This window comes from Carcharhinus amblyrhynchos, chromosome 25 (assembly GCF_965287045.1).
Source record: "Carcharhinus amblyrhynchos chromosome 25, sCarAmb.v2.hapA, whole genome shotgun sequence".
Taxonomy (NCBI): domain Eukaryota; kingdom Metazoa; phylum Chordata; class Chondrichthyes; order Carcharhiniformes; family Carcharhinidae; genus Carcharhinus; species Carcharhinus amblyrhynchos.
In genome coordinates, this window is record NC_137348.1 from 17,340,356 (window position 1) to 17,412,444 (window position 72,089).

The 72,089-nt window shown below is 41.8% G+C and overlaps 2 protein-coding genes across 6 annotated transcripts; one reads left to right on the forward strand and one right to left on the reverse strand.

The window, feature by feature from the left end:
- Positions 1-2,843: 2,843 nt before the first annotated feature.
- On the forward strand, positions 2,844-38,103 carry cfap144 (cilia and flagella associated protein 144). Of its 2 annotated transcripts, none has more exons than XM_080212452.1 (4): positions 2,844-3,295; positions 10,860-10,919; positions 11,033-11,136; positions 36,115-38,103. In XM_080212452.1, the coding sequence occupies exons 1-4, from the start codon at positions 3,166-3,168 to the stop codon at positions 36,142-36,144; spliced, it is 324 nt and encodes a 107-aa protein (XP_080068578.1). In that variant the 5' UTR covers positions 2,844-3,165; the 3' UTR covers positions 36,145-38,103. The 2 variants fall into 2 exon arrangements, with proteins under 2 accessions (XP_080068578.1, XP_080068577.1); XM_080212451.1 differs by lacking the exon at positions 36,115-38,103 and adding an exon at positions 16,714-16,975 and having other exon boundaries at positions 2,852-3,295.
- Positions 25,556-40,933, reverse strand: zbtb43 (zinc finger and BTB domain containing 43). 4 transcript variants are annotated; one of them, XM_080212450.1, is made up of 4 exons: positions 40,869-40,933; positions 38,214-38,271; positions 35,024-35,122; positions 25,556-34,035 (listed from the first exon to the last, which is right to left on the reverse strand). In XM_080212450.1, exon 4 carries the CDS (start codon positions 34,030-34,032, stop codon positions 32,596-32,598), a length of 1,437 nt encoding a protein of 478 aa, XP_080068576.1. In that variant the 5' UTR covers positions 34,033-34,035; positions 35,024-35,122; positions 38,214-38,271; positions 40,869-40,933; the 3' UTR covers positions 25,556-32,595. The 4 variants fall into 4 exon arrangements, with proteins under 4 accessions (XP_080068576.1, XP_080068574.1, XP_080068575.1 ...); XM_080212448.1 differs by having other exon boundaries at positions 35,024-35,130; XM_080212449.1 differs by lacking the exon at positions 35,024-35,122.
- Between the last annotated feature and the right edge of the window lie 31,156 nt (positions 40,934-72,089).

Below are 72,089 nucleotides of genomic sequence, written 5' to 3' on the forward strand. Positions count from 1 at the left end.
CTTGCTTTCACTGGAAGGAGGGGAATCTGTGAAAAAGTACATGCTACTTTTGCGTAAGAGGCAAAATTACTTCTGAGTTCTGGACTAAGTCAATCTGATCTCAATTTGTAGCTTTAGGTGTAGGGAAGTTCTTAAGTGTGAGCACAGGATGCTCTTAAGTCCTGAAGGTGTGTATTTACAGATTGCAATTATCCATACAGCTGCTTTCCATTCCACTTCAGCAAATAATTGATAATGGAATAATTCCAGGGAAGGACAAGTGCATTCATCTGAATTCTGACATAGTCTGTCTCCTGAGGTCAGATATAACAAACAACAGAAAAAGCCCATGAATGGGCACAGTTAGGTTTTAAAAAGGGATTGCAATTGTAGGCCAGAGGCCTGGAATTTGAAACTAAAAATGTTTTGAGGTCAGTCTTTGCAGTGAAGAATAGTCTGAAAGGATGATCATGACAGAAACAAATGTCAATCCACGTGACTGTTGTGTTCCCATGTATCTGCTGTTCTTGTCCTTCTAGATGGAAGTGGCTGTGGGTGTGGAAGGTGCTGTCTGAGGATCTTTGGTGAATTGCTGCAGTGCATCTTGTAGATTGTACACACAGCTGCTACTGAGCGTCGGTGGTGGAGGGATTGAATGTTTGTGTATGTGGTGCCAATCAAGCAGGCTGCTTTGGCCTGGATGGTGTCAATCTTCTTGAGTGTTGTTGGAACTGCACCCATCCAGGCAAGTGGGGAGTATTTCATCACACCCCTGACTTGTGCCTTATAGATGGTCAGGCTTTGGGAAGTCACTGGAGATGAGTTAATCGCTGCAGTATTCCTAGCCTCTGACCTGCTGTTGTAGCCACTGTGTTTATGTTAAACTTCAAAAGTTAAAGTTTACTTATTAGTCACAAGTAAGGCTTACATTAGCACTGCAATAAAGTTACTATGAAATTCCCCTAGTTGCCACACTCCGGCACCTGTTCAGGTCAATGCACCTAACCAGCATGTCTTTCAGAATATGAGAGGAAACCAGAGTACTCAGAGGAAACACACGCAGACACAGAGAGAATGTGCAAACTTGACACAGACATTGACTAAAGCTGGGAATTGGACCCAGGTCCCTGGCACTGTGAGACATGATGTGGAGATGCCAGCGTTGGACTGGGGTAAGCACAGTAAGAAGTCTCACAACACCAGATTAAAGTCCAACAGATTTATTTGGCAGCACAAGCTTTCCGAGTCTCGCTCCTTCATCGGGTGAGTGAGGAGTTGTGTTCACAGACAGGGCATATACAACACAAACTCAATTTACAAGATAATGGTTGGAATGTGAGTCTTTACAAGTAATCAGCTTAAAGCTACCATCGACACCGCAAACTGCTGGCTCAAGTGCAGAGAATCTCCAAGACACACTATCTGCAACTCCCATGACTTGCCTGGGCTTGCAAAATCTCACTAGCTGTCTTGGCTGGAAACAGTACACACCTCTTTAACTTTGCTTGGCCCTCTCTCCACTCACATTGTCTGCTCTCCACTCACCTTCAAGACTCGATTACATGTAAAGACTCACATTCCAACCATTATCTTGAAAATTGAGTTTGTGTTGTATATGCTGTGCTTGTGAATGTAAGTCCTCACTCACCTGGTGAAGGAGCAAGACTCCAAAAGCTTGTGCTGCCAAATAAACCTGTTGGACTTAACCTGGTGTTGTGAGACTTCTTACTGTGAGACAGCAGTGCTAACCACTGTGCTGCCATGTCCAGTTGAGTTTCTGGTCAATTGTAACCCCAAGGATATTGACATCACATAATTACTTTTTAAAATTGAACTTATCATGAATTGCATTAAAGTGTCTTAGACAATTGTGTGTTAGATTTATGGCTGAATTAATTAAAAACTTATTCTAACTTTGCTGTGTCTGAAATTAAAGCTTTAATCCAGAAACTTCACAGCAATTAAAATGTTGAACAAGATCTTATTTTCAGTTAATATAATCCCCCCGTGGCAGAGGTTGATTCTTCCTTACTTTTGGAGATTAACTCATTAATATCTGACTATCCTTTCTCATCATTGTTCATTCTTTCTTTATGGATTCCATTCTTATCTTAACACGCAGATGTCCATGTTTGCAAATCAGAAGATATTTGTTGCGCGTGTATAATGTAATCCACGGTGTGTTACAAATCCTGTTGATGTGACCTTTCAAGTCCTTCCACGGTCATAAAAATCTAACATGGCCAGAACTGAAATCTGATCCATGGCTCTCTCTCTCCCTCTCTGTTCAAGTGCTATATTTAGCCAGGTCAGTGCGAGGCTAATTCTCGTAGCTCAGGCAAGTTTTCGACTTTGCGTGGGCGGGGGGGGGGGGGGGGGGGTAGTCTTCATTATTGGTTCAGTGCCACAGAATTTAGAATTCTCAGACAAGTATTCTCTTTAACCAGAGGCGACTTTTAAACTTTTGTGAACTTTTATTTTCAAGATCTGCACTAAAGCTGTGGGCTCAACTGTTTCCTCGCCTTCTGGGCAGGAAGGGGAGTGCGGAAGGACGAGAAAGCGAGAGATGGGACATGACAAAAACACTGGCTCTGGAACTGACAGTTCAGCTGCAAAGCAGCTGTATAATACAAGCAGAATGTATGGTGAAAGGTAAACATAAATACGCTCCTGAATCCACAATTCGTGACTTATCCCCCACACAAGAAAGAACATTTCAAATGCCAGAGGCAATTTGTCATGTAATAATTTTCTTAAACAAAAACAGAAAAAAAAATGCTGGAAAATCTCAGCGAGTCTGACAGCATCTGTGGAGAAAGAGAGCCAACTTTTCGAATCTGGATGACCTTTCGTTAGAGCTGAAACAGTTTTCTTAACGTGCAGATTCCCAATAAGAGACATATTCATTCTATTTTCACTGTATATTTCTGGTAGTGTGGGAGAGATGTTAAAAATATATTTTTGTCAAATTAACCTTCCCGGTTTTGTTTTGCATCGGTTATAACAGTTAACAGCGATTAGTTCAGATTGAAATGTCAATTTGATGGTCAAGAGTCTGGCCGACCAGCTCCACGTGTGTTGTCTCTTTTTGCACCCGTTGCCTGGCAACGATGTAACAACAATCTTCAGTGGCAGCGTTCAATGGGAGAGCTTCTTGAGTGAGGCAGAGGCGGGAGAGAGCGCAGGATGGCGAAATCAGTGGAGAAAGAACCAAAGGACCTGGTTCACCAACTGGCAATTGATCGTGAGACTATCAGGAAGGAACTGCGCACTCAGAAACTGAACACCACCTTCAACATCAACCCCCGCACCAAATGTAAGTGATCGGTCAGCCGCTGTCACAGTTCCTCGGGGCCCGGTGTTAGCAGCCAGCTTCTTGGATAACAGGTAGCAAACGTGAGGGCGGCACGGTAGCACAGTGGTTAGCACAGCTCCAGGGTCCTAGGTTCAATTCCTGGCTCGGGTCATTGTCTGTGTGGAGTTTGTACATTCTCCTCGTGTCTGGGTGGGTTTGTTCTGCTTTCCTCCCACAGTCCAAAGATGTGTGGGTTAGGCTGATTGGCCATCTAAGAAATTGCCCCTTGGTGTCCAGGGATGTGTAGGTTGGAGGGATTAGTGGGTATAATATATGGGGGTAGGGCTTGGGTAGCTTTGTGTTTGGTGCAGGCTGAAGGGCCTCTTTCTGCACTTTATGATTCTGTATGATCAGTTTGTGTGGAATTCAAATAAATACAAACAGAAAACAAAAATTTGATTTATTGTTGTTGCATTTTGTCTTTTGAAAAGCATTTAGATAGTTGCATGGATGAGATGGGTGTAGAGGGATCCAGGCCAAATGCGGGCAATTGGGATGAGTTTAGGGGTTTTTAAAAAAAGGCGGCATGGACAAGTTGGGCCGAAGGGTTTGTTTCCATGCTGATGCCAGAGTTGAGGGGGTTGAGCTATGAGGAGAGGCTGAATAGATTAGGCTTGTACTCGTTAGAGTTTAGAAGAATGAGGGGAGATCTCATTGAGACGTATAAGATGATGAATGGGATGGATAGGATAGAGGTGGAGAGACTCTTCCCACTCAGAAAGGATAGTAGGACTAGGGGGCATAGCCTCAAGATAAAGGGGGGGTGGTTTAGAACGGAGTTGAGGAGGAACTTCTTCACTCAAAGGGTGGTGAATCTCTGGAATTCTCTGCCCGTTGAAGTGGTGGAGGCTGCCTCGCTAAATATTTTTAAGATGCGGGTTGATGGGTTTTTGATGAGAGAGGGGATTAAGGGTTATGGGGAGAGGGCGGGAATGTGGAACTGAGCCATGACAGATCAGCCATGATCTTATTGAATGGCGGGGCAGGCTCGAAGGGCTAGTTGGCCTACTCCTGCTCCTATTTCTTATGTTCTTAACCTCCATGATTCCACGTATTGGGATACAGTGAAAAGTATTGCAGACAAAACATACTGTTCATTGAGGGGAGAAGGAAAGGAGAGAGTGCAGAATATAGGGTTACAGAAAGGATGTAGCAAGATCAGCTTAATATATGGTACGTCCATTCAAAAGTCTTATGGCAACAGGGAAGAAGCTGTTCTTGAGTCGGTTGGTACATGTCCTCAGACTTTTGTATCTTTTTCCTGATGGAGGAAAGTGGAAGAGAGTATGTTTGGGGTGCGTGGGGGTCCTTGATTATGCTGGCTGATCTTCTGAGGCAGTGGGAAACGTAGACACCATCAATGAATGTCAGAAATGTTAAAATAAAAAATGTGATCACCAAATCATAGCATTGTAGTTGTTACTCGAGCAATCACCGGGCGCAGGAGTTCAAATCCCACTAGAGAATTTAACTGCCATTAATTAAGTAAGTATTTTTGTTTTTAAAAAAGTTACTATCAATAATAGGACCTTGTACCTATTGACTGTTCTGAAAACCAATTTGGTTCAATAAGGTCCTTCAATGACAGAAATATTTTGGCTTTGCCCGGTCTGGTCTATACGTGAATCCAGCCCCACAGAAATCAGAGAATCATACAATCCTACCGTGCGAAAGGAGACCATTCGGCCCATGGAGTTTGCACCGACCACAATCCCACCCAGGCCCTATCCTCATAACTCCATGCATTTACCCTAGCTAGTCTTTCTGACACTAAGGGGCAATTTAGCATGGCCAATCCATCTAACCCGCACATCTTTGAACTGTGGGAGGAAACCGGAGCACCCAAAGGAAATCCATGCAGTCACGGGGAGAATGTGCAAACTCCACACAGACAATGACCCAAGCCAGGAACTGAACACAGGTCCTTGGTGCTGTGAGATAGCACTGCTAACCACTGTGCCATCCCAAATGTGGTTGACACTTTTAAAAATTATTTTATGAGATGTGGTGTCACTGGCAAGACCAGCATTTGTTGCCCATCCCTAATTGCCCCTGAACTGAAAGGCACGCTAGGCCATTTCAGAGGCAGTTAAGAATCAACCACATTGCTGTGGGTCTGGAGTCAAGTGTAGGGCATGCCTGATTTCCTTCCATAAAGGACATGAGTGAACCAGACGGGTTTTTTAAAAATGACAATTGAGGTTATTTTCATGGCCACTGAGACTAGCTTTTAATTCTAGATTTATTCCCTGAATTTAAATTTCACCAGCTGCCTCAATCTGTCACCCACAGCCTGGACCTCTGGATTAGTAGTCCAGGGACATTAATTCTATGCCACGATTTTCCCACTGCCTAGACTCATATTTGCCCATTGAAATGACATAGCAAGTTGTGTTCAGAGAAGTTAGTCACCATTGCCTCCTCAATGATAGTTTGTGTCAGGCAATAAATAAATGTCCAGGCTTACCAGCAACTCCCACATCCTGTGAATGAAGTTAAAAAAAAACATACAGTGGGTTTGGTCAGGTGTTTCATGACCACCAGATGTTTCAAAGCACTTTACAGTCAATGAAATACTTTTTGAACTGTGGCCTGGATTAGGACACCCCTATACTGTGACAGTATAGGAAATGTGGCATGTATTTGCACGCAGCAAACTCCCACAAACAAATATTGACCAGGACACTGGGGATAAGTCCTCTACTCCTCAAAATTGTGCATAGGATCTTTTACATCCATCTTAAGAGGCAATTGAGGCCTTTGTTCAATATCTCATCCTAGAGATGGCAGCTCTGGTAGTGCAGCAGTCCCTCAGTATGTTCTGAGCAGGCCAGCTCTGACGAAGGATCACCCCGACTTGAAATGTAGCTCTATTCTCACTCCACAGATGCTGTCAGACCAGCTGAGTTTCTCCAGCATTTTCTGTTTTTGCCTCACTACTGCATTGGAAAGTCCAGCATTGATTTTTATTCTCAAGCCCCAGAGTGAGACTTGAACCTGGAACCTGGTGACCCAGAGATGAAAGTACGGCCCGTTGAACCACAGCTAACTCTGTGGAGAGAACAGACACGTCAAAGGTTTGGATTAGGCCTTACTCAGCATTAGGGAAATAAAATTAAAGGAACAGACAGTTCTCCACAACAAAGTAGAACACAAGGCAACAGGAACTATATAATCAGCTTTAAAAAAGAAACAGACAATGTCTTATGTAGCAGATCTTCTGATTCAGACGACAAAGAGGCAGAGGTATCAAATAAATAAAATATATTTTTTGCAGACGACAATAACAGTCTCAGTTTATCTAAGCAAAGCAAAATATTAGAAATTAACAAAAAACATTCTGCAGATCAGATCTGAAATTAAAATGATCAGTTAACAACGTAAGGCTTTGTGGGGATAAATGGCCTCCAACATAGACCTGGAGCTCCATTTGCAGTTACACTGCTATGTGAATTTCACAATCAGATCATTTCCTGTTATGTATATGGTGGAGTGGGGGCTGGATGAGTTTTGGAAAGAGGGGAATAAAGCATTCTGTGGGGATTTGCCAATGAAACTATAAGCCTGATAGGATTTGTGGTATGTGTGGTTTAGGGCAGGATTGCATTAAAATATCATTTGCAATTGAATAACTCACTAGCTCTCATCATTTATTTGACTCCTGCCGAATTGAGAAATGGGGCCATTCAGCATTTCAAACCTGCTATGACTTTCAATAAGATCATGACCAATCTTGTTTGGGGCGGCACAGTGGCAGAGTGGTTAGCATTGCTGCCTCACAGTGCCAGGAACCCGGTTCAATTTCGGCCTTGGGTCACTCTGCAGACTCCACGTTGTCATTCTCCCCATGTCTGCATGGGATTCTTCCAGGTGCTCCAGTTTCTTCCCCACTCCAAAGATGTACGGGTTAGGTTTATTGGCCACGCTAAACTGATCCTTCTTGTGGGTTACAGGGATGGGGTCTGCATGGGATTGTTTTCGGTGCAGGCTTAGTGGGTCGAATGACCTCCTTCTGCACTGTAGGGATTCTAACTCCGCCTTCTTGCATTATCTCCATCTTCCTTAATTTCCTTAGTACTCAAATATTTATGGATATCAGTCTTGAATATACTCAACGACTGAGCATTCGCAGAGAACGTAGAACCCTACAATGCAGAAACAGGCCCTTCGGCCCATCAAGTCTGCACCAACCACAATCCCACCCAGGCCCTATCCCCATATCCCTACACATTTACCCACTAATCTCTCTAATCTACACGTCCCAGGACACTAAGGGGCAATTTTTAGCATGGCCAATCAACCTAACCCACACATCTAAAACTATAAACCTTCTCTGAACTGCTTCCAATGCATTTACATCTTGCCTTAAATAAGGAAATCAATATTGTACATAGTACTCCTGATGTGGTCTCACCAATGCCCTCTATAATTAAAGCACAGCTTCCCTATTCCCCTTGAAATAAACAATAGCATTCGATTAGCCTTGCTAATTACTTGCTTACCTGCATATTAGCCTTTTGTGATTCACACATTGGGACACTTGGATCCCTCTGCATCTCAAAGCTCTGCAATCTCTCACCATTTAGATGAGTCAGATCTTTGGCCACTCACCTAATCTATCTAAATCTTTTTGTAGCCTCCTTATTTCCTCTTCATCTTTGCAGTATCAGCAAATTTATCAACCATACCATTCAAATCATTTATATAGATAGTAAAGAGTTGAGGCCCCAACACTGATTCTTGTATCACACCAATCGTTACATCTTCCCAGTCAGAGAGTGACCCATTTTTCCTGTTAGCTAGCCAATTTTGTATTCATGCCAATATGTTACTCCCTACACCATGAACTTTTATTCTGCAATAATGTTGGATAAGGCACTTTATCAAAAGCTTTGAGAAAATCTAAATACAGTACATTAACTGGTTCCCCTTTATCCACAGCACATGTGATTTCTTCAAAGAACACCAATAAATTGGTTAAACATGATTTCCATTTCACAAAACTATATCAGTGCTGCCTGATTACCTTGAATTCATCTGACCTGTTTCACATCTTTAATGATAGCTTCTAACATTTTCCGTCTGACAGATGTTAAGCTAACTGGCCAACTGTTTTTTCTTTTTCTCTCCTTTTCTGAATAAAGGAGTTACATTCACTATTTTCCAATCGAATTGGAACCTTATTGTCCAAATAAAGGGAATTTTAGAAAATTAAATCCAATGTAAAATAAACTAATCCACTAGCCATTTCCTTGAAGACCCTAGGATGAAATCCATCAGGACCCGGAGACTTGTCAACTCGGATTGTTAAATGCCACTTCTCTGGTGATTGCCTTTTTCTTGAGCTCTGGGCTGTTACTTGTACTGCCTATAGTGAAGACCGATGCAAAATACCAGCTCAATTCATTTGCCATCTCCTTATTTTCCATGAACTTATCAAACTCACTTTCTATAGGACTAACGCTCACTTTGTTAACTTTTTAATATATCTATGGAAACTTTTACTATCTGTCTTTGGATTTCTAGCTCGCTTTCTCTCATACTCTTTTCTCTCCTTATTAATGGTTTAGTCATTCTTTGCTTTAAGAATGATGATCCAGTATCAATTGTACTTAACAAATTCCATCTCTTCCAGAAGGCTGTCAGAAATCTTGTGTCCTGTCGTAATACCACTTTAAGAGTGATTTCCCTTTAAGAAGCTCAACTTTCAGATAAGCCAGGTACTTGGATAGCATCATGTGACCAGAAGCCACTGCCTTTCTGCATACTGTTATACCCTGGATCGGTGGTTTCCAACCAGTGGGCTGTGAAGACCTCCCCCGAATGTGCCGTGAAAAAAGATTAAATATTAATTTAGTTAAACTAAAACTAGCCTTCGTCTTTAGTTCTGTCTGTGGTTGGCATCTCCAAAACCTGACCAATCCTGGGCATCACTCCCGTGCATCACCGCCTGGAAAAGAGCACTCATGCGTGATTTAAATCTTCTATGTTGGTCAGGCCTATGTGCATAACCAACAGGACCCGAAGCTGAAAACAAAGCTCCCACATGCCTAGTCAAAAAGCAAAAACTTAAAAAGCGTGCAAAAAAGACAGCCAGCGCTTTAAAAAACACAGGCAAGAAGATGGGGAGAAGTTAAAAACGTGTTCCCAGTAAGGAAAGAAGACAGATAATAGGTTTACTTCAAGAGTTCTTTCTATAATATAGAGGTTTGCTATGACAGATAAAAGATTGGGCACTAGACAACAGGATGTGGCTGGAGATTGCTCTACTGCTTGTACGGATTTAGCTGTAAATAAACCCCACAAGGGATCCTCGAGTAAACAGAATCCATGCACCTCATTTGTGCTCTACATAGATAGCTCAAAAACATCACTGCAGGTCCCCAACATCAGGTTAAATGATGTAGACTCACAGCTAAGTGATGGAAATTCTTAACACTTGGCTATGAAACATGAGAGAAAATTCTTGACCAATTGAATTCTCTTGAACAATTCTGTCTAATCTTGCAACAGGTATTGGATAAGGGTGATAACTACTGTTGTTGGATTCTGATTGGCTGCATAGAAGACAACTTTTGTGCTGGCGTTCTCCCAGAGAAAGAGCATGTTTGTGGTGCACCACTTTCCTGATGTGTCTCCTGTGAGAACAAATAACCATGAAAAGATGAAGCCCTGTGCTGCAGCCAATCCCTCAATGTCTGTAGTTGATTCAGTCAATGCTGCCTCCTTTTGAATAATCTAATTGTGGTCTTTTTTTTACAGAAATCATTGGCACAATTTCAAAAGGGTTAATAAAAAATCTATAGGGCAGACATTATTATTCAGAACAGTGGTCGCAATGTTGAATGGCATGCCTCACAATTAAACCTTTCAAGGTAGCTGGGCTACACCTATACTTTATGAAATTTATACTAATAATTCAGGTCAAATTGCCAAAAAGGTGATGCAGCAAACTATTGAGGGAAATTCCACTGCATTAGCGACCTGGGTTCAATTCTGGCCTCACGATCACTGTCTGTGTGGGGTTTGCATGTTCTCCTCATGTCTGCATAGGTTTCCTCCAGGTGATCCAGTTTCTTCCCACAGTCCAAAGATGTGCGGGTTAGGTGGACTGGCTATGCTAAATTGCCCCTTAGTGTCAGGGGGATTAGCAGGGTAAATGTATGGGTTACAGGTATAGGGCCTGAAAGGGATTATGTTTGTTGAAGACTTGATATGCTGAATGGCCTCCTTCTGCACTGTCGGAATTCAATGAAAAATATCATTTTGGACATCATAGCTGTGAAATTAAAGGGAAAAGTAATAGAAAACATCCTTCCATTCATTGCTTCTACAAAGAAGACGACTTTCTTAAAAGGACAGAAAATCTGATTTTAGGCTTGAATTTAGGCTCTTTTACAAATGATGCTTGGAGTATCAAGTGTTTTGTTGGAGAGTGAGAATGTTAATTTTAAATAACATCAAATGCGTATTTTTGTAGATAATTACTGGCTAAATGTGTGCCCTGCATTTATTTTCTCAACAGTTCACTGTATAACAGGAAAACCCAATGTCCGTGACATAGATATGGAAGGCGAAAAGGATAGTATGTACCCACCATTTATTTTGCCAAATATTTAATATAGGATTTTCCAGTGTTATGCAAAAGTTGTATTATTAAATCTGAAAATGCTATCTATTATTTATTTCTGTTTTTAGGGAATTTAGCAAACATACTCTGGCGTAGTTTTTTGGAGCCAAGGATGAAATACACATATCCACAAACTGAAGCTCAGGAGATTGGCTGGATAACTACTCCACTGGTAAGGAACTGAAAGCCCCTTAAAAAAAACACACACACACAAAGCGGAAACACTTGAGTGTAACAATCTATCAGGAGAGAGCAGATTGAGTGGAAAAGTTTAACTAATAAGGGGATCTGATATTTATAATGAGGCATTTTCAGATGAGGCCAAAGGAGTGCAAGACCTCCAATGTGAGAAGAATCAAGCTTCATGCAACTGATTTGTGAACTGTAAGTCAGTTGTTGATACAATCTATTACTTTGTACCCAAGCTATGTTGTAGGTTTCTCGATTGTGGTCTACTATTTTTGCAGTTTTAAAGATGCTTGATGCAAGGCCAGATTGTAAATCAGATCATCAATTAAGCCAGACAGAAATTGATAGGCATCACATACATCACCTTAGACATCCACTTTCTCCACCACTGGCACACTGTGATGGCAGAATGCACTACCCACAAGATGCACTGCAGCAACTTAACAAGGCTTCTTTGACAGCACTTGCCAAACTTACAATTTCTATCGCCCAGAAGAATGGCAGCAGACACACGGGAACACCATCACCTGCAAGTCACACACCAACCTGTCTTGGAAAAGAAATCAACACTCCTTCACTGTTACTGGATCAAAAGCCAGAAGCTCCCTTTCCTAACAGTACTGAGGGACTGTCCTCACCTCATGGACTGTTGATGAAAACTCCACAGTGCCAGGGACCTGGGTTCAATTACTTCTACTTTCTCAGAAGACTAAGGAAATTTGGCATGTCAGCTACAACTCTCACTAACTTTTACAGATGCACCATAGAAAGCATTCTTTCTGGTTGTATCACAACTTGGTATGGCTCCTGTTCTGCCCAATACTGCAAGGATCTCCAAAAGCCCAATCTGTCACGTGAACCAACCTCCCATCCTTTGACTTGTCTACACTTCCCACGGCCTCGGCAAAGCAGCCAGCATAACTAAGAACCCCACGCACCCAGACATTCTCTCTTCCGCCTTCTTCCTTTGAGAAAAAGATACATAAGTCTGAAGTCACATACCAACCGACTCAAGAACAGCCTTTTCCCTGCTGCTATCAGACTTTTGAATGGACTTACCTTGCATTAAGCTGATCTTTCTCTACACCCTAGCTATGATTGTAACACTACATTTTGCACTCTCTAGTTTCCTTCTCTCTGAATGGTAGGTTTTGTCTGTATAGCACACGAGAAACAATATCACTGTATGTTAATATATGTGACAATAATAAATCAAATCAAATCAAAATCAAATCAATTCCAGTCTCGGGTCACTGACTTTATGGAGTTTGCACTGTGTCTGCGTGGTTTCCTCCAGGTGCTCCAGTTTCTTCCCACAGTCCAAATATGTGCGGGTTAGGTTGACTGGTCATGCTAAATTGCCCCATAGTGTCTGGGGGATTAGTAGGGTAAATTTTGGGGGTTATGGAAATTGGTGGTTCAAGACGGCAGCTCACCGCCATCTTCTCAAGGCTCACTGGGTACGGGCAATAAATGCTGGTCTTGGTAACATTTCCCACATCCCACAAAAACATTGAAAAGTAAAAGCCTTTTAAAGTTTATTTATTCATCAAAAGTTAGGCTTACATTAACACTGCAATGAAGTTACTGTGAAATTCCCCTAGTTGTCACACTCCGATGCCTGTTCAGGTCAATGCACTTAACCAGCATGTCTTTCAGACTGAGAAGGGAAACTGCAGCACCCGGAGGAAACCCACGCAGATATGGGGAGAACATGCAAACTCCACACTGACAGTGACCCAAGCCGGGAATTGAACCCAGGTCCCTGGCGTTGTTAGACAGCAGTGCTAACCACTGTGCCGCCCATATTATGGTCCCTGTCTATGATATTCCCACAGAAAAAACAGGAGGCTAGGTAAAATAGAAAAGAAATAATTTGATACATATGAAAAAACAGAAGCATGAGTACAAGAAGAAAGTATTGATGATCATCTAGTCTAATATGGTCATTTAAAATCACCTTCATAAATTGCTGAAATTAAATAGCGCTAAGCAGTCACAAAATAATAGCTTAATTACAAACATTTATTGAGATCCGTTACAAAAATATACTAACCCAAGGCATAGTTCTTGTGTCCTGGAGGAAGTTCCGAGTCATGACTGCTTGCAATTCTGAAATCCCCATATCTGCGTGGGTTTCCTCCGGGTGCTGCAGTTTCCCTTCTCAGTCTGAAAGACATGCTGGTTAAGTGCATTGACCTGAACAGGCATCGGAGTGTGACAACTAGGGGAATTTCACAGTAACTTCATTGCAGTGTTAATGTAATGACAGGAATGATATGATGGTTGTGCATCAGGATGTTCTGTTCTGAGTGAGATGTTAAAGGTATAATCTCAGGAAATAATTTATTCAAACAGTTGTTTTCTGCAAACATTAATCTGTCAACAAATCTCAGCCAAAGTCACTTCACATAGCAAAAGACAACCATATTTGAAATTGGCGAACATTATTTATGTCAACATTTATTGTATTGCTCTGCACCTTTGTATAATGACAGGCAAATTGCTCTTGAACACTTGCTGTATCATTGTGAGGGCTAAGGAAACCAGCTTAGCTTTCTCTGCTGTGGGAAGCTGATTGGTATAGTTCCAGAAGCACGGCTGAGATTGATGTGGCATGGTGGCACACTGGTTAGCACAGCTGCTTTACAGTGTCAGACACCCGGGTACAATTCAGGCCTGGGGTAACTATCTGTGTGGAGTTTGCACGTTCTCTCTGTGTTTACGTGAGTTTCCTCTGGGTGCTGTTATTTCCTCCTACACTTCAAAGATGTGCAGGTTAGGTGGATTGACCATGCTAAAATTGTCCCTGAGTGTCAGCGGGAACTAGCAGGGTAAATATATGGGGATAGAGCCTGGGTGGGATTGTTGTCAGTGTGGGCTCAATGGGGTGAATGGCCCCTTTCAACACTGTAGGCATTCTGTGACTAAATCAATGCCTCGTCAAGTATGTTGTAATACAAAAAATACAAATTGACCAAGTTAGCTTTAGCTCATGATCCATATTAATGATTATTCATTATTCTGAGTAATGTACTCAGAGGTTTTCTTTTGTTATGGACAGAAGTGGGGGCGGGGGAATCAAAATAGCACTAATTTCTCCTCTTATCACCTATCCATAAACATAAAGGTGTTTTTGATTTGCTTCCTCTATTTCAAGCGGGGGCATATTTCCCAATCCTTTAATTTTGGTGTGATTAAGTTTTCTATTAATAACTCCACAGCAAACTCAAGATAGGATGAACTCGAAGGGTTGGTTTATTTGCACACTCACAAATGCAGGAGGAGGGTTGCAATGTTACCTCCTTTGCATTCATATAGTAAAAGCAGGATAGAGAAAAGAAAGCTTTACAGTACAGAGATCACAGAAAAAAATATTTCACATGGGTTCCGCATTCCCAAGTCAAAGTCTAATGAGGTATTCCTTCACAGAGGCCAGGAGGCTGAAGACCGATGTTGCATAATTCACTATTCAGCTGGTGTTGACTTCATGCAATGAGATAGGCACACAGAGATGAATCAGTCTTGTAGGCAATGGTACAGAATTTTCAGCAGAAGTAGTGTAGATGGGACCAAACATCCAAACCAGGCCAAAGTTCCTTACTTGTGATGCTGCCAGCTAGATGGCAAACAGAGACTTTGCAGTCAAGGAGACAATATTACTGGCTCCACAAACCAGAAGTCCACGTCACATGATTCTCATCTGTTCACACTGTCTTTGACAAAGGGTGTGTATCCTTCATTTGAGTCGCCGCAATTTTTAAATGTCCCAACCATTAAAGATGGAAAAGAAAGTTGGGGGGCCCTCTGGTTAGCATACAAGTAGATCCTAGTTGGTCAGCCTAGGTTATGAAACGCAATGGCCTTTGTATAGCTCTCTTTGAATTTTGTCTGTGCAGGCCAAGGGGGGGTGGTGGGTGGGGGAGGTTCATTAGTGTCTCTTCAGGGTTAGTAAGATGCAACTTTATCTGATACTGCCTGGGAGCTCCTCGAGGTGACAGACACACATAGATGCAGACTTTGGTAATGAGCAATCTCAAATTTTACAAAACAATTATACAGGGTGAGGTCTAAGGTCCCCTCACACCTTTGTACAGCTAACAATCACTAACAATGACACTTTAAAAATCCTTTGAATTACCTTAATTCAGAAACTCAATGTAAACTTGTAAAACTTGCAATGATACCAAATTGAAACAGGACAGTTGAATTTGTTTGGGGACCCAACATTATCTGAACTATAGTGCTGATGAGTGTTGCTGTAGAAATAGTTGCACCTGTAGCTAACATACTCTGGTACACTTATAACATTGGCATCTACCCATCAAAATGGAAAATAACCCTGGTCTGTCCCATCCACAAAAAGGATCCAATCCAGTCAATTACTATCCATAAGGATACCCTCAATCATCAACAAAGTTATTGAAGGTGTTTTCAACAGTTCTACCGAGTGGCACATATTCATCAATAACCTGCCCATCAATGCAATTCTGCCAGGACCACCTAGCCCCAAGCCTTGGTCTGAACATGGACAAAAGAGCTGGGTGAGACAAGAGTGGCTGCCCTTGTTATTTTGAGATGGGGGAAACACCGGTGAAACTTGTTTTCTCCCCATTGTACAGTAGGTAGCTGGGAGATCTTAAAAAGGTGCGCAAGATGGTGTAAAAAAGGAAAACCCAGAACATGAAATTAAACCTGCAGAGTCAGAGAAGGGAAATGTGTTCAAACTAATCAATGGCACAGATAGCCAGGAACAGTACTAAAAGCAAAATCTTTGGTATAATTTAATATTTGGATATTGTGATTTGGGACAGAGGGCTGTCAGGCATTTCTGGATCATATTTCTTCCTTGTATTTCTTTTGTGAAGCGATTGGGATATTGGCAAGAATTCTCCAACTGTTCATGCCCCGCCGCTGCCAGTGAGTACGGACAATATGGCACTCAGCCATATCTCCATTCACTACAGCAGGAGTGGAGAATCCCAGCTGCAAGCGATTTGATTTGATTTGATTTATTACTGTCACATATATTAGCGTATAGTGGAAAGTATTGTTTCTTGCATGCTATACAAAGCATACCATTCATAGAGAAGGAGAGAGTGCAGAATATAGTGTTACAGTCATAGCTAGGGTATAAAGATCATCTTAATGCAAAGTAGGTCCATTTAAAAGTTTGATGGTGGCATGGAAGAAACTGTTTTTGAGTCAGTTGGTACATGACCTCAGGCTTTTGTATCGTTTTCTTGACGGAAGAAGGTGGAAGAGAGAATGTCTGGGCTGCGTGGTGTCCTCAATTATGCTGGCTACTTTGCCAAGGCAGCGGGAAGTGTAGACAGAGTCAATGGATGGGAGGCTGGTTTGCATGATCAGACAAGTTTGGATAATCTGGCCCAATGATATTTTTCAGTCAATTTAAAGACGCAAGACTAAAATGGGTCTCCACTTGTACAATCAGCTGTTTAGTTTTGGAACTTCTTTTACCTTTAACTGAGACACATTTGTAAGATGCAAAATTTTTGATACCCAGTGTAATCACTTCAAATATCAATTTCTCCTACAGATAGATACAGATATAAAGGATCGGAGACTGAATTTTCATCGTCGTAGTGACGAAATTACAAAATTCATGGCAAAGGCCTCGCAACATAAATAGCTAAGAAAAATGGTACTAGGTTTGCGTAATGTTGCTGTTTGTTATTTTTACCTTATCTATGCAAACATTGATGATTACAGAAGGGAAACCATGTACTTAGAAATAAGGGACAAGATAAATGTAACATTCCATAAATAATGAAGAATAAAGTATACATTGTGCCTAACAACAGGGAAAAAGTGAAAGTTTTATTGACATTGTGCAAGTTTCTGTGGCTATGCTGAGTGAATGTAACCCTTAGTGGAATGTGGTACTTCCGCTTGCATGAAACAAGCATTTAGTTTGATGATGATGTTCCTTAGGAAAATATAAATACAGAGAACGCTATTTCTTACATGTTTGGAATGGGCTTTGTGAGATGCTTCCTGCAGCTTTTCCATCCTGGGTGTCTCACTTAACGTTCAAATTTAAATAATTCTAAAAGCTGCAAGAAGTGGTATATTGACGAGGCTGCTGTTGGAGGGCAGATCATTGAAGCTGGGGGAAACTCACACCATTTGTTTAGTCTCAGCTTCCAGTCTGTAATTGCACCTACCTCTTTGGCATTGCATAACACACAAAAAGTAATAGATCATACCAAACTTTAGAAGTTTAAAAAGTTTATTTATCAGTGTCACAAGTAGGTTTACATTTGGCGGCACGGTAGCACAGTAGTAGCGTCAGCCATTTAGGAGTGGGATAAGGAGAAATTTCTACACTCCAAGGTTTGAACCTTTGGAATTCTCTTCTCTACGAGGGTGGCATGGTAGCACAGTGGTTAGCACTCTTGCTTCACAACTCCAGGGACCTAGGTTCAATTCCCAGCTCAGGTCACTGTCTGTGTGGAGTTTGCAAATTCTCCTTGTGTCTGCATGTTTCTCCTCCGGGTGCTCCGGTTTCCCCCCACAGTCCAAAGATATGTGGGTTAGGTTGATTGGCCATGCTAAAATTGTCCCTTAGTGTCCTGGGATGTGTAGGTTAGAAGGATTAGCGTGTAAATGTGTAGGGATAGGGCCTGGGTGGATTGTGGTTGGTGCAGACTCGATGGGCCTGTTTCTGTAAGGTTCTATGTACATTAACACTGCAATGAAGTTACTGTGAAAATCCCACACTCCGGCACCTGTTCGGGTACACTGAGGGAGAATTTAGCACGGCTAATGCATCTAACCAGCACGTCTTTTGGACTAGGAGGAAACCCATGCAGACATGGGGAGAACATGCAGACTCTGCACAGACAGTGAGGCAGCAGTGCTAACTACTATGCCACCACATGGCCCATTGTGCTCGCTCCATCTTATATGGTCATGGTTGATCTTGGTCTTTTACCTCCATTTTCCTGCATGGTCTTCATATCCTGTAATTCTTTGAGACACCCAAAATACCATCTTTGAGCTCTAAATGTATTAAATCTTGGAACATCCACAATCTTCTGGGTTAGAGGATTCCGAAGATTGACAACTCTGAGTAAATCAATTTCTTATCTCAGACCTAAATGACCCGCTATCCTGTGCCCTGTGTTTAAGACACATCGACTAGCGGATACAATCTCTCAACATCTAACCTATCAAGCTCCTTCAGAATTTTATAGGTTTCAGTGAGATTGCCTCTCATTCTTCTAAACTCCAAAGAATATAAATGCAATTAACTTAGCCTCACATCAAAGCACATATCCCTCCTCAACCTGAGTATCAATTTAGTGAACCTATGCTGTACCATCTCAAATGCATGCAAATTCTTTCTTAAATATGGAGACCAAAACTGCACATACTATTCCAAATGTTGTCTCAACAAAACACTGTACAAACATAGCAAGATTTCTTTATTGGCGAATGTGGACTGGGGGAGCACGTTGGAAGGTACGTCAGCTGAGGAGCAGTGGAGGATCTTTAAGGAGATCTCTCTTGGTGCTCAGCAGAAATTTATTCCGATGGTCAAAAAGGACAGTAGGAGGAGAGGTAATAGGCCGTGGATAACGAAGGAGGTGAAGGAAAGTGTTAAATTAAAAGCGGAGGCGTTTAGAGTAGCTAAGAGTAGTGGGCGAGAAGAGGATTGGGAGAGGTTTAAATGTCAACAAAGATTGACAAAGAAGATGATAAAGAAGGGTAAGAGAAACTATGAAGCTGGGCTTGCGCTTAATATAAAAAAGGATAGCAAGAGTTTTTATAAATATATAAAAAGGAAGAGGCTGGCTAGGGTGAACATTGGTCCCTTAGAGGATGAGAAGGGGGACTTAGTGGTAGGGGATGGGGATATGGCTGAGGTCCTGAATAACTTTTTTGTTTCTGTCTTCACGGAGGACGACATGAATAATTTGCTGGGTGTTAGAGATGGAAAGGTGGTAGGACTGGAGGGTCTTAATGACATTACTGTTACTAGAGAGGTGCTCGACAGACTGGAGGGACTGATTGTGGACAAGTCGCCAGGACCGGGTGGAATGCATCCGAGGGTTCTGAAAGAAATGGCGGAGGTGATAGTGGATGCCTTGGTGGTTATTTTCCAGACGTCGCTGGATTCCGGGGAAGTGCCGGAAGATTGGAAAGCGGCTAATGTTACGCCGTTGTTTAAGAAGGGTGCCAGGCAAAAGGCAGGGAATTATAGGCCGGTTAGTTTAACGTCTGTTGTAGGTAAAATGTTAGAATCCGTCATCAAGGAGGAAATAGCGAGGCATCTTGAGAGGAATTGCTTGATAGAGCAGATGCAGCACGGTTTCGTTAAAGGGAAGTCGTGTCTGACAAATTTACTGGAGTTCTATGAGGATGTGTCTAGGGCGGTGGATAGAGGAGAGCCGGTGCATGTGGTCTTTCTGGATTTTCAGAAGGCGTTTGACAAGGTACCTCACAGGAGGTTATTGCAGAAGGTCAGGGGACATGGAGTTGGGGGTAGGGTGTTAGCGTGGATGGAGGATTGGTTGTCAAATAGGAGGCAGAGAGTGGGGGTCAATGGGTGCTATTCGGATTGGCGGATGGTGACTAGTGGAGTGCCTCAGGGGTCGGTGCTGGGGCCTCAGCTATTTACCATTTATATAGATGATCTGGAGGAGGGAACCGAGTGTAGGGTGTCGAAATTTGCTGATGACACCAAGATTGGTGGAAAGGCAAATTGTGCGGAGGGTGTGGAGAGTCTACAGAAGGATCTAGATAGGCTGGGCGAATGGGCCAGGAACTGGCAAATGGAATTTAATGTTGGCAAGTGCGAGGTGGTCCACTTTGGTAGGAATAATGGTAGGAAGGACTATTACTTACATGGAGAAAAACTGCAGCAGGCGGCGGTGCAGAGGGACCTCGGGGTCCTTGTGCATGAGTCGCAAAAACCCAGCTTGCAGGTACAGCAGGTGGTCAGGAAGGCGAATGGGATGCTGGCCTTCATAGCGAGGGGGATTGAATACAAAAGTAGGGAGGTCTTGCTGCGGCTGTATAGGGCATTGGTGAGGCCGCAGCTGGAGTACTGTGTGCAGTTTTGGGCACCGTACTTACGCAAGGATATTTTGGCCTTGGAGGGAGTGCAGAGGAGGTTTACTAGGCTGATGCTGGAGTTGAGGGGGTTGAGCTATGAGGAGAGGCTGAATAAACTAGGCTTGTACTCGTTACAGTTTAGAAGAATGAGGGGAGATCTCATTGAGACGTATAAGATGATGAATGGGATGGATAGGATAGAGGTGGAGAGACTCTTCCCGCTCAGAAAGGACAGTAGGACTAGGGGACACAGCCTCAAGATAAAGGGGGGGCGGTTTAGAACGGAGTTGAGGAGGAACTTCTTCACTCAAAGGGTGGTGAATCTCTGGAATTCTCTGCCCGTTGAAGTGGTGGAGGCTACCTTGCTAAATATTTTTAAGACACGGGTTGATGGGTTTTTGATAAGAGAGGGGATTAAGGGTTATGGGGAGAGGGCGGGAATGTGGAACTGAGCCACGACAGATCAGCCATGATCTTATTGAATGGCGGGGCAGGCTCGAAGGGCTAGATGGCCTACTCCTGCTCCTATTTCTTATGTTCTTATTCTTGTACTCCAGTCCATTTGCAATAAAGGTTGATGTGCCTTTATTTGCCTCCCTGATTGCTTGCTGCATCCTCAATACTAACTTTCAGTGTTCCTTATATGAGCACTCGAGTCTCTTTGAACATCAACACTTTCAAATTTCACACCTGTCAAAAATATTCTGCTGTTCCATTCTTACTACCAAAATAATTAAATTCACACTTCTCTACATTATAGTCCAACTGCCAACCTGTTGCCCACTTGCTTAACTTGTCTGTATCTCTTAGCAGCCTGTGTCCTCCCTACAACTTACACATCATGCCTGGCATCATCAGCAAATGTTGATACATTACTCTTTGCCTCCTCATCAAAGTCATTTAGAATGTAAGTAGTTGTGGCCATAGCATAGACCCTTGTGACTCCACTATTCACTGCCTGCCAACTTGCAAAAGTCCTGTTTATGCCCATTCTGTTAACCAATCTTCTATCCATGTTAAAATATTACCCCCAACTCCATGAGCCCTTTATGCCTATTAATCTTTTCTGTGGCACCTTTTCAAATGCCTTTTGAAAATCTAAGGAAACTACATCTACTGGTTCCTCTTGATCCTGACTTAGTCACATCCTCAAAAAACTTTACTAAATTTGTGAAACAGAATTTCCCATCCCAGACAGGAAATGTGGCAAGTTTATACAGGATTTCATAAGTTTACATATTACAAAATGCGGACATAGACATTTAGAATGTAAACATAAAAATAAGGATTGATGTAGGAATTTAAAATGGTGACTTAACACTGCCTACACATTTTGATCCAAATAACTGCTAGCCTCAAAACAAAATCTCAATTATCACTTCTAATTGTTTCATACTCTTTCTTCAGCAATAATGCCTCCTGTTTCCTCTGCGCCCCCCCCCCCCCCGCCACCTCACACACACACACACACACAATTCCTGTAACGTGTGCAGGCTCTGTCACTGTTCCCACTGGGCCTTCCTGTGCTACCCTTGGTGCCCCAGCTACTGCTCTGATTCACCGCCAAATAAATCATAGTGGCATGGTGTTGTATCATGCTTGACCCTCCAGTTGACAGAGCCTCCCTATTGGCCCTTATTATCCGCAGCTCCTTGTAGACTGCCATTGTGGTTTTGCTGCAGTTTGCACACCCAAATGACTTTTTTGGGAGCTTCAGTTCTGCTGAGGCCTTAGTGGCCAATATATTGAGTGCAATTTTTTAAAAAGAGGTGAGGATTTTAAAGTTCTATCATCACACTGATGAAGGATACCTCAAGAATCAATCATGAACATTTAACATGAGAAAAAGAAAAACTTGCGCTGGTATAAATAATTAAAAGAAACATTTAATTGCATCTCCCTCTTTGAAAAAAAAAATCAATTTTATATCTGTGGTATTTTTGAGCTCACCTACTTTTGTAGTCAAAAAACCTTATCTGTGAGAGTGCCCACACATTGACAATTGTATACTTTCAAAGTTAAGACAAAGATTTACAGTCCTCCAATTATAGCTGCACGCTACGTTTTGTCAGGGAAAGTTTCTGTGACTCTTAATAATTAACAGTATCTTTATTTGGTGTAATTTTCAACTCACTACATTTGGTTGGACTGTTTCTCTCTGCCATTGGGAGCAGTATTCATTCAATATCTAGTGTTATTTGTGGGATGCACAACTTGAGTTTATGATCTTTTTGATAAAGTATTTAAGTACATACCAGGATTAGATTCAAAATCTTCAATTGATACCTCTATGGTTTTACATTGCTGTACTCTATATCACAGGCTATCTATTTCTCACTCTGAAGAACTTCTCCTTCAACTCCACTCACTTCCTCCAAATATATTGCTGTGGGTTCATGCCTTTTTGTGAGATGTGGAAAATTCATGATTGAAGTCTTACACAGTGCCCCTCCTCCCTTTACTAGTACATTTATGACTATATTGGTGCCTGCCCATGCTCTCAGCAAGAATTAGAAAACTTCACAGACTTTCTTTCTAATTCCCACTCTTCCCTCACCTTCACCTAATCCATCTTTCGTTCTTCCCTTCCTCAACTTCTCATTTCTGGAGATAGGCTGTCAATTAATGTTCACTAAAAACCCACTGACTCCCACAACTGCCTCACCTACACTTTCTCACCCCCTGCTTCCTGCAAGGACTGCATTCCATTCTCTCAGTTTCTGTTGCACCTATTCTGATGACATAAGCTTCTACACCAGCACCTGCGATGTCTCCTTCTTCCCGCAACTGAAGATTCTGATCAAACATTGTTGATATAGACCTGCACTGAGTCTGATTCACTTCATGCACTTCTGTTCTCACTCCTCCCCCTCTGTCCCAGAACCATGATGTGTTGCCCTTGTCCTCATCTTTGACCACCAATGTCTGAATTGAATGGATCATCCTAAACCATTTCCAGCATGATGCCATCACCAAACACATCATCCCCGGCCCTCCCCTGTCAGTATCTTGAAGGGACAATTCCATCTGTGACACCTGAGTCCACCTTTCCATGCAAGATGAGATACAACACCTGTCCTTTCACCTCCGCCCTCCTTATTGTTCTCAAGACCCCAAACATTCTTTCCAATGAAAGTGATTTACTCGGACTTCTTTTAGTATACCATATTAGCTTTTATGTGGTCTCCTCTACATTGGGGATGCCAAATACAGACTGGGTGATGATTTTGCAAAACATGCCCAACCAATCCACAAGCATGACCCCAAGCTTCCACTGAACTTTTCTGATTTGCAGATTATTCCAATAAATTAATACTTCCACCACACTCCAAATTAATACTTTGGCTCAGACCTGGTATTACATAAATTAAAACCTCTTTCAGACTGAAGTCACAAATGAAACTTACCATATTTAAAGCTTTTACTCCTTTCTGTGTAAAAATTACTATGGCTATAACTGTTTCAAACACCGATATTTTATTAACGAATATGGTTACTGGCAACTGTTTCATACTTTAGTATGAGAAGTTTTATTTCTTGTTTACAAGAACTGCATCAGCACATACTATATGAATGAACAAACTTAGAAAATGTTAAATATTAAACCTGGCCTCCATTTATGTCCACCTATTAGTGTGGAATTCTCTTGCAGAACAAATACACCTCACAGTTGTAGTTCTGAAACATTTTTGGTTAAAGCATACCTTTTCAATATAATAATCATGCACCCCCCTACCCGCGATCTAAGTGACAACACCATATAATACTTACAATATGAACATGCTGCAGGTAAGGAGTGTTTTAATAATGCTGCTCAGGAAAGTTATATTCTTCTTTGCCACTCTCAATGTCCTCCATGTACGCTCCTCTCCCCGGCAAGACAGCCAGACCACTCTGTGCTGCACATGGCAGCCACTTTGGTCCTGCCTCCAATCCACACTTCCACATTATTTGGCAGCACATTACTTCGCAAACTTTGAATGTCTCAATGGAATGGATCCCAATTCATGGCGTTATTGGGATAGGGCCTGGGTGGCAACGTGGTTGGTACATATTCAATGGGCCGAATCACCTCCTTCTGCATTGTAGGATTCTGTGACATGAACAGAGCCTCCTTTACAACTGTGCTTAGAGTCGGGAAGAACAGCGATGAAAGCTGGCAATGTGCCGTTAAATCAAAGATTGGCTTAAATCTCTGATCTGTTCCTGACAGAGTGAAACAGCAGGTTTAAATTTGCAGATTGAAAATGACTCGTTAACCACTTTCTTGCAGCGTGACAATACAATGAGTATGAAATGCATTCCTTCCATATTTTGTGGAAAAAAACGACAGATTGTGTGTCTGTACTTATGAAGTTACTCTAGATGCAGCAGGGTTTTGTATTTCTAATCATAGAATCCCTGCAATGCCGAAGGAGGCTATTCAGCCCATGGAGTCTGCACCAATTCTCCAAAGAAGTATCTTACTTTGGAAGATACTTCCAGCCCCCTGCCCCAGCCAAGCCCCACGCATTATCTATTGAATAGACTGCAGCAACTGGCTAAGGCTGCTTTAACAACACCGCTGATGTCTGCAACCTCCATCAGCTAGAAGAACAAGGGAAGCAGGAGGATAGGAACATGCCAATTCAATGTCACACACACCCCGGCCTTGGACATTAATCGCTGTTCTTTCAATGTTGCTGCATCAGAATCCCTGCCTAACAACTTTGTGGGAATACTTTTATCAGATCTGAATACTGGGCCCTGATCTTTGCAGACAGATGGAACAGGTGCACACATTGCGCTTGTTTCAGCGAAACAAAATAAGCAATAGCCATTCGCCGATTCATTCTTCAGAGCGAAGCTTTGACCAATCAGGGTCAAGCTGTCTGGTTTAAATTTCAAACTAGGTATTTATTGGTCCTTTCAGCATCAATGGTGCATTCTCTATAGCAATACCTCGAACAATGAACCCACTTGCCAACCAGTCAGCACTCTTGTCACAGACATGGGATTTTTACCCTAACTTCATTGTGGGTTATGGGGAGAGGGCGGGAAAGTGGAACTGAGCCACGACAGATCAGCCATGATCTTACTGAATGGCGGGGCAGGCTCGAAGGGCTAAATGGCCTACTCCTGCTCCTATTTCTTATGTTCTTATGAAGCAGTACAACAGGAGCACTTAAGAAAAACTCTATATTCTAAAAACTAGGGACGGCCTTTCTACACCTCTCACACTACCTGACACAAGGATATACAAAAGGCATGCCTGGGAAAGGCCCAGCACAAACATGCATAGGTCAGACATAAACTTTCTTACAATACAAAATAGCAGATGTTGAATAACTGAGACTTTTTAATTTGTGTCACAGACTCATTGCTTATGCTTCACATGCATATTTCTGCAGTGTGAAAGGGGTTAAGATTATGTAATCACAACCTGGATGTTTTAGTGCCTTGGAATGCAAAATACTCTTTAATATATACAAACTTCGCATTAATGCAATAGTTCTGCAGAGCCGGTCAAGTATCATTTGATTTAATCAAGAGAGATACTAGGATCTACTTTACCATGGATTACAGTAGACCTTAACAGCTTAAACATGGGCAGAAACATGCAACTTATCATTAAGTATGACACTTCAAATGGAAATAATAATATAAATTATGAGATGATCCAAAAAAAAAATTTGACGTATTCAATACAGTCTGCATCACAGAAGTTGCTGGACAGATGTTATACAGCAAGAAGGCAAGCAGACTAATTTCAAGATTATAATAAAAGTCACCATTTATGCATTTAACATTTATGTATTCTCTCACCACAAACCCAAACAAAAGAAAATCAATTTTAACTGCCTCTCATTACATGCAAGGAGCCCTAATGTTCTGGGAAAAAAAAATTAAACACACCAGCAAGTAATTATCTGAGTCAGTTTACATTTATTTTACTATATGTAGTTATACAAACAGTCACAGTTTTCTTCTATGAGAAGAAGTTAATACCCACAGCATTGGCAATTGAAATAAACAAGCCATATACTGTATACTTATTAGAATGGAAAGAGTAGTTTAAATCACAAAGAGAAAAAATAGATTCACATAATAGCCGACATTACTGTGGTTAGTTTCAGTGTAAATTCACAGAGACAGCACTTTTTAAATAACACTGGACAAACCATGAACACTTGTGATTTAACAGTTAATAAACAACTTTGATACTAATTGTTCAGAAAGATGGTGATTGTTTATATTCAAAAACCTAACCCTCATAGGTTAAACTAACATAGAAAATCATGTAGTGACCCACTTGATTTTTAAACTGGAATAGAACACAATATCAATTTGATATGTCTTTTTGAACATTTTCTGACACATACGTGAAGTGGAGAACTGCAACATTCCAAAAAAAATGCAACCTTTGCTACACCATTTGCTAGGAAGGTCAAATGACAAGTTTTTTTATGTCGAAATTTCCTGAATACACAGCTTTTTTTACGCTTTTTGCAATTGGCTTAAAATTTGTAACTGGAAATCTCATAGCTAAGAAGTTTTCAATTTTTGTATTCCAAAGGAAGGTACTCATTAGCTGTGGACAGCTTTATCCGACAAAATAAGACTTTTCAAAGGCAAAACATTAATTTAATTCGCAGCTTCTATGTACCAAATCAGTAGCATCATAACTGATTCAAATGTAGAAGAAAACCACCGATACAACAAAGCATTTTAAAGGCCAATTATATAAACATTACTAATTAATAACATGGTGCTACTGAAAACAAAAAAAATTCCTTGTTTATCATATTGATCAGATTATGTAAGAAACATATTCTTGTTACTTGAGCTTTGAAGTCAAACAAAAAATGCCACATTTATTGAGGTGGAGGCTGTGTGTATTTACATTTTGTAACAGCTAATCAAAATCAAGAATCAAGACTTAGAAGAAAAGGTGTGTTTGTGAAACAAAAAGCCAAATTTACCACCTTCTATTCAGTCCCTATTTTGTGATATATTCTTACACATAACACAGGAAAAAAACAGAGTACGTTCAGAGCTTATTTCTGTACACAGTACCTTGATTAGGCATCATGGTTTATTCCCTTAGTTAATGACCCAAGCCCAGCACCAGAAATGTGCATGGTACTGTTCATGGATATCTGAACTTACGACATTCAAAGCTTAGCCGTGTTGACACATAAATAACAATACTTTAACACAGTGGGAAAGCTGACAAACTAGTCATGTGCAAAGGGAGGAAATCATTAAATTCACTGGAATTCCACTTGGCATCAAAAAACCTACAGTAAGTACCATTTCACACAACCTAAATTTGTTGTAGCTAGCACTTTAAACTTTTACATCCGATATTTGGTAGCATTACAATTTAACATACAGTATAGATTTATAGAGTAGCCTTTACAGAGACAAGATATCTGTTAGAAACTCACTGTATGGAGTTATACTGAATATTTATCACAGAAAAGGTCACATTTTTGAAATGATAGTAATATGAGAATGTCTCTCAAAGATAAACATGTCTTTATTGCAACAACTATTGCATTTCATCGATTAAATGCTTCAAATTATGTTTTATACATTTCTGCAATATAAATTATTTTGTTAATATCTGGTGAATGATGCCTCAAAAATGACTATGTGTCATTTTATTATATATAAAAAGTCTAAAATCAATTTATATTATTCTATGATATAAACTATCATTTTCAAAATCTGATAAACTAAAACTCTGTAATCTAATAAAATAATCAGTGCACATTTACTTACCACCTTTAACACATTTAATTCTGGATTATTTCAAAAAAGGATGAAAATGGTTAATAATGGGAAATGACAGAATAGTTGTGGATTTAAAATATTGATTTTAAGAGCTGTTAAAAAGTTTTAGTTGAAATGTAATCATTCATATTGTTCCATGCTACCTCTTGTACTTCCAAACCACGTTCTTCTTATGTTATTTGTCAAACTACATAGAGATTACTCCATTAATATGATGATGATGTCAATGGCACTTCATACATATGCAAAGCCAAAATGGAACGGTAACATCCTGTGATCAGTGACCTGAAAGAATTTTTGTTGCTGGACAGAGAATATGTGGGTGTTTGAGAGAGATAGGGAATCAAGTTGCACTCCTGCTCTCTTGAAAAAGATGGTCAAATGAGAACTGTATCTTAAATAAAACAACTGGACACAATTAGCTTTGTGCAATTAAATGCAAGTTACCATAATGAAGGACATGCTGTTCATTTCAAAAGTTTAGTTACATGTAACATATCCACAAAGTTTCAAATGTGAAGCAGACTATCTGGAGTATTGCATACAGATGCTAAATTGCTCAGCCAAAATAACTATCCCATTTCTCCACTCCTGCTGTACTTTAGGGTGTGGGGACAGCATATTGTAACATAGGAGGTACCAATATAACTTGTTAAATATGCAAAACTTATATAAAGTTAAGCTAGTCCTTTCTAATAATCAACTCCACGTAAAGACAATCTGCTAAAACTTTACAGTTAACAGTAGTAGCAAATGAGTGATTTATAAAGAGTTTTGAACAGGTTCACTGGAAACCCGTTTAAAATGGGAGGAATTCATGATTTTAAACATCACTTAGCTGTACACTGCTGACACCAAATATCCAGCAATGTTTGGGACTGTAATTTGTAATATGGCACGTTTTAAATTAGTACTAGACTCAGTTATTGTTCACAAGTGGATTATTAAAATAGATAAATCAAGTAGGAGTAGTTGATCTTTGTTCTGGGAAAATGGTGGCATAGTGATACTGTCACTGGACAGCTAATCCAAAGATAATGCTTTGGGGACATGGGTTCAGATCCCACCATGGCAGATGGTGAAATTTGAATTTAATAAAGATCTGGAATTAAAAATCTAATGATGACCATTAAATCATTGTCAATTGTTGTAAAAACCCATATTGTTCACAAGTGTCCTTTAGGAAAGTAAATTTATTATCCTTGCCTGGTCTGACCTACATATGTCTCCAAACCTACAGCGATACTCTTAAATGCCCTTAAGAATGGTCAAAAAATGCTGGCCTAGCCAGCAATGCCCACATCCCATGAACAAATAAGAAAATTAGATTGGGGTTGATTTTTAAAAGTACTGGTATAGGGGTATAAAATGTCTTGGATGTTTTGTTCTCAGGGTTTTGTTTTCAAGGAGTTAAGTCATGCAGGTTTGTGGGATTCTTGCACTGGATTACAGTGGAGAGGGAGTCAAATAAAGTTGACGGCTTGTAGCTCATTATGGTGTACCCTTTGCTTTATTCTAGAATTTAGTAGTTACAAGAAAGGACGTACAGTGGAAAGTACAAAGATTAAACAATCCTTCAGTCTCTCTCTGTCAAAGCACAAATAGATCCTTTCTCCCTCACTCCAGTTTCCACCAATCAATTGTGCATGACATTTTGATAAATCCTGCTGGTACTGGAAAATGTTTCAATGGCAGACTTCGGTCATTTACATCACTAATCTTTTACTTGATCCCAATATATGTAATTACAGAAATCAACTTTTAAAAGTATCAAAAGACTGAAAGGCACCCTGTAAATTAAACACAATGGAGTATATTTTAAACATGCTGCCTAGCCATAAAACTGGCATTGTGGATTGGTCATCCATTAGAGGAACTATCCAATTTTTATATCCACTGAAACTAATGTATATAAAAAGTATGGGTGCACTCTCCATTAGGCAGCTAATCTGCAATGTTAAGATTATACCCAGATTAAAATCATGACAAGTTAAAATTTACATCATGTGTCTATAACACCTTCGAGTTCACATCTGCCTAAACTGTTAAATGAGATTAACAAAGGATGATTTTTTTTTAAGAAAGCAAATTAGATTAGATTCTTAATAATGGGCAGAAACCAATTACTGGTATACATGTTCTTTTCATCTTAAGGCACACTAATTAACTAAGCCTGGAGACCTTAGCCTAAAGTTAGAGACCTTCAAACTGTATTAAAATATTTCTAAATTTTGAGCTGTCTAAAATTATACAACCAGTAAGCTTGCTGGTGTGTGTCCAGCTAGAGTGATGTTAGCCAGCCTCAAGTGACACACACGCCCATCCACATCCTACCAATGAATCAGTGTGGCTGATCCATCAACAAAAGCATACTGAAGTACACCTGACCTTCCAAACTCAGATATCAGATTAGTATCTGGTTTCAAGTTCTCATGGAGAGCTGTCTCAATTTGGAGCTAAACAAGATGAAGCAACGCTTCCCAAACTTTTTCCCAGTTTGATCCCATCTTAATGAGTCCAGACTTCATGTAACCCCCAGAATGAGAATGTGGGGCTATGAGAGTTGTTGGCAGTTGATTATTAATGCAATTGGAACGGTGCAATTAATGTAGAATTGGATCTGATTAATAATCAGGATCCTATTACATCAATATAATAGTACTCTAAGCACTGAAATAAGAGGATCCTCATTACTGATGTAATAGGATTCTGATTATTAATGTGATAGAATCCTGATTATTAATGCAGCGTGATCCCAATTATTGATGCACAGTGATCTCAATTATTGAAGAAACAGTTTTTCCACACAAAAAACTCAACACTTGCCTTTTTACAGTTTAGTTTTTTTGCAGCAACAATCAGGCCTCAAATAGTAGTCCATTAGGCCACAACCACCAACAAAATAAACAATCATTTAAAGGGACTCGCTACATTTGCTACAACTTACATTAATCACATCAGGGCACGGTGTTTACAGCTAAACTATTGCTTCAGTTATTGCAAATTAACAATTCAACTGTTTGCGCCTTTGTTTTAAAAAGGGGTTGTCTAAAGTTCCAAAGTATTTCATTTCCAGGCTCACTTGAGTCCTACTGTCTAACTACAAGAATGGGAAATTGGAATGCATGTATAATATTCAAGTCTTTCACATAAAGCAGGACATCACTGGCTATTTTCAATAAAACAATTAACATCAGATAACTTCCTATGCACATTTGCAAACTATTAAATATCTATTGGTGGGACCAAAAAGCTGTTCCAATGAATGCTGCACTTTGGGTTTTGGAGCTGCTGGAAAGGAATTTTCTGTTGTATTGGTTTCTCCCATCCTTTTTCCTTCCAGAGCCAATGTCTTATTATTGTGTCATAAATTCAATGTTATATTAAAGGAAATCTTTTTTACTTATCCAATTGATAATTGATTATTTAAAGCATCAATTAGACTGACTGATAACTCCATCCTTATCTAATACTTGTTCTCAACATTTACTCAGCTTGAGATAAAATAACTGCAAATATGTACAGTATGTAAATAAAAAATATACTATCGGTCAACTACCTTTGTTATTCTCAATTTGCTGCACATTTAAGTTATTCAAAGCCAGTATCAACTGAGATAAGTTTGTAGCGCACTGCAAAGCTATCAAGAAAAATTATTAAATGTGTCAAATGTTCCAATGTTACTCAAAAGTTTTCCTGAACTATTTCTCATCATCCAACATCTCAAATAAAAAATCTGGCTGAAAGATCTCAGCAATTTGAATGACTGTTGTAGTTTGCATTTCTATGTATTTTGCAAACTGATCTGCTGCCTATTTATATAAAAGAAAAACATTTGGAACCAATTAACACCAAGGGTCTGACCTAACTGTTAATCCTCAAGACCCAAATATAATTTTTTTGAGAATCAAGCTCAAGAACACAGCAATTGAAATGAAATTGCCACTAAAGTGCCCCTTTCAGCCTTTGAGTATAAAATCATAGAATGGTTACACAACACAGAAGCAGGCCATTCGGCCTGCCATGTCTGTGCAGGCTCTCTGCAAGGTCAACGTGATTGTAGACAATTTTCACTGTTGGTTTTCATGCAAGCGATTAAAAGTAAAGTCACTTTAAACTGCTCCTTCAAAACTCTGTGTTACACAGAATTGTCTTTGTGAGTTGAACAGCATTCTTACACATAGCACTCCCAGTCTAAACTCAACAGTATTGGTGTGCAAATGGGGCTTACAATGTTACTAATGTAACATTTCATTCAAACTCTATTCTTGGATTTTGCTTTATCTTCTTTCCATTCATTTCAATATATTTGTAAGGCTCAACTCTTCATTTCAGTTCACCAAGAGTCACATAATTGTGCAATATTTAAGTGTAACACTACTGGAAAATGATTTTGGTTAAATAAGTGTTGTCATGGTACCAACACATCTCTAACAGACTGCCAGGCTGTCACTACTGAGACTGTTGATTTTCTACTGGATATGAGAACACCACTGAATGAGTCAAAAGCACTTATAACATTTTCACTACATCAAGTACCATATATAATTTCACTGAGCCAGTTGGCCCATAAGTTGTGTCAGCGGACATCAGGTACCTGATATAGCTTAGTGCATGATGTCACATGACGATGGAAACTGTCACGCCACATGAATTTCTTACTGCAGATGTGGCACTCATACGGTTTAATGCCAGTGTGAATCTTCATGTGGCCGACAAGATGGTGCTTCATTTTAAATTTCTTACCACAAACACCACAACCATAAGGCCGCAGACCAAGATGCATGCTCATGTGCCGATCTCGCTGGCTCTTGTGAGTAAAGTTTTTGCCACATTGGCAGGGGTAAAGTTTGTAAACAACAGCTGTGAAGCCATTGTGAGAGATCTTTTCGCTGACACCTGTTCCTAGTTCAGATTCAATGCCGTACCCTGGCAACCGATTCACCTGCATTTCAGCAGCTGCTAAAGGGTCCTGATGCTGCCCACTGACATTTATATCGCCTTGATCAGCTGAAAATTCATCCAGTGATGAACCATAGTAATCAACCTGTTCATTATAGGAACTATGCTCACGGCTTTCTTTAAATATCTCCTGGGTTTTGGCAGCAACAATATTAAAGCTGTCATCGATGCTAGAAGATTGGATTACTGGCTCAGCCTGAGTAATATTTTCTGATTCAGAGATACGTTGCTCTTCAGCAGTAGGGTGGATTGTTCCATCACCGTAATCCTGTTCAAATTTTTCTTGTTTTACATACACCCACCGTTTGTGAGGCATTATACTAGGTTGACTATAAATTGGCTTGCCATATGGGCATTCTGCAGTATCACTTGCTCCTTCCTCACCATCCTGGCTGTTCATTTCTGTACTTAAATGATCATGTTCCCCAGAAGAATTGCTAGGAAGGTTGTCATGATCCATTAATTGGGGCGATGACATGTCATCCTCTTTGGGACTCTCTCCATCATTTTCCTCAGCCTTTGAATCCCCATTCACATTTCTATGGAACTCGGGTTGCCCCATAGCTCCAAGTTCTGAAGGTTCTACTGGACCATTAAAATTGCTGCTACTGGGTGACTGATGGTCATTCAAGTGATTCGACTTCTGATAATGAACTGCTGGGCACACCTTTAAAAGTTCTGTACACTTATCTACAACATGCCACATTTGAAGAAAGCTTGCCACTGTTAAGTAACTGACAATGTCAGTGGCTGGCAGTACAAGTCTCCCTGTGTAGCAAAACAACAAAACATTTTCAAATGCCTTTGGATTCATTACATCTGGTAAAAGGATTCGATTACTATTCTTCAGCAGTACCTGATCACAAAAATAAGGTGAAGTGGCAGCGAGGACAGCCCTATGGGCCCTGAATAAATGGCCTTGGACTTGAATAGCAATGTCGCATAACTGTCCCTCTTGACGCTGTTGATTTAACTTCTGTAGTAGAGTATTCGTAAAATTTGGGAATTCCACATGAAAAAAATTAGTTGCTAGCTCCATCGTGGATGAAAGCATATACTGTTCAAAACACAAGACAATAAATACATTAAAATGATTTTGGAAAAAGCTAATGTTATGCTGATAATCAAAAGGTCATTCTGAAAAAGTTATTCCTCTTAGCCTCAGAAATTTGTTTAAATATAATATTTGTTCTCTAGCTGAATTCATTCAGAAATGAAGCCTTAGATCATTTGAAGTGCAAATCAAAGCCAAATCTTTCCTCTGATTTGGAAACCATATTTGTGTTGACTTCCTCCCATCACAAAAGTTTTACAATGATAGAGATGATAGGTGAGTAGGCGGTGGGATGACTCCATGCAGAAGAAATGGCAGAATTAAATTATATAATGCACTTAAATAATGAAAACATCTGCAATTATAATTTGTTTTTAAAAATAAAAGCAACAGGGAAACTCTTTTAACAAATGGAAAGATTTATGATCTGTGTGCACACACATTGTAAAATCATTAGAGTGTAAGCTACACTCCCATCTTACAAAGGCCTGTCCTCATAGAACCATGGAATCCCTACAGTGCTGTGCAGAAGGAAACCATTCAGCCCATCAAGTCTGCGAAAGCGCTTCTTACCCAGGCAGCAGTACTAATCACTGTGCCACCATGTTGCTTCTGTTGATATTGCTTTGAAACTTACATTAATACCTAATTGAAATAATCCTTTCTATTTGTTTCTGTGAATGTCGTAATTAAGTGCTGTTTTCTGTTATTTAAATCGGAGTAATTCAGATTTAGAAATTGGGAGCACTGAATGTCCTGGAGATTCCCACTGAAACTATGAACTTTACAGCACTTATATATTTATCTACAGCAATAATTTTAACACTCAGTTATATCAAATTGAATCTGAGTTGATCAAATCTTCTGCTCAAATAATTAACTTTTGAAAGTAAGGATTTCACCTCGACTGGGTCAACTCCACTCAAAGCAGGATTATGCATGTGCAAGAACGCAATATCGTGAACACTATTTTCCATTTCAAAATGCTTACCCCTGTTAATCATTTTTAAATGCAGATTTTACTTTCACATTTCTTATTCATTTTCTTGGACAGCATGAGAATTGATAGTCCAGTGTAAGAGATCCAATCCTGCACAACTCAAGAGAATGTTCTCATGTTATTTTGCATGCATGTACTTTCCACTCAAGATTAAAACAAATTATTAAAATGTTTAGGCAAGATCATTATATATGCTTTCCTATGGATTGTTGGGCAAATAAGGCAGTGAGGAACCAATCCAAATGAGGGGAAAAATCTGATGGTGTAGCTTAGTCTGGAATTAAAACATTGGTTTTGAATTTTGAGCTGAAACAATGCTCTAATTTTGATGGTACTGTGCATTTCAACTCTACACTATCCAAATGCTTGAACATGCACATTCATGCCCAGAGTGATGATTTGTTACACCTTTACTGCAGGGTTGCTGTTTCTCATTAGCTGGCTGATGATCTCAATATAACTAACAATTATTTAATACAGAGCAGATATTATTCGAGTTTTGGTATTCACAACATTTATTTTTCAATTTTAAAATGCTACAGGTGGAAACTTTCATCTAAAAAATTGATCCATGCTGAATGTGTTTAGAATGAATTCATCTTTCTCAGCCCTTGGTCTTTTCCATTTATTGATATTGGTTTGATGGCATAAAAATAACAACAGTAAACCAGAAATAGTCTATTTTATAACATTTAAAATCAAACGCGTCTTCTCCACCCTGCATGCACCCCACATCACTCCACCCCCCCACGACTCCACCCCCCGTGCTCCCACCTTTCAACATTCCAAAGAGACTATTCTTCCCATGACATTCCAGTCCACTCTTCCGCACCACCAACACTTCCCCTTTCCCAGCATTTTCCCATTCATTTACATGAGTTGCAATCTCTGCCCTTTCACCTCCTCCTTGCCCACTGTTTAGGCCTCCAAAGATTCCTTCTGGGTGAAAAAGTGAGGTACCTGTACAGCATATTATACTGTATTTGATTCTTGTACAGTAAGTAGTCTCCTGCACATTTGGGAGACAAAATGCAGATTGGATGATAACTTTGCTGAACACTTCCATTCAATCTATTTTCCAGATGTGTGCCCCTGGCCACTGGTCACTTTAATTCTTCAACCCACTCTGCTCTGACATCTCTGTTCTCAACCTCCTGACCATTCTCATGGAGCTGAACGCAAGATTGAGGAACTGCACTTTAATAATCTATTTAGCATGTTACATGCTTAAAATTGCAGATAATTTGAACAGCTGCTCGTGACTGCACCATTTCCCACATGTTTGGGCTGGTGTTTGGGGTAGGGATCTGCTGTCAATAGACGACTGAAGAAATGTTTCATACTCATGGTATCAACCTGTATTTTTTTTTGTGATAGCAAGCAAGTTTTGCAAAGTTTCCTGTGTTTCCCTACTCCTCTGATGTTCAGTTGTAACCACTTATTCTTTCTCTGGAATCATCTGTTGTTTTTCAACCTGTTCCATTATCTCCTCCCTTTTGCCATTTAATAATTTCTGCTCTCACCTCATCGAAGATCCCCCCCCCACCTTGGTCCTTCCCTATGCCCAACCTCTCCTCCAAATTTTCCCCAGCTCTGTACTTGCTTGAAAGTTATCTGACCTGAAACATTAAAGTTTTGTCCTCAATCAACGCTACCTGACTTGCTGAGTATTTCCAGTATTTTCTGTTTTAATTTAAAACTGTCTTTTGCTTTTATCTAAGCTGCTATTAAGGTCACCATCATTGAGCCAAAAAGAATTGTTTACATCACTTTGTCACCAGCATTGAATGTTTTAATACCTATGGATGGTCCCTGAACTAGTTAGATTTTCAGCAGCTCCTAGTGACATACTGTTTGCACAGCTGAGTCTAGCATCAGCTCGGATTCAATTTTCAATGTCTATGAGAGATCTTTATCAGCAATCTCAATCAGAAATTAGTTCATGGTGTAATATAAATAAACAGCACTTAATTAACTCCTCAAATTCCAACAAATATTGTGTTTTTGAATACACTGGTGGAAGAGTGTCATTTTGTTAGTTAATCAATTTTAAATTCTCCACAACAGAGAATGCTTTAAGTACTCTTGTTGCACTTGTAAACATAATACAATAAATTGACAAGGAATCAGAACCTCTGTACAGCTTCTATCATTATCATGATCTTTCTGTTTTATTAATACCAGAAGAAGGCCAACGTTCCCCTAAAGAAACAGGGGCAGCACAGTAGTTAGCACTGTTGCCTCACAGCGCTAGGGTCCTAGGTTCAATTCCTGCTTCGGGTCACTGGCTGTGTGGATTTTGCACCTTGTCCCAGTGACTGCGTGAGTTTCCTCCCATAGTCCAAAGATGTACAGGTTAGGTTGATTGGCCATGCTAAATTAACCCTAATGTTAGGGGGATTAACAAGGTAAATAAGTGGAGTTGCGGGAATAGAGGGTCAGTACAGACTTGATGAGGCGAACGGCCTTCTTCTGTACGGTAGGGATCCTATGAAACAGTATTATCCATCCGCCCTTGCTTCCATCCTACGTCTGCACTGCACTTACTTCAAGAAACATTGCAAAAGATCTTCCTCAAACATATTTTTCCAGAACCTAAAACTAGAACTCTTCACTCAGTCGTTCTATGCTACACTTAATCCTCAAGCTTTCTGTCACCCATTGATTAATTTGTGGTCCTCTCAATTTGACTTTATTAGTGCCTGTGCCCCGGGCTTTATCCCTCCACCTTGTTTTTTAAAGGATAAAATATCTCTTCCAATAGCTGTAACACAAATAATCTGATCTTTTCATATATCATAATTCGTCATTTTAATTTGGTTAATTTCCCCCTGCCGAAGTATACCCTACAGACATGGTTTAGTGCATCGTAAACTGTTACACGCAGCAGTGATAATAATGTGAAATAATGTTTTACTGTTGAAAATGGAGGCATACAGCAGCTTTAAATAGCAACTCAATTCAAATAACTTCATGCTTGAGATGGCACGGAGCACCATGGTAAGTTGTTTTGTGAAGCTGAATAACCGTGCTGATGTGGGAAACTGCATGTAGCTCACCAAATGTTAAAAAATACTGAACACAGCCATCAAGGTGCCTCCATCTTCTTCAAACTGTTCATCAAATGCAAATCTCGAAGTACAATCAATCAATGCAGCGCATTTCTATACAGAAGATTCACCTTGATGCCTTGTTAGGTACTGCACCATCTCCAATCATTCCAGGACAGGGATTCTAAGCTGCAGAAAAATTCCACACAAATGCACTGAAACTCTTTCTTTACATCAGCTCAGAACTGAATGCAAAATCTATCTGCTTTTTGGATTTCAACATTAAAACTGGACAATTTCAGCTAAACATATATTAAAACTTATGTTTTCCAAATTTGGCATCCAAGCAATTTGTCTTGATGTAATAAACAAGAATTTACCAAATTAGAACTGGCGTATAATTCAATTTCGTCATAAGAAAACTACTGTCTGGTGATTGTAACAGTGTTCCCTTCGGTTAACAATTTGGATGCAAAGTCATTGGTGCAACCACATCGCCAGTATTGTGTTCACTTCCACAGTACAGAAAGGATGTTGAAAGCAAAGAATGATTGAGGGGCTGGAAGGTTTGAACTAGAGGGACTAATTATGTAAATTAAGCATGTAACTGCTGAGTTTAGGATTCTAGAAAAAGAGACAGGTAAGGTAGACCACAATGAGTAATTTCACCTTGTCCAAGCAATAAAACCAGAGGACATAACCTGTGTTTTTTTTTCCAGCTCAGCTATGCCTACCACAAGATGATTATTTTTATTGAAACCATCTTCTGTGGTGGGATTCAAGCCAGGAACCCCAGACACTGCTCTAGGTTTGTGGTTCACCAGTTTAGTGACATATACTACACAGCCACAGAAGGAATCCTTTAAAGATGGCTAAATTTAAAACAAATCTGAGAGAGTAATTGGTCAATCAATGGAACAGATTCTGTCGAGATGATGGATTAGTTAGTGTTGAATTCAAAACTCAACAAATTTATTTCAGAAAATGACATTTTGTGATACAGTATGAGTAATTAGAAGCACTATCTGTGTTAAGTGTAGCATGCTTGATAAGAAGGTAACTTTAGACCTACAGTTCTCAATGCTCTTGGCCACTTGTGCTTGTGTTATGTCTTGGTTCTGATGTAGTTTAAGCAATGGAGATTGATTGCTATGATTTGTGATCTTGGTCTTTTTCCATCTTCTAAGTTCTATCTTCCTATTCTTAGCTATTCTCAGAATGTGATGGGTCATTCTTTCATAATAAACAAGACTTGGATGGAGTTTAAAAGCAGCGAGATTATGTAGCAGCTGTATAAGGTGCTGGTGAGGCCACACCTGGAGTACTGTGTAGTTTTGGTCTCCTTACTTGAGAAAAGAATATACTGGCACTGGAGATGGAGTAGAGAGAGTTGGCTTATGAGGAGAGACTGAGTAGACTGGGGCTATAGTCATTGGAAGTCAGAAGAATGAGGGGAGATCATATGGAAACAAAAGATTATGAAGGGAATAGATAAGATACAAGCTGCGAAGTTGTTTCCACTGGTGGGTGATACTAGAACTAGGGGGAAAAGCCTCAAAATAAGAGGAAGCAGATATAGAACTGAGTTGAGGAGGAACTTCTTCTCACAAAGGGTTGTGAATCTGTGGAATGCCCTGCCCAGTGAAGCAGCTGAAGCTACCTCATTGAATGTTTTTAAGGCAAGGAAGATAAATATTTAAACAGTAAAGGAATTAAGGGTTATGGTAAGCAGGCGGGTAAGTGGAGCTGAGTCCAAAAAAAAATTAACCATGATCTTATCAAATGGCGGAGAAAGCTCGAGGGGCCGGATGGCCTACTCCTGCTCCTAATTCTTATGTTCAACTCCAGGGAATTATGAATAGGTATTTCAAGAAACTTTCATTACAAAATTTTCATAATCAAGATGAAAATGAATTTGCTGGATATAATTCAAGTTGATTTTCCAAATTGGGTAGTGCATATTTTTGAAAACAACCTACTGCTAGAATTTGAATGTTTAACTACAAAAAACTAATAAACAACCCTCCTCCCCCACCATTTTGAATTGTAATTTAAAATTGGGAAGGAAATGTAATTGTTGGATTTGAAGATAATCAAATTATAAATCAGTTTCAATCCATCAATTCTTGTTGATTTCTCAAGAAATACATTTTTGACAATTAAAGTTAATTGACTTTTTAAAAACAACTACAGGATCTTGACAGAATTAAACGCTACATAGACTTATTTTTCATTGACTTATTGACCATGGTAACATCCATTACTACTTGCTTGCTCACAACCGAGGTTCGACTGATAGGTAATTCACGCCCCGCCCATTCTAGGCTGCAGCCGCCCCGCCCCCCTCTAGATCTGATTGGCCAGCCGCCCCTCCGCCAACATCGGGTTCCGATTGGCCCGTCGCTCTATCAATTAACCCACCCCGCCCAATGAGGGTACAGAACTCACACGCATTCGAACGAGACGTTTGCCAATCATCAGGGGGCGGCCAATCACACCAAACAGCCCGCCCTCCCCTGGCTCGAGACGTCAACAACCGTTGATTTCCCCCCCCACCCCCAACAGTCGCGAGAGAGAGGCCTTCGCAACCTCACGTCAAACCGGGCCGAGGGCGGACAGGACAAAGCGGGGAGGCCCCTTGCCTGGCAGCAGCAACTACAAAAAATTAAAACAACGGAACATTCGACCAACTTCGTCCTCACAGCCGCAGACCGCCCGCCCTTATTTCCCCGATCGGGGAGTGAGTGCCCGGCGCCCGTTGCCCGCTGCGCGCCGCCCTCGCCTACCTGTCAGCCTGCCTTCACCTGAGAGCTCCCAGCGCCAGCGCCCCCCCCACCTCCCGACACCCGCGCCTACGTCACGTACTCACGTGACCGCAGCCGCACGCAGTCTATGTAAACAAACGGAGCCGAGTGGCGCGCATGCGCGCCCATCGTCTTCCAGCTGAGTGGGAGCTTAACCTCTTCCCACTCCACTGTCTACTTACTGTATGCTGCATGTGCATTGTATGGCAGTGCAACGTTTTGCATTCCTATGTATCATAGCATACCTACAGTGCAGAAGGAGGCCACATTACCCATCGAGTTTGCATTGACTCTGACAGCATCCCTGTAACCCTACATATTTTGATTTGATTTATTTTTGTCACGTATTAGCAATGCAACATTTTGCATTACTATATATCATAGAATGCCTACAGTGCTTGGCTCATCAAGCTTGCGTTGACTCTCTGGCAGCACCGCACCCCACCCCTGTAACCATATATATTTGATTTATTGTTGTCACATGTGTTAACATGCAGTGAAAAGTATTGTTTCTTGTGCACTATACAGGCAAAACATACCATTCACAGAGAAGGAAATGAGAGAGTGCAGAATGTAGTGTTACAGTCATAGCTAGGGTGTAGAGGAAGTTGAATTTAATGCAAGGTAGGTCCATTCAAAAAAACTGATGGCAGCAGGGAAGAAGCTGTTCTTGAGTCAGTTGGTACATGACCTCAGACTTTTGTATCTTTTTGCCCCCCACCAAACTTACATTAAGGGTTTTAAAGTGCTGCAGGAATCCTGTCCATGTTCTATTTGTGGCAAATAAAATGCTGCACAGTCACTGGACTGCAAGAAACTACAAAGGGTCATGAACGAAGCTCAGTCCATCACTCAAACCAGCCTCCCACCCACTGATACTGTCTATTCTTCCCACTGCCTCAGAAAAGCAACTGGACATACTCTCTTCCACCTTCTTCTGTTGGGAAAAAGGAACAAAAGCCTGAGAACATGTACCACTGAATCAAGAACAGTTTCTTCCCTGCTGCCGTCAGACTTTTGAGTGGACCTATCTCACATTAAGCTAATCTTTTTCTTCGTCCTCGCTATGACCGTATCACTACATTCTGCGCTCCTGTCCTTCTCTATGAATGGTATGCTTTGTATAGCCTGCAGGAAACAATACTTTTCACTGCATACTAATACATGTGACAATAAATCAAATCAAATCATCTGTCACTTTTTACATGCAATAGTAAAAAAGAACTGTTTTTATATCACACATTTTGTAATTTTGCACTTTTGTTTACATGTGATGTGAACAGGAAGGGAGTGTTTGGGAAATGAGGTGAAGCTTAGCAAAACACCTGGAAAAATGTGCACAAGGAAGACCAAGATGGCAAGGACGGATAACATCAGAATGAGGACTGGCCTCGCTCTAGGCCAGGCAGTGAGAAGAGCAGAGAGTTGAAGTCAATGGGGAAAAATTGCTCATAGTGCAGCCTACCCTCGGAATGAGAATGGATATGAGATATCCCAAAGCACTCTACAGGCAATGAAGATTCATTCAGTGTTACAAGAAACATGGCACAACAAGAGTCCACTAAACACGATGTCATTATTTGTTTTAGTGGTGTTAGTTGTGGGCTGGCACACTGGTGAGAACTCCCTGCCGTTAGCGACCACTTGCATTTAACATTGAAAAATGTCTAAACGTGTTTCGCGGAGGTGTAATCCACCAAAATAGACCGTGAGACAATGAAAGGGATATTGGAAAAATACTGAAATGTTTGTTCAGAGGTATTTTAAAGAAAGCCTCAAAGGAAGAAAAGAAGGTGGTGATGATTGAGGAATAAATTAATGTTGACAACCATTCCTGCTTTTCCAGGAGTCTCCATAGAGGAAATGTTCCTGGACACTCAAAAAGTGACCCAGGAGATTAACATATCCAAAGGCTAGGGAAGTGGGGGAGAAGACTTGGATATGGGTAGGGGTTGATTTTGAGATCTCCTGTATGAGAGGAAGGGTGGTAAATGCTTCAAAAGGAGTGAGGTATGATATACAGTCCTGGTTCTGCAAACAGTGTGGTCAGTGCCATCATTCCAACTGTTGGGTAACTATAATGTCCACCAGGTCAGACAGTACTCCTATTAAGCAAATCATGAGTCTGTGGCATACATCAGACCCTGGTTTCATTTTACATAGAATTTACAGCCATTTGGCCCAACAGACTAATTCCAGTATTCTTTACATGAGCCTCCTCACACCTTAATTCATCTAACTCAATCAGCATGTCTTAACCATTCTCTCTTGTACACTTATCTAGCTTCTCCTTCGATCCTGACTGAGTGGAATGTACCCTATGCACATTCTGCACAGTGTCAGATATAGATGGGCTGCTCAGATGGGCAGAAGTGTGGCAAATGGAATCTATCCCTGAAAAGTGGATTGATAAGGCAAGGGAACACAATGAACGGTAGTAGGGCACTAGGAAATGCAGAAGACCAGAGGGACCTTGGGGTGCATGTACAAGGATCCGTGAAGGCAACAGGATCGGTGGTAAGGAGGCATTTGGATACTTGCCTTTATTAGCCGAGGCACAGAATAGAATATAGGGAGGTTTTGATGGAACTGTATAAAATGCTTGTTAGGCCACAGCTAGAGTAATGTGTACATTTCTGGTCACACTATAGGAAGGATATACTTGCACTAGAAATGGTGCAGAGGAGCTTCACCAGGATGTTGCGTGGGTTGGAGCATTTCAGCTATGAAAAGAAGCTGGTTAGGCTGGAGTTGTTCTCCACAGAGCAGAGAAGGCTGAGGGAGGGATATGTTTGAGATGTGTAAAATTATGAGGGAAATAGATAGGGTAGATAGGAAGAAACTTTTCCCCTAAGTAAAGGGATCAATAACTGGGGGGCATAGGTTTAAAGTAAGGGGCAGAAAATTTAGAGGGAATTTGAGGAAAACCTTTTTCACTCTGAGTGTAGTGGGAATCTGGAACTCACTGCCTGAAAGGGTGGTAGGGGCGGGAACCCATTAACATTTAAGAAACATTTGGATGAGCACTAAAAACGCCATAGCATACAAGGCTATGGACCAAGTGCTGGAAAGTGGGATTAGTGTAGACTGGTATTTGATGGCTGGTGCAGACACGACGGACCGAAGAACCTCCTTCTGTGCTGTAAAACTTTCTGACTTCATGGCTGAATTGATTGTAACTTAAACCCCACGTTTCTGCTTACCCCCATAACCTTTCACCCCCTTGTTAATCAAGAATCTATCTAGCTCTGCCTTAAAAAAAATTCAAAGATTTTGCTTCCACTGTTTTTCAAAACTCCATGGAGTGAATTTTCCCATTCCACTCACCATGGGAATCATAGTAGGCGAGGGGCAGACCATGTAAAGGTCCATTACCCTCGGGCAGGATTTTCTGGTTCCGAGGTGAACCCAGATGGAAAATTCAACCCTATGACAGTTCAGCTACAGAGGAGGTCAAAAGGTAAATATTTCTTATTGTGGGAGGGATGCTCCTTTAGCCTCAACCAAAGCCACTTCCATTATATGTTGTTTTAAGTTTAGTGAACTTGAATGAGTAAATGTATCTAAACAGACTATAAACCGTTCTGAAGTGACAACAAAATATTCAGCAAGCTGTTTCAAAGGAATCAGAATTCTGTCTGCTGCTACTCATGTTAAAATGTTGAAAAGTACTTGGGGAAAAAAAATGCAGTTTGAAGGCTGCAGAACGTATTCAGCCCAGCAACCGAAGCATTGACAACCTGAGACATCGGTCATTACAGAATGTAACAGGATTATAGTCACACACAGGGCTTTTGGATTACTATATTTTCAAAGAGCAGGAATGCAGAAACAAAGAACAGGAACACAATGAGTTTATGATCACTCACTGTGATGTATTTAGTTCTAGTCTCCTCTCTGCATAATGCATTCCCTACCTGTGTCTGGACCTCTTCCAATGCTATCCTGTCCTGAGACCTGAAGGTGATATGCCGAATTCTACATTTTTCAGGAGGAGTGGAGAACCAGTGTTAGAACATTAGAAAGTAGTCCCGCAGTTCCGAAATGACCTGAGGGCTTGCATTGCCCATGTGCCTAAAAGCCCAAGGGAACTCGCTGCTTTACAAACCGGCCAACTCTTGCTCATTTGTGTTGAGGGTTTTTCCTACATGTAAAAAATAATTCAGTTAGTGGGCTGACAAATGGCAGATGGAGTTTAATTTAGACAAATGCAAGGTGATGCATTTTGGTAGCTTGAACCTGGGCAGGACTTATTCAGTTAATGATAGGGCATTGGGGAGAGTTACAGAACAAAGTGATCTAGGAGTACATGTTCATAGTTCCTTGAAAGTGGAGTCACAGGTGGACTGAATGGTGAAGAAGGCATTTGGCATGCTTGGTTTCATCGGTCAGAACATTGAATACAGGAGTTGGAATGTTTTGTTGAAGTTGTATAAGACATTAGTAAGGCCACACTTGGAATACTGTGTGCAATTCTGGTCACCCTATTATAGAAAGGATATTATTAAACTAGAATGAATGCAGAAAAGATTTACTAGGGTGCTACCAGGATTTGATGGTTTGAGTTATAAGGAGAGGCTGGATAGACTGGGATTTTTCTCTTTGGAATGTAGGAGGCTGAGGGGGTGATATTACAGAGGTCTATAAAATAATGAGGGGCACAGATCAGCTAGATAGTCAATATCTTTTCCCAAAGAGAGGGGAATCTAAAACTAGAGGGCATAGGTTTAAGGTGAGAGGGGAGAGATACAAAAGTGTCCAGAGAGGGTGGTGAGCGGAACAAACTGCCAGAGGTAGTAGTAGAGGCAGGTACAATTTTATCTTTTAAAAAGCATTTAGATAGTTACATGGGTACGATGGGTATACGGCGATATGGCCAAATGTTGGCAATTGGGGTTAGTTTAGGGGTTTTAAAAAAAAGGGCAGCATGGACAGGTTGGGCCGAAGGGCCTGTTTCCATGCTGTAAACCTCTATGACTATGACAATGAGTTCATTCCAGTGAGTTTTCAGAGCGTAAAAATGTGTTTTCACTCACCCAACTTTTACAAGAATGCATAACCAAACTGCCCAGTGATGTGCCAGCCAGTCTCACTTTGCTTTAAGGAACAGTTGACGAATGTGATTGATGTCCTTGATAATTTTGTAAATCTGAATTAAAATTCTGTGTTTCTAGGGATGAAAGTCAGTAAATCTCTTTTTTGTGTCTTGACAAATCATTCTGAAGATTTCAGTTTGTGGCACTGTGGCACAGTATGGTGGCATGGAGCACAGTGGTTATCACAGCTTCAAGGAATCAGGTACAATTCCGGACTTGGGTGACTGCTTGTGTGGAGTTTGCATGTTCTCCACATGTCTGGGTGGGTTTCCTCCAGGTGCTCTGGTTTCTTCCCAAGTCCAAAGATGTGCGAGTTAGGTTGATCAGCTATGCTAAATTGCTGCTTGGTGTCAGGGGAATGAGGGTGGATGTGTGGGCTTAGGGCTTGGTGGAATTGTTGTCAGTGTGGGCTCGATGGGCCGAAGGGCTTCCTTTTGCACTGTAGGGATTCTGTGATTCTGTGAATGATGGTTTTCCAGTTAAAAAGTGAATGGTAGCACCAAGGAAGCAAAGGCTAGCCATGTGACTGGCTTCTAAAGCATTAATAGGAAAGTGCAATATTCTCTTCTGTGGAACATCTGCTAATATAACAAATGGACTCTGTTACAATCAAATCAGGAACAACATGCCTGGAAACTACTGCAATTTACATTTTCAGAAAAGGAAAGGAGATAACTATACCTGAGACTATTTCACAGAGTTGGGAGAGAAGAGATGGATGTCAAAACTGTGTGAGGCCAAAATAAATCCATCTGATACCATGTTGATGGATGAAAAGTTGAGCAATTAGGAAGAGTGATTATCATGGAATCCAAAGTGACACTTTATGGAAGACCATTATCTTCAAAATGTTGAACAATAATTTCATTCAGAAGCTTATGCCCAGGAGGGATATAAATGTTGATGGATCAATAGACTTACAGAAGTGTTAGGTCTCTATCTTCATATAAAAATGATTGTTTTCATTGTGAGAGGAATAATACTCTTTTTATATGTTTGTTAAAGAAGTCGAATGGGATGCTGGCCTTCATAGCGAGGAGAATTGAATATAAAAGTAGGGAGGTCTTGCTGCAGCTGTATAGGGCATTGGTGAGGCCGCAGCTGGAGTACTGTGTGCAGTTTTGGTCGCCGTACTTACGCAAGGATACTCTGGCCTTGGAGGGAGTGCAGAGGAGGTTTACTAGGCTGATACTGGAGTTGGGGGGGTTGAGCTATGAGGAGAGGCTGAATAAACTAGGCGTACTCGTTAGAGTTTAGAAGAATGAGGGGAGATCTCATTGAGACGTATAAGATGTTGAATGGGATGGATGGGATAGAGGTAGAGAGACTCTTCCCGCTCAGAAAGGACAGTAGGACTAGGGGGCACAGCCTCAAGATAAAGGGGGGGCGGTTTAGAACGGAGTTGAGGAGGAACTTCTTCACTCAAAGGGTGGTGAATCTCTGGAATTCTCTGCCCGTTGAGGCGGTGGAGGCTGCCTCGCTAAATATTTTTAAGACGCGGGTTGATGGGTTTTTGATAAGAGAGGGGATTAAGGGTTATGGGGAGAGGGCGGGAATGTGGAACTGAGCCACGACAGATCAGCCATGATCTTATTGAATGGTGGGGCAGGCTTGAAGGGCTAGATGGCCTACTCCTGCTCCTATTTCTTATGTTCTTATGTAAAAATGATAATTACAAACTTCTTCAGAAGAAATCATTAACTACTTACAACTGATCAACTGGTTGAGGCACTCCCAGGATTTCACGAAAGCAAGCTTTAAATGAGGTAGCTGAATTATTTATCTTAAATCCCTCTCATTTCTCATGTTCTGTTCAGACACCTTGAAAATTTTTCTTCAGTCTATTTTAAAGAAGAAGTATTATTCTCTATGTTAAATTATGTGTATGTTGTCAAGGGGAGGTGTGTGTTCAATTTGATATTGTCTGGTGCTGGTGATGATAACTCAGAGTCATTACTTGGTGAAGTGGGGACATGGAAACCCACTAGAAATCAGGAGCAACTGTGGACTATTTGCTAAGGGAATGGTAATTCTGTGATAAGTACATAAGAGGAGCATCACTTCCTCTGTTTGAAGTTAAAGTTGCCTTCCAAAAGAAAATAGCGTTTAGTCAGTAATGTTTTTAAATCATTTGATATACAGCAAAGGTTTTATCATGTAAGATCTTGGGATGTGATTCTTTCAGCTATTAACTGGAAATTCAAATCTCCTTTTGAAAATTATCAGTCTCCATGGAGGACGTAGCAGAAACCTTAATCCTTCCTAATATATTTCTCCAATCCCATAAACCCATTGATTTCAGGCTCGATTCTTGTTTTGAATCGGATTTTGTGGCATTTGTGGAATTCGGAGGGAAATTTCTCAATAGAGATGTGGACAGCTTTATGTAGATTTTTCCAGATTGAGAAGTTTCGATTCTGTTAAGGTCTTTGATTAAAGAATAACTAGAAATAGTGGACGGGATTCTCTAGCTCTTCACACTGGCGGATTCTCCCACCCTGCAGCAATGAAAGGAGATTTGGCTATGCGCCAAATTCTCTTTAAATACAAGGGCCAGAGAATTCCAGCCCTTGTATCTAAAGAAGCATCTATTGCAGTAAAGGTAATGAGTTGACCCACAAATCCTTCATGACTCTCAGCTGGTCTAGACAATTATTTATGTGCCCAGGTGGAGGAGGGTGAAAGTGGGTGAAAGTGGATGGGGGAGGGTGAAAGAGGGTGAAGGAGGGTTGGGGGGGGGGCGAAAGAGGGTGAAAAAGGGTGAAAGAAGGTGGGAGAGGGTGAAAGAGGGCGGGGGAGGGTGAAAGAGAGTGGGGGATGTTAAGAGAGGGTGAGAGAGAGTGAAAGAGGGTGTAGAAGGGCGAAAGAGGGTGGGAGAGGATGAAAGAGGGTGGGGGAAGGTGAAAGAGGGTGGGGGAGGGTGAAAGAGGGTGGGGGAAGGTGAAAGAGGGTGGGGGAGAGTGAAAGAGGGTGGGGGAGAGTGAAAGAGGGTGGGGGAAGGTGAAAGAGGGTGGGGGAAGGTGAAAGAGGGTGGGGGAAGGTGAAAGAGGGTGGGGGAAGGTGAAAGAGGGTAGGGGAGGGTGAAAGAGTACGAAGGAGGGCGGAAGAGGGTGGGGAAGGGTGAAGGAGGGAGAAAGAAGGTGGGAAAGGGTGGGGGAGTGTGAAAGAGGATGAAAGAGGGTGGTGGAGCATGAAAGGGTGAACGAGGGTGAAAGGGGATGAAAGAGGATGAAGGAGGGTCAAAGAGTGTGAAAGAGGGTGAAAGAGGATGGAGGAGGGTGTGAGAGGGTGGAAAAGGGTGGGCGAGGGTGAAAGAGGGTGACAGAGGGTGGAGGAGGTTGGTGGAGGGTGAAAGAGATTTGGGGAGGATGAAAGAGGGTGGGGGAGGGTTCAAGAGGATGGGGGCGGGTAGTAGAGGGTGGGGGTGGGTGAAAGAGGGTGGGGAGGGTGAGGGAGTGTGAAAGAGGATGAACAAGGGTGAAAGAGGGTGAAAGAGGATGAAAGGTGAAAGAAGGTGGGGAGGGTGAAAGAGGTTGTGGGAGGGTGAAAGAGGGTGGCAGAGGGCAGGGGAGAGTGAAAGAGGGTGGAAGAGGGTGGCAGAGGGTAAAAGAGGATGGGGGAGACTGAAAGAGGATGAAAGACACTGAAAGAGTGTGCAGGAGGGTGAAGGAGGATGAAAGAAGGTGAAATAAGGTGAAAGAGGGTGAAAGAGTGTGAAGGAGGGTGAGGGAGGGTGAAAGAGGGTGGGGGAGGGTGAGAGAGGGTGGGGGAGGGTGAAAGAGGGTGGGGGAAGGTGAAGGAGAGTGAAGGAGGGAGAAAGAGGGTGGGAAAGGGTGGGGGAGTGTGAAAGAGGATGAAAGAGGGCGGTGGAGCATGAAAGAGGGTGAATGAGGGTGAAAGGGGATGAAAGAGGGTGGAGGTGGGTGGAAGAGGGTGAAAGAGGGTGGGAAGAGTGAGGGAGTGTGAAAGAGGATGAACAAGGGTGAAAGCGGATGAAAGAGGGTGAAAGAGAGTAAAAGAGGTTGTGGGAGGGTAAACGAGGGTGGGGGAGGGTGAAGGAATTTGAAAGAGGATGTAAGAGTTTGGGAAAGGGTGAAAGAGGGTGAAGAAGGGTGAAAGAGGGTGGGGGAGGGTAATAGAGGGTGAAAGAAGTTGAGGAGGATGAAAAAGTGTGAAAGAGGGTGCAAGAGGGTGGGGCTGGGTAGTAGAGGGTGGGGGAGACTGAACGAGGGTGAAAGAGTATGAACAAGGATGAAGGGGGGCGAAAGAGGGTGAAAGAGGGTGAAGGAGGGTGAAAGAGGGTGAAGGAGGGTGAAAGAGGGTGGGGGAAGGTGAAAGAGGGTGGGGTAGGGTGAAAGAGTGTGAAAGAGGGTGGGGGAAGGTGAAAGAGGGTGGGGTAGGGTGAAAGAGTGTGAAAGAGGGTGGGGGACGGTGAAAGAGGGTGGGGTAGGGTGAAAGAAAGTGAAAGGGTGGGGGAGGGTGAAAAAGGGTGATAGAGGCTGGGGTTGGTGAAAGAGGGTGAGAGAGGGTAAAATAGGGTGAGAGAGGGTGAAGGAGGGTGGGGGAGTGTGAAGGAGGGTGAAAGAGGGTGGGGGAGTGTGAAGGATGGTGAAAGAAGGTGAAAGAGAGTGAAAGATGGTGAAAGAGGGCGAAAGAGGATGAAAGAGGGTGAAATTAATTATTATTAATTATTTTGATTATTGATTCCACCATGTAATGTGCATCATTTTACAGAAGGTGGCAGAATGACACCACATGTGTCTTTGACAATGAAAGCCAAGGGAGTTTCTGGAACACTCACACAGCAAGATGATAGCTAGAAAGAAAGAAATAACTTCATAGAATCACAGAATCCTACCTCAAACCTGTGCCGACCACAATCCCATCCAGGCTCTATCCCTCTAACCCTATGCATTTACCCTAGCTAGTCCCTCTGACACTAATTGAACATGGCCAATCCACCTAATGTGGATGTGCCGGCGTTGGACTGGGGTAAACACAGTAAAAAGCCTGACAACACCAGGTTTTAGTCCAACCGATTTACTATCAAATAAATCGGTTGGACTAAAACCTGGTGTTGTCAGACTTTTTACTGTGCCAATCCACCTAACCCACACATTTTTGGATTGTGGGAGAAAACTGGAGCACCTGGAGGAAACCCTAGCAGACACGGGGAGAACGTGCAAACTCCACACAGACAGTGATCCAAGCCAGGAATTCAACCCAGGTCCCTGGCACTGTGAGGCAGCAGTGCTAACCACTGTGCCACCATGCCACCCAACCACAGTGCCCACCGTGCCGCCCAAGGATCTTCCACATCCTCTGGTTGTGGTTGTTCTCGTATCTTTCAAGTGTAGTCAATGAAGTACTTACGAAACTTCATCACAGCGCAGCTTCTTTAATGACATATTGCCTAAATAACAACAATATATTGGGTATTTAGGGCTATAGTTATGTTCAGTGAATGCAAAAGGTGCTATTCAAATGCAGTTTCTTTATTTGTGATAATTATCAAGCAAAGCTAATTCCTCAAGCGTTAGAGAAAACTGATAGTTTGTAATGATCATTTAAGTAATATTCTTTCATCATGGTCCCCTTTTCTCCCTATTTATGAAAGCTATTTCCCTTCAAAAGCTTTTCAGCCAGACTCCTACTTGACTAAGACAGCTTGGCAAATAAATTGTAAAAGCGTACTGGGGCCGACGGGCTTAAATAAGTGTCTGCCTATCAACTGAATTCATACAAATCCCACAAGGATGTTTGTATTTAATCTGAATGGCTCAGGTCCTTCTTTTGGACAGCACCAGACAGACTAACCCACTAAAGGCTGTGATAACAGCACTAAATTAAGGCGGGAAATACTTTTTGTAAACGAAGCTGGTAATTAACCCTTTCTGTGCCAGGTTAAATCTCGGACAAAAAAAAGGCTTCCTTTTGATGTTAAATCCTGAACAATAAAGCCTTCCTTTTGATAAACCTGACAGCCATGGGAAAATATGTCAGCATTTCCAAAGAGTAAGGAAGGTGGGAATTTGCATCAAAAGGAAACGTGGAGCTTTTGCCGTTTTAATTATATTATTGCCAGCAACAATTGGATTCCCATAATTACATGAAAAATGCATACAGAATCATAGAATCCCTACAGTGCAGAAGGAGGCTACTTGGCCCATTGAGTCTGCACTGACTCACTTTTTTTTAATCTGACCCAAGCCCGCAACCCCATGTGTTTATCCCACTAATCCCCTAACCTACACATCTTGGGACGCTAAGGGGAAATTCTGCATTGCCAATCCATCTAACCTGCACATCTGTGAACTGTGGGAGAAAACAAGAGCACCTGAAGGAAACACACGCAGACACGGGAAGAATGTGCAAACTCCACACAGACAGTGATGTGAGGCTGGAATTGAACCCAAATCCCTGGCACTGTGAGGCAGCAGTGCTAATCACTGTGCCACCATGCTGCCCAATCTAGATTTTTGTTTATTTATTAGTGTCACAAGTGGGCTTACATTAACACTGCAATGAAGTTACTATGAAAATTCCCTAGTCGCCACATTCCAGCACCTGTTCGGGTATACTGAGGGAGAATTTAGCATGGCCAATGCACCTAACTATCTCGTAATAAGTTTGTAAATACATATTTAGTCAATAATTGGAGATGCAAATTGTTCATTTCCATTTTCCATGATGGTTTCGGCTGCCTTTATAGAAACCCTACAATGCAGAAAGAAGCCATTTGGCTCATCAAGTTGCATCGACCACAATCCCACCCAGGCCCTACCCCCATACATTTTACCCACTAATCAATGCATCTCAGGACACTAAGGGGCAAGTTTAGCATGGTCAATCAACCTAATTCACACATTTTTGGACTGTGGGAGGAAACCAGAACACCCAGAGGAAACCCACGCATACACAAGGAGAATGTGCAAACTCCACACAGACAGTGACCTAAGCCAGGAATCGAACCCAGGTTCCTGGACCTGTGAAGCAGCAGTGCTAATCACTGTGCTACCGTGCCAACCAATGATGCTGTCAGTGCCTTCTGATCTCTCTGCAGTATTCTCTGCCAAAAGTTCTGCTTAAAGTATACATCTACTTAGTTCTTGTATAGAGTCCTTTAAGAAGAAAGTGCCTGCAGGTGTGAATATGGCAACAACTGAACGTCTACTTACCGCAATTCAGAGGCTCCTTTAAGCAGGAGTCATCATATAACTGCTTATCAGAGGGATTTTATTGCAGTGAAAATCATGTCAACCAATGATGCTCTTGGTGCCCTCAAAGAAGCACCTTTGGGGCCTAATTATCACTTCACAATGCATGAGCAGCATATTAACACCCATATTGCAGCTCAGTGAACCTCATCATCCAGATCAATCGCTAATTTGGTAAGTGCTAATGGCTGGCACGCTTCCTATCAGTATTTTGTAGGTCATACTTATATATTTAAAGCAATATTTGAAGATACATTCTTGCAATTGCCGGATGCTTAAAAGATTTGAACCATGTAAATAAAAAGCACAAATAATACAAAAAAATGACTTTGCCACCTCATGGGATGTGTCCAAACTAAACCTTCACTTCTGAGCTGTTGTTGAAGCTCAATGCGTAAACAATTACATTCTTGCACCCACTCTCAGACTCTAACATTCCACAGAAAGCAGTGGATAAAGTGAAGTGCTGAGTCTTGACTACTGCATCGTCACCTTTCAAGGCTCAGCCTTGAACACAAGAACATAAAAATGTGTGGGTGTTTTAGAATTCCCACAGTGCAGAAGGAGGCCATTCAGCCCATCGGGCCTGCACCAACAACAATCCCACTCAGGAACCCCATGCATTTTACCACACTAATCCCCCAACACTAAGGTCATGGCCAATTCACCTAACATGCACATAGAATAAAATTATAGAATCCCTGCAGTACAGAAGGAGGCTATTCTGCTCATTGAGTCTGCACGGACAATCCCAACCCAGGCCCTATCTCTACAAATTTACCCCACTAATTCATTTAGCCTAAACATTCTCTGACACTATGTGGTAATTTAGCATGGCTGATCAACCTAACCTGCACATCTTTGAACTGTGGGAGGAAATCGGAGTACCTGGAGGAAACACACGCAGACATGGGGAGAATGCATAAACTCCACACAGACAATGACCCAAAGCTGGAATTGAACCTGGAGCTCTGGTGTTGTGAGGCAGCAATGCTAACCACAGATGTTGGTGCCATTCTCCTTCTTCTGGAAGTCCCTCAAAATGAGCAGGAATTTTGCCATGGAACCCTTGGCAATAATCTGTGTTAAGTCTTTTAACATGGGGATGCTATTGCATTGCAACTATCACACATTTCTGATTGACTAGGAGAATTTCCTGCTCTTACCAATGCCTGCCATGTGTATTGGAAGGATTTTGTAGGTTAACAGCCAATCTATCTGACCAGGTTCTGATGCATCTTCTGTGGCTATCAACTCCTGGAGTGAGACTTGAACCTGGCACCTCTGGTTCTGCTGCCTTGCGACAAGGCCTTCATGCTGCTATCCAATAAGATTGTGACTGCAGTCACTTTCTAATCTTATCTGCATACCTTTTAATTCCATTAGTGTCCAGAAATTTACTGATGTCAGTCTTGAATATGCTCAATGACTAAACATCCACAACTCTCTGGGAGGATGGCTAGAACATTTCAAAAGTTTATAGCTCTCTGAGTGAAATTTCTCCTCATCTCAGTCCTACATGGCTGTCTCCTTTTCCTGAAATCACAACACCTAGTTTGAGACTCTATAGCTCAGAGAAGTCATTTAACATCTGCCAGGTCAAGATGGGTGGCATGGTAGCACAGTGGTTAGCACTGCTGCCTCACAGCACCAGGGACCTTGTTTGATTCACAGTTCGGATGATAGTCTGTGTGGACTTTGCGTGTTCTCCCCATGTCTGCGTGGGTTTCCTCCAGGTGCTCCAGTTTCCTCCCACAGTCCAAAAGATGCATTGATTAGGTGCATTGGCCATGCTAAATTCTCCCTCAGTGTACCTGATCAGGTCTGGAGTGTGGTGACTAGGGGATTTTCACAATAACTTCATTTCAATGTTAATGTAAGCATGCTTGCGATGCTAATAAATGAACTTTAAACTTAAGCCCTCCCTCCAAGGATTTTATACACTTGGAAGAAAATTTTGTGCTTTCAATGGTGGCATTAGTGGGGAGTTACGGCACTAAATCCAGCCCAAGACTTTTCTCCCCAATTAAATGAGATCCGTATTATGGAGAAAAGTACTTTTTCATATAAATTACTTACCCCACTGGATAGCACCTAATATTTTGTATGGATTTCTCTGTCCCATTAACACTTGTGCAGCACCATCATCAAAGATTATCCCTCATTAGTCATGTGGGGGTAGCAACACAAATGGGTAAGTTAGTAATGGAAAACAAGCAGGAATACCACTTTGTCGGAACACTTGTCACTCCTCTTAGTGGCATAATTTCAGGAGATGAAGACAAACATTAAGAAAAGTGCCCACCTTAAACCAGACAGGTACTGCATAACCATATTCGTTTGGGGAGGGAATAATCTGATACTCAGGCACGTGGGAATTTGGCATTAATGGTCACTGGGTGAAGGAAGATATTCTGCATCATCTCAGTCACCTATTGAGCATTTTGCTTGAGTTTTTTTTATACCCATACTGAAATAACACCTCATTGGCCGGTGTCCCTTCAACCAGATTCCTTTCATTTACAAACTCAATTCCACTCCTAAGAGTACTTCAATTACACAGTCAGAATCCAGAGTGTTAATAGATCTGACACTCCTCAATATATAGGCAGGTGAGACTCCCTGATTGGGCAGGCAATCATTTCCTGAATCAGGGAGCTCATACTTTGAGGACAACCTCATGGGCCTCACTGAGGTCATTACACATCTTTAAATGCTCACAAACCTTGTGACAATTATTCGTTCTTCTTTTGGTTCTAGTTTGATTTCCAGCACAATGAGGTTTCCAATGGGAATTCTCTAACATGTGTTTGGAAAAAGAGTAGGTTTCCTGCATGTCAGGCAGTTCAGACTATAGGAAAGCTGTTTTCCACCAACCCAGCAGAAATCAAAAGCCTGCAACTATAGACAGAGGTGGCCAACCCTCCCTGTAGTAATTAATTCGCATATGCAGAAGAACCTCTTCTCAAAAGAAGCTCAGATAATGCGCCCAATGGCATCAATGAATGCACAATGCACTTTGATGTTCTGAGGTACTTACTCAGAATTAATTTGACGACATAGTATTTGATTTATTTGATTTGATTTGATTTATTATTGTCACATGTATTAGTAAACAATGAAAAGTATTGTTTCTTGCGTGCTGTACACACAAACCATACCGTTCATAGAGATGGAAAGGAGAGAATGCAAAATATAGTATTACAGTCACACAAGAGAAAGATCAACTTAATACAAGGCAGGCCCACTCAAAAGTCTAATGGCAGCAGGGAAGAAGCTATTCTTTAGTCAGTTGGTACATGACCTCAGACTTTTGCATCTTTTCCCTGAGGGAAAAAGGTGCAAGAGAGAATATTCAGGGCATGTGGGGTCTTTGATTATGCTGGCTGCTTTGCTGAGGCAGCAGGGAGACAAAGTCAATGGATGGGAGGCTGCCTGTCTACATAATCAATGATGGAAGATCACATGACAACAGGGTATGCTACAAGATAATTCTGAGTGAAGCCTCATGTCACACCTTGTACTATACATAGTTATTTGAATGTACAATCAAAGATAACATTAACTAACATTCTTGCCTCCAGCAGTCCCTATCATTTCTAACTAAGGACAACCTCATCTATGATCTGCAATGGTGATGACAGTGGAAAACATAATGGGAAAAGAATCAAGTATAGAGCCCAGTGACCGGAAGAAGCAGCAACAAAATGGGACAAGGCTGGGCTGAAGAAAATCCAGTGAGAAAATCTTATCATAAGAACATAAGAAATAGGAGCAGGAGTAAGCCATCTAGACCCTCGAGCCTGCCCCGCCATTCAATAAGATCATGGCTGATCTGTCGTGGCTCAGTTCCACATTCCCGCCCTCACCCCATAACCCTTAATCCCCTTGCCCATCAAAAACCTATCAACCCGCGTCTTAAATATATTTAGCAAGGCAGCCTCCACCACTTCAACGGGCAGAGAATTCCAGAGATTCACCACCCTTTGAGTGAAGAAGTTCCTCCTCAACTCCGTTCTAAACCGCCCCCCCTTTATCTTGAGGCTGTGCCCCCTAGTCCTACTGTCCTTTCTGAGCGGGAAGAGCCTCTCCACCTCAAAGACAAGGCAGCTGCCTAGCAAGGGCTGAAGGTTGGTGAAACTTTATCACAAACATTAGATGCTGTTTATATAGTATCAGCCAGTTTGAACAATGGCAAAGAGCAAGAGAGAGGAAAGATACCAGCTGCCCTTTTCACTTCAGCAAAGTATGACAACAATTTCAGTATGAAGAGGGGGCAGTACATGGGGCAGATCTGAAGAATACCAAGAATACCAAGAAGAATCTCCACAGAGAATTAACTCAAATATCTCAAGCAGAAAATTCAACTATTCTGAGCTTTAATTTTTATTTCTAGCTTAGGTTGTAATCATCTCTATCTGTGTAACCACTGGTGTTTTAAAATGAATAAAACCAATTGTTAAAGATTTTAAATGCCTTGGTGCTTCTCACCTCTAGATTACCCTCAAGAGTAGGTTAACAAAATGTAATTCTGACCTCCAATTCCTCAATTGTTGTGTTTTCTTCATGAACTTTAAAGTCATTCTGTCCCTCCTCTTCGCCTTGCTCCTGACCAGCCACAATCTCATTTAAATACTGCTGGTCTATCTTATCCATAACAGCTTTCAAGTCATTTCTCAAACCCTTATTAATTTCAGGAGTCCTTGCTGGGGAAGCTGAAAACAGCCTATTGCATTACTAGAGCTAAAACAAAAAAGGAAGACTTGTGTTTATATAGTGCCTTTAATGCTCAGATATCCCAAAGCATTTTACAGCCAATGACTTACTTCTGAAATGGATCCAAGTTTTCAAAAAGTGATGAAATAACAGCCAACTAGTCTGTTTGTTGGGTGTATTTGATCATTTTTGCCATTGGAAGTAGGGTGGAATTTTCCAGCCGTTCATGCTGGTGGGATTTTCTGGTCCCATGGCAGTGAACAGAGGTTTGGCTGAGTGCCAAATTCTCTGTCCTTACTTGAAACAGCAATGGGACATGAATGGCTGGAGAATTCTGGTCCATTTGTTTAACAAAATGTCACCTCCTGTGTGAATATGCAATAGAGTTTGAAGGAAGGGCTGGGTGTTACAATTGAGTACAGGATGTACTTTGGGGGCAAGGTTTAATATTAAACTGTGAGATACCAAAGCATGCTTTGACGAAAACTCCAGCTGTGGTATTTATTATGATGACCTCTGTACCGATTTCAATCAGGCAATTGAGGTTGGCATGCTGGAATATGAACGCCATGATTAAGGGTCAGATTAATGGTCCAATCAAGGATCCCCATGCTCTGTACTTAAACACGTGTGTCAGTTCCTCTGATACTCCAGATGTCAACTGCCCACTGAGACCACTCTGTATAGTGTTGTTGGATCTTGTAAATTAAGGGATTTTGGTGAAGGGACTTCCACCTCTGAGGTTTATTACACCTTAAATCTCTGTTCTAAATTCAGTGATGTTATTGTCAATGATAATGTCCAATACCAAAGGAGGTAGTTTGGAGAAATAACTCTGACAATTGCATCAGACCATTGAGGCTGGAGTTCCCATACTATACACCAACTACAAGTTCAGCAACTGAGGTTCTGTATGGAACTTCCATACCATTTGATAAGACACTAAAACAAAACTAAATAGTTATGCACAGCAACTTGTTAAAAATAACACACATAATTTCAAGTTGTTTTTAATGTACTCTGCCAACTAAGATGAGTTGATTTCACAGTGATCGGGGGGGGTGAGCACAAGACAGTTACCCTATACATGTTTTTTCACTGTGAGCCATCTGTAAAATAATTACTTCACCTGAATGTTCCTTTATTTTTCTCATGATCGACAAGTACACAGCCAAGCACAGAGCTCAACCAAATTAGTCCCCTTATTTCGCAAGAACCATCTTGGGTGGCTCAGTGGCACATTGCTGCTTCACAGCACCAGGGATCCAGGTTCAATTCCGGCCTTGAGTCACTGTCTGTGTGGAGTTTGCACGTTCTCCCCATGTCTGCATGGGTTTGCTCCAGTTTCCTCCACACTCTAAAGATGCGCAGATTAAGTTGATTGGCCATGCTAGATTGCCCCTTGGTGTCAGGGGACTAGCAGGGTAAATTACAGGGATAGGGCTTGGGTGTTATTGTTGTCAGGGCAGGCTGGATGTGCTGAATAACCTTCTTTTGCACTGTAGGGATTCTATGAGACTTTGGGGTGTGAATTTGTGATTGGGGATCACAGTAGATACAGGGCAGAATCTTACATGGGTATTTTACAGTGTGAAATAGAGTTTTAAAAAGTAATATCATTTTTATATTTCAGTTAATATAACTGTGGTCCTCAATAGCATTAATAATATGCCACATTTGTATGTAAATTCATCTAAGCCTCCTGCTTTTGCACACATTTTTTTCTTTTCTAGGCCACACTCAATATAATTATAACACACCAATATTTACTTTAAAATGTATGTTGTAAGTAATCATACAAACACATATAATATCATAAAGATATTATAGTGGAACAGTAAACAAGCCTTTCCAGATTATCAGAGATTCCTATTTGAATAATTTCAATCAGATGAAGCTGGTAGTTCTGAGCTGTGGTCAGCAGATGGCGGTGAAAGCCAAGTCTTGAAGCAGCCAGTAGGTTGATTTCAACATCCGAGGAAACACCTCTTTGTGTATGGTTCTTCAATAATGAAAGAGCATTTTAAAATAACTTTCAGCTGCTTTGCCCATAAACCAGCAATGGCCTGGACATATTGACTAGATGCGCCTTATTTTGTACTCACCAATGCTATATGTAGCACCATTAATTGAAGAGAGATTGGAAGTTAGATTTTGTTATCAACATCAACTTTAACTATTTATAAAAACATTATAAAAATCCTCTTTGCTCAGAGGGTAGTAAGGGCGTGGAATGCCCTGCCTGCAGTAGTTGTGGACTCGCCAACTTTAAGGGCATTCAGATGGCCTTTGGATAGGCATATGGATAATATTGGAATCGTTTAGGTTAGAGGATCATTAGATTGGTTTCACTGGTTGGCGCAACATCGAGGGCCGAAGGGCCTGTACTGTGCTGTAACATTCTATGTTCTATGTTCTCTATTTTGCCATTTAATTTGTTCTCTGCAGTTGTTCACCAATGCACTGACACTTGAAGAGACCAGCAAACAGCATATCATGGGTACACCTGAGACTCGGTGGAATTGTCCCTCAGTGTCATAATGGCGAGAAAACTGGAGTGATCTACACCAATCTGTCCAGCGAGCTCTGCACCGCAATTGTCCTGCACTTAGTCATTGTTTCGGGGGAGTGGTAATTTGTGTGCTGGTCCTGGGTGGGGGGGTGGGGTGGGGGGAGAGGGTGCTGAACACAGCGGTGAAACTGGCTGCAAAGCATTCAGGTGCCGTTCTGGAATGGCACCCCTCTCTCACAGTGTACTGGGAGACCCCCTTTCTACCCCCATGGACATCGGGAGCTCCCCACTCATTGGCAGCAAGTTTCCCCACCTCCTCCTCAACATGGATCGCCGCCATCGGCGCATTGGGGCCCTCCCAATTGGTCCAACTTCATGATCCCTGACATGCCCCCCACCCTCCTTAAGACATCTGATATTCTCCACTACATGCTCCAATCTTGCATGACCCCTCCAACCTCGCATGACCAACCTGCATATCCTTCCACATAGATACCCCCACATAGCCCACGCATCTTGGCCCCCACTCAGGTGCCCCTCCCTATGCACTGCCTCAGGCACACTAGCAATATTCAACAGACTGACAGTTAATGCTATTGGTCAGGAATTGGTAACGAAAAAGCAAAACCTTATAACTTTATCTGAGTACAACAGTACTTCTGCTAGGATAACCTCAGCAGGCGAGTGACAGTGTTGTATGTGGTGGCCTAACCACAGGAGACTAAGGTATGGATTATGATGGTTTATTCAAGCTTCAAGCATGGAAACACTAACTTAGAAACCCTATCCTCCAATACAACCCCCTCCCACAATAAAGCACTCTCCTCCAATACAGCCCCTCCCCTAATACAGCACTCTCCCCAATACAGCCCCCTTCCCCAATACAGCCCCCTCCCCAATATTGCCTCTTCCCACAATACAGCCCCCTCTCCCAGTACTGCTCCCTCCACAATACAGCATTCTCCCCCAATACAGCCCCCTCCCCAATATTACCCCTTTCCACAGAACAGCCCCAGTACAGCCCCCTCCCCAATACAGCACTCTCCCCAATACAGCACTCTTCCCAATGCAGCACTCTTCCCAATGCAGCACTCTCTCCCAATACAGCACTCTCCCCAATGCAGCACTCTCTCCCAATACAGCATTCTCCCCAGTACAGCACTCTCCCCCAGTACAGCACTCTCCCCAATACAGCACTCTTCCCAACACAGCTGCCTCCCCAATACAGCCCCCTCCTCAATATAGTCCCCTCCCCCAATGCAGCACTCTCCCCCAATAGAGCACTTTCCCCCAATAAGACAGCATTCTAATATAGCCCTCGAATATATCACTCTAATACAGCAGTCTAATACAGCACTCTAATACAGCACCCTAATACGTCAGTCTAATAGAGCACTCTAATGCAGCCCGCTAATACAGGCTTCTAATATGGCACTCTAATACAGCACTTTAATGCGGCACACTAGTACGGCACTCTAATACAGTACTCGAATACAGCCCTCTAATACAGTACTCGAATACTGCACTCGAATACAGCTCTCTAATACAGCACTCTAATAGATCTCTCTAATAGAGCACTCTAATACGGCACTCTAATACAGCACCCTAATACAGGCCCCTAATACAGCACTGCATTCCAGCCCTTTAATACAGCACTCTAACACAGTACTCCAATACAGCTCGCTAAAACAGCACTCCAATGCTGCACTATAATACAGCACTCGAACAAGGCACTCTAATACAGCCCTCTAATACAGCACTCTAATACAAGCCTCTAATATAGCACTCGAAAACGGCAATCTAATACGGCCCTCTAATACAGCACTCTAATACCACCCTCTAATACAGCACTCTAATACAGCACTCTAATTCAGCCCTCTAATACAGCCCTCCAATAGGAACTCTAATACAGCACTCGAATACAGGACTCTAATACGGCAATCTAATACAGCAGTCTACCACAACACACTAATACAGCACAGTAAAACAGCACTCTAATACAGCCGTCTAATAGAACACTCCAATACAACACTTGAATAAGGCACTCTAATGGCACTCTAATACAGCACTCTAATACTGCACTCTAATAAAGCCCTCTAATACAGCCCTCCAATAGGAACTCTAATACAGCACTCGAATACAGGACTCTAATACGGCAATCTAATACAGCAGTCTACCACAACACACTAATACAGCACAGTAAAACAGCACTCTAATACAGCCGTCTAATAGAACACTCCAATACAACACTTGAATAAGGCACTCTAATGGCACTCTAATACAGCACTCTAATACTGCACTCTAATAAAGCCCTCTAATACAGCACTCTAATACTGCACTCTAATACAGCCCGCTAATACAGCACTCTGATACAACACTCTAACACAGTCCTCTAATACAGTACCCTAATACAGCACTCTAATACGTCACTCTAATACAGCCCGCTAATACAGCACTCTGGTGCAACACTCTAATACAGTGCTCTAATACAGTACTCTAATACAGCACTCTAATATGGCACCAAATTCAGTATTTTAATACAGCACTTTAATACGACACTCACATGGCACTCTAATACATCACTGTAATAAAGCACTTTAATAACGCACTTTAATACAGCACGATCATACAACCCTCTGATACAGCCCTGTAATTCAGCCCTCTAATACAGCCATCTAATACAGCACTCTAATACAGCCCTCTAGTACAGCACTCTAATGCAGCACTTTAATACAGTACTCTAACACAGCACTCTAATACAGCACTCTAATATGACCCTCAAATATAGCACTCTAATACAGCACTCTAATACATCACTGTAATAAAGCACTTTAAAATGCACTCTATTACAGCATGATCATACAGCCCTCTAATACAGCCCTCTAATATGGCACACTAATACAGCACTCTAATGCAGCACTCTAATACGGCCCTTAAATATAGCACTCTAATACAGCACTCTAATTACCCCACCACAATGCAGCACCAAATTCAGTACTCTTTTACAGCACTCTAATACTGCACTCTCATACATCACCCTAATACAGCACTCTAACACAGTCCTCTAATACAGCACTCTAACACAGCACTCTAACACAGTCCTCTAATACAGCACTCTAATACTGCACTCTAATACAGCACTCTAATACAGCACTCTTATGCAGCCCTCTAATACAGCTCTCTAATACAGCACACTCCATGAACACAGCAGTCTCCGCTAATACAGACCTCTAATACTTCATTCTACTCAATTTTAGTCAGTACACCGAATGTTTGATTTCCAATCTTGTTCACAAATAGATTTATTATTGAATCTTGCACCTGGTGCAAGGACCTATTAATCCGTCCTTGCTAGAGATTATCTGCTGTGCCTCAATTCCTGTCTTTCTAACCAGTAACAACAAGACTGAAGTTCTTGCTCAATGCAGGTCCTTAATGATGGATACGTTGGTCACTGGAGTACAAGCATTTGTCTAGCATATGATTTTACTCGAAGTCAAGTTTTACTAAATCTGTTCATTTCCCCTAACAATAAAAATTCCAATCAAGAATAGCCTACACTGTTCCTAGAACATAAAGCTAGGAGCAGGAGAAGGCCATTCCTTCGAGCCTGCTCCGCCTTTCAATAAGATCATGGCTGATCTTTTCATGGACTCAGCTCCACTTAACCCCCTCCACTACTCACCATAACCCATACCTCCTATCTTTGCCTTAAAAACATTTGAGATAGTCTTATCTGGGCAGGGAATTCCATAGATTCACAACTCTTTGGGTGAAGAAGTTCCTCCAACTCAGTCCTACATCTGCTCCCCCTTATTTTGAGGCCATGCCCCTTAGAACTGGTTTCACTCGTCAGTGAAAACAACTTCCCTGCTTCTATCTTATCTATTCCCTTCATAATTTTTTATGTTTCTATCAGATTCCCCCTCATCCTTCTAAATTCCAATGAGCACAGACCCGGTCTACTTAGTCTCTCCACAAATGCCAACCCTCTCAATTCTGGAATCAATCTAGTGAATCTCCTCTGCACCCCCTCCAGTGCCTGTATATTCTTTCTCAAGTAAGGAGACCTGAATTGTACACAGTACTCCAGGTACTCTCTAGCACCTTATACAGCTGCAATAACCTCCCTGTATTTAAACTCCATCCCTCTAGCATTGTAGGACAAAATTCTATTTGCATTCTTTTTCACAGAATGCCCACAGTGAAGAGAAGGCCATTCAGGCCATTGAGTCTGCACTGATCACAACCCCACCCAGGCCCCATCTCCACAATCCCATGCATTTACCCTAGCTAGTCCCCCTGACCCAAAGGGGCAATTTAACACAACCAATCCACCTAACCCACACATCTTTGGACTGTGGGAGGAAACCGGAGCACCCAGAGGAAACCCACACTGACGCAGGGAGAACGTGCAAACTCCACACAGATAGCGACTCAATCTGGGAATCGACCCCAAGTCCCTGGCACTGTGAGGCAGCAGTGGTAACCATTGTGCCACTGTGCTGCCCCTTGCTAAAACAATTATCTTAATTACCTGCTGCACCTACAAATTAACTTTTTATGATTCATTCACAAGGACACCCAGGTCCCTCTACACAGCAGTATGTTGCAATTTTTTACCATTTAAATGATAGTCCATTTTTGCTGTTATCGATGACCTCACTTTTACCAACATTGTACTCCATCTGCCTGATCCTTGCCCACTCACTTAGGCTATCTATATCCCCAATATTCTTCCGAGACTTCTATCTGTCTTCTCCAGACAGATAGGAGGCTTTAAGTTTAAGTTTATTTCTTAGTGTCATAAGTATGCTTACATTAGCACTGCAATGAAGTTACAGTGTTGGAAGCATTCTAATGTGAATGCTGTCATTATCATTCCTATTCCTGCATTTATTTGTTGTCCCTTGTTAATATAGATCTGCTGTGTAGTTAATAGAATTTTTTTGTGCAGTGCTGCCCCTGTCAAAACATGGCAGATTGGGGAGTGTCAGCTCGACGTAAACTCTGATGAAAGATCACCAACCTGAAGCAATAATTGTTGCTGCCAGCCCTGCTGGGCATTTCCAACATGTTAGGCTTTTATCTCATAGTTCCAGCCTCTGTATCAATTTGAGATTGAGTTAATTTCCCTCTAGATTACCCCAATCCTGCCAGAAGCTCGCTGTCAGAAGAAAATCTCCTGCTGTACCAGTGTAATGTCCTGTTCACCCACATCACCAACCCTCTTGCCATTACAAGCAATGTGGCATCATTTGGGGCCGCTACTGCCAAGTTATGAACTGTTCTGAAGGGACTGAAACTAGAAATTTGTTTCATTGCAGACCTGGGATGGCACAATGCCACAGTGGTTAGCACTGCTGTCTCACAGCACCAGGGACCTGGGTTCAATTCCCAGCTTGGGTCACTGTCTGTACAGAACTTGCACATTCTCCCTGTGCCTGCGTGGGTGGTTTCCTCTGTAAGAAGCCTCACAACACCAGGTTAAAGTCCAACAGGTTTATTTGTAGCAAACACCACTAACTTTCAGAACTGGCTGTTCCTTCGTCAGGTCTTTCCCACAAAATTTTTCACACAGAGGGTGGTGAATAAGTGGAACGCGCTGCTGGAGGAGATGGTGGAAACATATTTTATAACAACATTCACGAGGCATTGTGAATAGGTAGGGAACCGAAGGTGCGGGCAACATAGAGGCAAGAAAATATTAGACTAGAAAGGCATCTGTGTCAGCACAGACTTTGTTGGCTGAAGGGACTGTTCCTGTTTGTACTGTTCCTTGTTCTTGATCATCTGAGTGGAAGGAGTTCTGCTCCAACAGCTTCACAATTATTGTGGCACATTTAAGGAGATGCCGCTTACCTGGGCTGCACCCTGTAAGCGCAACTTGTCAGGCGTACAGCCGATAGGAAAACACTATTTGTTTAGGTTTATGCGATGTGTACATGGTATTGTGAATTTCTTTCCTTATCTCCCTTGTCACCTGTTCCCTTATCCCTCTCTCCACTTTATAGGATGCTTTTAACCAAAGACTTTACCATTTCCAGCTACTTATGAATGTCAGTGAATGATTAGTATGCCTGGTCTGTTTGGAAAGGGTTGGGTAATTTATTTCCAGCTTTGTTGTCATGTTAAGATATGTTAATCCAGGTCCTAACCACAACAAGAACAACTTGTAATTTGAAGGAGTAATTTGACAAGGAAGTATTCAATGTATGGTAAGACCCTAGAAAGTTCTGTGGAACAGAAGGACCTTGGCAAGTTTGTCCACAGATCTCCGAAGGCGGAAGGGCATGTTAGTAGGGTGGTGAAAAAGATATATGGGACACTTGCCCTTATCAATCAAGGCATAGATTACAAAAGCAGGGAAGTCATGTTGGAGTTGTACAAAACTTTGGCAAGCAACAGCTGGAGTACTGTGTGCAGTTAATGTTCACCACATTATAGGAAGGATGTGATTGCACTGGAGGGATGCAGAGGAGATTCACCAGAATGCTGTCTGGGATGGAAAAATCAAGTTATGAAGAGAGGTTGTGTAAGTTTGTGTTGTTTTTGTTGAAGTAGAGAAGACTAAGGGGTGACCTGATTGAGATGTACAAGATTATGAGGGGTATGGACAGAGTGGATAAGGAGCAGCTGTTCCCTTTAGTTGAAGAGTCAGTCACATAGGTTCAAGGTGAGGGCTAGGGAGGAGGTTTCGGGGGGATGTGGGGAAAACCTATTTAGCCACAGGGTAGTGACGGTCTGGAACGCGCTGCCTGGGAAGGTGGTAGAAGTGGATTGCCTCACATCCTTTAAAAGGTACCTGGATGAGCACTTGGCACATCATAACATTCAGGGCTGTGGGCCAAGTGCTGGCAGATGGGATAAGGTGGGAGTTCAGGTGTTTTTGATGTGTCGGTGCAGATTCAATGGGCCAAAGGGCCTCTTCTGCACTGTATGGTTCTTTGATTCTAACTTGCATGTATATATAGCATCTTTAACATGATAAAATGCCTCAGGGCTGTCTTATCCCTGATCTATGTTGAGTTGCCTCAGCCTGGGCAGAGGCTTCAACATTTCCAGGAGAAGAATGAGAGGCGATCACATTCAAACATACAAAGTGCTTACAGGGGTTGACAGGAAGAAACAGGAGGGAGGCTTCTTCTGATTGGAGGCTCCAGAGACAGGTAAGTGCTCTCTCGGAACAAGGGGCAGGATTTTTAGAGTTAGGGTTATGAGATGAGGAGGAATTTATTCACTCAGAGGATGGTGAACCTTTGGAAATCTCTGGCCAGAGTGCCGGGGAGGCTCAGTTATTAAGTATGTTCGATTTAGAGTTCAATAGATTTGTGTCTCTATGAGTGTGCGTGCAGTGGCACGGTGGCATAGTGATTAGCACTGCTGCCTCACAGTGCCAGTGACTCGGGTTCGATTGCTGGTTTGGGTCACTGTCAGTGTAGAGCATGCACATTTTCCCTGTGTCTGCGTGGGTTTCCTCCAGGTGCTCCAGTTTCCTCCCACAGTCCAAAGATGTGCAGGTTAGGTGGATTGGCCATACTAAATTGCCCCTTAGAGTCCCAAGGTAGGTTAAATGGATTAGTCATGGGAAATGTGTGGAATCATGGGGAGAGGGCTTCGACGAAGTACTTTGTCATAGAATCATAGAAACCCTACAATGCAGAAGGAGGCCATTCGGTCTATCAGGTCTGCACCGACAGCAGTCCCACTCAGGCCCTAGCCCTGTAATTCCACATACCTACCCTGCTAATCTCCGTAACCTACGCATCCTGGGAAACTATGGGGCAGTTTAGCATGGCCAATGCACCTAACCCGCACATCTTTGAGTTGTGGGAGGAAACCGGAGTACCCAGAGGAAACGCATGCAGACACGGGGAGAACGTGCAAATTCCACACAGACAGTGACCCAAGCTGGGACTGAACCCAGGTCCCCAGAGCTGTGAGTCAGCAGTGCTAACCAAAGTGCCACTGGGCCGAATGGCCTCCTTCTGCACTGTAGGGACTCTAAGTGTAAGGTGCACATGTGGTTGTGCCTCAGGGCTGTCTTATCCCTGATCTGTGTTGAGTTGCCTCAGCCTGGGCAGAATCCAGGTTGTGGTTGTGACTTGTCTGTGTAAATCTCCCTTCTCCAAAGAGTGGCTGATACTGGCTGGAATTAACTCATTTATTAGTTAATACCTCATTTTTCCATATTGGCAAATAGAGGACACAGAACAGCGAAAGGTGAGATAAGGCTAGTGTTGTGAGTAACTTCATAACCTACAAATCATAAAACTACCATTTATCAGGGAAAGGAAACATTGGCACTTGCAATATAAATGCGGTTAGAGGAACAATATTGATTTCCTGGGCTTTCCTGCCTATTCTGGCTGGAAATTTATGTTTCATCCTAATTCTTTTTATATCTAAGATTGTGGATCGAAACCATTATTAAAATTCATTTTGCTGCTGCGCTGCGTTTTGAAAATTTCATGTCAGAAGAACAAAAGTGTTGTACCAAATTCGAAGTGATGAACGAGAGCTGACAGTAATCATTCGATATCGCTCAAAGTGACACACAAGCTTTCATTCGTCATTTTTCATTACCCAGCAGGTTCGGGAATTTGTATATTCCATTGCATTTTGAATTGGAAGGTTAACAAAAATGAAAATCCCCTCAGTAGACCGCGTGTTCTGGGTTGATAGAGTAACGTTATTCCAGTGAGGAGCCATTTACAAATTGGGGTGGCATAGTTCCATGGCGCCAAAGTACTTATAGAGTTATGGAGTAATGCAGCACGCAAACAGGCCCTTCAGCCCAACCAATCCTTGCCGACCATGGTGCCCTCCCAGCTAGTCCCAATTGCCCGCGTTTGGCCTATATCCCTCTCATCCTTTCCCATCCTTGTACTTGTCCAAATACTTTTTAAATGTTGCTGGTGTACCTGCCTCAACCACTTCCGCTGGCAGCTCATTACATAAACTGACCACTCTCTGCATGAAGAAGTTGCCCCTCAGGCCCCTTTTAAATCTTTCCCCTCTCACCTTGAACTATGCCCTCTACTCCTGACACAGGTTTGATTATCATTGGGTAAGATTTTGTTAGACCTGAGCCATATTGTTGGGATGGACTTCCAGGAAAAAGGACTCCTCAAACACCTTGATTTTAAAATCCTCATCCCTGTGTTCTAATCGCTCCATGGTTTTGTCACTCCCAATCTCTATAATCCTCTTCAGCCCATAAAACACTTGGGGAACACTGTGCTCCAACTGTAGTCTGCTGTCCTACTCTCCCACTTTGCTTGGTGGCTGTGCTTTCACTGTCAAGGCCCTAAGCTCTGGAATTTCCTCTCTTACCCTCTCCTAAAATCCACCTGTCTTAATATCCTGATTCCAAGATGGAGCGTGGTGACTTCTTGTGAGCTCTCCCCACATACCCTCTAATTCCATCTTTTCCTCTCATTCTATGCTCTGAGAACCGTACTCTAGCTCGTTTCTAATAATGCTCCTTTTAAGTCTCTTATCGGTAACTGTAACATATTCTGCACCCTTTCCTTTCCTTCTCCGCTATGTACTCCATGAATGGTATGCTTTTTCTGTATACTGTGCAAGAAACAATACTTTTCACTGTATCCCAATACATGTGACAATAATAAATCAGATCAATTCAATTCATCTCCTTCCTTGGCTCAGTGACGATTATGCTCCGTCAGGAAAAAGATATAAACATCTGAGGTCACGTACCAACAGACTCAAGAACAACTTCTTCCCTGCTGCCATCAGGCTTCTGAATGGACCTACCCTATATTAAGTTGACCTTTCTCTACACCCTAACTATGACTGTAATGCTACATTCTGCACTGTCTCCTTTCCTTCCTATGAACAGTATGCTTTGTCTGTATAGAAACAATACTTTTCACTATATATTAATGTAGATTCACAAAATACCTACAGTGCAAGAGGAGGCCATTTGGCCCATCAAGCCTGCATTGGCAACAATCACACCCAGACCCTGCCTCTGTAACCCCACATATTTACCTTACTAATCCCCCTGACACTAAAGAACAATTTAGCATGGCCAATCAACCTAACCTGCACACTTTTGGACTGTGGGAGGAACCAGAACATCCTGAGGAAACCTACGCAGAGACTGTGCAGACTCCACATAGACAGTGACCCAAGCCAGGAATCAAACCCGGGTCCCTGGCGCTGTGAGGCAGCAGTGCTAACCATTGTGCCACTGTGCTGCCCTCATGTGACAATAATAAATCAAGTCAATCAAATCAAGAAGTGTTGGATTCTACGCTTTGAGGTATCACGACATAGTTGTTGAGAAAGAGGTATGGAATCAAATGGAGATTCAAGCAATTAGCCATTTATTAGTTAGCCATTATTTCTTTATCTATCACGCTCTCGTACTCGCAACTTACAAGTGATGGTGAAGATTCTGTAAGGCAAGGTACCTGAATGTACTGTCACGCCTGACAGCAACACTCGGAGCCATGTTCTGCACCCAAGATCATTTCAAAGCAGGCGGGTAATAAAGAAAGGGCACATGTCGGTGCACATGTTACTGACAGGTCACGATGTTAAACAACTTCTATCCAAGGCCGTAATTTCACTTAAAAAGGTGGGGGCGGTGGGGGGGTGGTTGGTGAGCATCGTGATTAGAAATGGTTTTCTTGACCTCAGAGGGATGATCAAGGTAATGATAAAATTTCAAACAATTTTTCTAATCAAAGGGTTTCCTGTTTTAGTTGTAATCTTTTCTGAAAGTAGCCTTTGTTACTTGTTGTCCTGCTCACTTGACAAAAAATTCCTTCCAACTGAGATAATGGGGCCACTTAGGGAAGGTTTGGGATGTGACTGGGGGTGTGTTGAATCTGTTTGGTTGGTAGGGCACAGAATGTTACCCGTTATTCAATTCCCTTCTACCTGTGCCTATCTGATGTCAGTCGATTTTACTTCAGCAAGTTAACAATCTATTTTTACATTTGTTAAAAGTTCATTAATGGCCAATTTTGTTTCATTACGAGCCATTTTGTCAAAGTGTAATTGCCAGGGAGCTTGAAGAAGCTTAACATGCAAGAGGTGTATGTACGATTGTAGTTAGTCACTGTTCACTAAGAAGAAATGTTTCTAGCTTTCTCCTTTCGCAGGTGTAGTTATAGAATCATAGGATCCCTACAGTTCAGAAGCAGAAGGTGGCCATTCAGCCCATTGAGACTGCACCGACTACAATCCCAGCCAGGTCCTATCCCATAGCCCTACATATTTATCCTGCTAACTCCCCCCCTAACACTAAGAGGCAATTTGAGCATGGCCAACCACCGAACCCACATGTCCTTGGACTTAGTAAGTCACATTTAAATCAATGTGCGCCCAAAACTGCCCTGCATTAGTACAGACAATGAGCACATAACTCACTGCATGCTCGAGAATACAAGAGACGCTTACTTAAAGGAATCCTCACTGGTTTGACTTCACACTGATTTCAGTGCATTTGGGACTTGGTGCAGTGCCATATTTTCCAAAAAGCATGAACTGAGAACTCTTTAAACTTCATTTTCACCCTTTCTGTAATATAATTTAATTTCTTTCTGAAGCCTACTTGGGATTAAGTGAGTGGCAGTACGTACTTGTTTATGTGTTGACATGCTGCATTTAATGTTTAAAGTTTATT

Coding starts and splice junctions, on each gene's coding strand:
- cfap144 (XM_080212451.1), top strand. CDS start 3,166: ATGGCGAAATCAGTGGAGAAAGAACCAAAGGACCTGGTTCACCAACTG. Junction 10,920..11,032: donor TATGGAAGGCGAAAAGGATA/GTATGTACCCAC, acceptor TTCTGTTTTTAG/GGAATTTAGCAAACATACTC. Junction 11,137..16,713: donor GCTGGATAACTACTCCACTG/GTAAGGAACTGA, acceptor TTTCTCCTACAG/ATAGATACAGATATAAAGGA.
- zbtb43 (XM_080212449.1), bottom strand. CDS start 34,032: ATGCTTTCATCCACGATGGAGCTAGCAACTAATTTTTTTCATGTGGAA.